At 33.0% G+C, this 72,089-nt stretch overlaps 1 protein-coding gene and 1 long non-coding RNA gene across 2 annotated transcripts; one reads left to right on the top strand and one right to left on the bottom strand.

The window, feature by feature from the left end:
- The first annotated feature begins 12,994 nt into the window (after nucleotides 1-12,994).
- LOC143053838 (uncharacterized) lies at nucleotides 12,995-21,675 on the top strand. Its single transcript, XR_012971473.1, has 2 exons — nucleotides 12,995-14,053; nucleotides 20,338-21,675. It is a non-coding gene; the product is annotated as an uncharacterized LOC143053838 (long non-coding RNA).
- A 9,473-nt stretch (nucleotides 21,676-31,148) lies between these two features.
- LOC143053670 (uncharacterized) lies at nucleotides 31,149-54,158 on the bottom strand. The gene is made up of 8 exons (XM_076226460.1): nucleotides 54,055-54,158; nucleotides 52,860-52,879; nucleotides 46,430-46,717; nucleotides 44,614-44,934; nucleotides 43,671-43,712; nucleotides 41,667-41,717; nucleotides 38,493-38,693; nucleotides 31,149-31,225 (listed from the first exon to the last, which is right to left on the bottom strand). The coding sequence occupies exons 1-8, from the start codon at nucleotides 54,141-54,143 to the stop codon at nucleotides 31,149-31,151; spliced, it is 1,089 nt and encodes a 362-aa protein (XP_076082575.1). The 5' UTR covers nucleotides 54,144-54,158.
- Nucleotides 54,159-72,089: the final 17,931 nt, after the last annotated feature.

Here is a 72,089-nt window from a genome sequence, read left to right as displayed (position 1 = left end):
AACCTTGTTATCGTTCCAACACCGTAACCGTAATAGGTAGAAAAAAAACAAAGGGTGAAATTTGTTCAGGACCAGACCCCGGTTCTTCGTTACATTTGGATCGAAAAGATTCAAGGACTCATTGGTAGGGTTATGCCCCTATGAAAATTAACCGGTGTCGGTTGGCCACCAAAACTCAGAAACCGTAAGTCGTAGACACCTAGGATCTTCACCATTCATCATCAATTCATGTGACTTTGAAAAATACCTCAAGGTCAAATGTGTATAATGACCTTGACCTTTGACCTAACACCTTGTTATGGGATAATCTCAGAAACCATTATACTTACAGAAGTTTTGAATAGTGGAAAATGTTTGGGTTATTTAGGCGCAACTTTGTTACATTTTGACCAAAGAGGTTTGACCTTTCTGTAAGGGGCATAACCCCTGATTTAGGTTTCTGAAAAGACAAAATCAGCTTTTACTATATAACCAAAGGTCCTAGACCCATGGGGTCTTCAGCAATGACATTGGGGACTAATGACCTTGACAAAGGTCAAAAGGTCAAAGGTCAAGGTCATGTCCTATATAGCGAATTATGTGTTTTTGACCTAATTTAAAGGATTTTCAGTGTGTTTTAAAGCTTTTCAGTACATTCTACGTCTATTGGAACATGTATTTTACATTACAAAAGGAAAGACCTCTCAATTGTTCAAGAACAATTGACATTTTAATTATTATTATTATTATTATTCTTCCGTTAAACTTTGACAAATTTAGCCGCGTTAACCGTAAGACGTGTCGCTTTCATATTCACACTTTGTATAGATGTCATGAATACCTATCTGGAACTCACCCTGTGAGTCGAAATATTTTGTTGGTTCGGAGTAATCCCTCCGAAACCCAAAAACCTTGTTATCGTTCCAACACTATAACCGTAATAGGTAGAAAAAAAACAAAGGGTGAAATTTGTTCAGGACCAGACCCCAGTTCTTCGTTACATTTGGATCGAAAAGATTCAACGACTCATTGGTAGGGTTATGCCCCTATGAAAATTAACCCGTGTCGGTTGACCACCAAAACTCAGAAACCGCAAGTTGTAGACACCTAGGATCTTCACCATTCATCATGAATTCATGTATCTTTGAAAAACACCTCAAGGTCAAATGTGTATGTTGACCTTGATCTTTGACCTCACACCTTGTTATGGGATAATCTCAGAAACTATTATACTTACAGAAGTTTTAAATAGTGGAAAATGTTTGGGTCATTATGGCGCAACTTTGTTACATTTTGACCGAAGAGATTTGACCTTTTTTTAAGGGGCATAACCCCTGTTTTAGGTTTCTGGAAAGACAAAATCAGCTTTTACTATATAACCAAAGGTCCTAGACCCATTGGGTCTTCAGCAATGACATTGAGGACTAATGACCTTGACAAAGGTCAAAAGGTCAAAGGTCAAGGTCATGTCCCAGATAGCGAATTTAGTGTTTTTAACCTTATATAAAGGATTTTTAGTGTTTTTTCGAGCTTTTTAAGGTTGACTTTGACCTTTTCAATACATTTTACGTCTGTTTGAACATGTATTTTACATTACAAAAGGAAAGACCTCTCAATTGTTCAAGAACAATTGACAGTTTAATTATTATTATTATTATTAAGGTCTTTCCTTTTACAAAAGGGAAAGACCTTACTGTATTTCTTCTGTTTATTATTAGGTCTTTCCACTTTTCCGTGGAAAGACCTATTGGATTTCTTCTGATTATTATTATTATTATTATTTTTTTTCTTCCGCCAACTTTTTGTTCCTTCGCAATTTTTTTGTTTCGCAAGATGTCACTAAGATATATGGTATATGATATCAGACAATTAATACGCTTTTGAAACTGACACCGCGTAACTAAAATCTTATCCATGTAAGAGTTATCTCCCCGAACACTGTTTTTCTTGTGATCGCTTAATATTCGCAACCGTATAAGAAACCGACAAATTTATTTTACCAAATTGCTCGTTATATCCTCAGGAAGATTTGATTCATTTTGACCGAAGCTATCCGGAGACTCCATATGAGAGTTATTTCCCCTTTTATATTTGATATAAGTGATATGCATTTTTAACTGGAAAACCATAAGTGGTAGAGGCCTAGGGTCTTTTGATTTGAGGTCCTTGGTCCAAAAAAATCAAAATGAGGTCAAGGTCAAAGGTCAAGGTCATGATTAAAATTTTGATTTTGGCTTGTTATCTCTTATTTTCAGAAATCATACAAGATATCGACAAAATAATTTCACACAATTGTTGGTTACGACATGTCGTAACACATAAATTTTAGTCGAAAGGGTACGTAGACATTTGACGCAAGTTTTCCCCCTTTTTATATCTAATATCATACGTATGGTAATATAACTCATTAACAATATAAAGTAGAGGACTAGAGTCTTTTGATTTGAGGTCCTTGGTTTATAACCTTGAAATTGAGCTCAAGGTCATATGCTAATTAAACGTTCTAGATTTTGACCTTTGCTTTTACCTCATATGTACACATGATAAAGCCATGGGACTTTTTGCATTAAGTTGTAAGCAATGTGACCTTAAAAAACACAACCGGAAGTGACCTTTTGTAAACCGGAAGTAGCTTTTTTTTGTACTAAATCAATGTAAAAGTATATAGAACCATATATTTTTGGAATCAGTGTCAAGTAAACTATTAAACAATACCGGAAGTAAACTTTTTAAACCGGAAATAAAAGATTATCTCCCTTTTCAATATATTTTTTTTATAGAAACCATATATTTTTTGAATAAGCGTTCAATAAGCTGTCATTTGGCGCTAAAATTGACATTTTAAACCAAATTTTAATATTTTTATATAAAAAAGGTCTTAACTGGTGGAAAGACCATCAATGGTTCTCTGAACAATTGGTTTTTAATTATTATTATTATTATTATTATTATTATTATTATTATTCTTTTTCCGCCAAACTTTGACAAATTTAGCCGCGTTAACCGTAAGACGTGTCGCTTTCATGTTCACACTTTGTATCGGTGTCATGAATACCTATCTGGAACTCACCCTGTTAGTCGAAATATTTTGTCGGTTCGGAGTTATCCCTCCGAAACCCAAAAACCTTGTTATCGTTCCAACACCGTAACCGTAATAGGTAGAAAAAAAACAAAGGGTGAAATTTGTTCAGGACCAGACCCCGGTTCTTCGTTACATTTGGATCGAAAAGATTCAACGACTCATTGGTAGGGTTATGCCCCTCTGAAAATTAACCGGTGTCGGTTGGCCACCAAAACTCAGAAACCGTAAGTCGTAGACACCTAGGATCTTCACCATTCATCATCAATTCATGTATCTTTGAAAAATACCTCAAGGTCAAATTTGTATGTTGACCTTGACCTTTGACCTAACACCTTGTTATGGGATAATCTCAGAAACCATTATACTTACAGAAGTTTTAAATAGTGGAAAATGTTTGGGTCATTATGGCGCAACTTTGTTACATTTTGACCGAAGAGATTTGACCTTTCTGTAAGGGGCATAACCCCTGATTTAGGTTTCTGAAAAGACAAAATCAGCTTTTACTATATAACCAAAGGTCCTAGACCCGTGGGGTCTTCACCAATGACATTGGGGACTAATGACCTTGACAAAGGTCACAAGGTCAAAGGTCAAGGTCATGTCCCAGATAGCGAATTATGTGTTTTTGACCTTATTTTAAGCATTTTGAGTGTGTTTTAAGTGTTTTTAAGGTTGACCTTGACCTTTGACCTTTCAACTTTTTAGTCGATATCTCAAAAACAGTTAATCTTACAGAAATAGTAAACAGTGAAAAATGTTAAGGTGACTGAGGCACAACTTTTTTACATTTTGACCGAAAGGATTTGACATATTCTTAAGGGGCATAACCGCCGTTAACGGTTTCTGAAAAGGTAAAATTAGCTTTAACTCTTGAACGAAAAGTCCTAGACCCATGGGGTCTTTTACAATGACATTGTGGACCAATGACCTTCACAAAGGTCACAAGGTCAAAAGTCAAGGTCATGTCCAAATTATCGAATTTATTGTTTTTGTCATTTTTTAGCGGTTTTATGTGTGTTTGAGAGCTTTTCAATGCATTCTACGCCTATTGGAACATGTACTTTACATTTCGAAAAGGAAAGACCTCTCAATTGTTCAAGAACAATTGACATTTTAATTATTAAGGTCTTTCCTTTTACAAAAGGGAAAGACCTTACTGTATTTCTTCTGTTTATTATTATTATTATTATTATTATTATTCTTTTTCCGCCAAACTTTGACAAATTTAGCCGCGTTAACCGTAAGACGTGTCGCTTTCATGTTGACACTTTGTATCGGTGTCATGAATACCTATCTGGAACTCACCCTGTTAGTCGAAATATTTTGTCGGTTCGGAGTTATCCCTCCGAAACCCAAAAACCTTGTTATCGTTCCAACACCGTAACCGTAATAGGTAGAAAAAAAACAAAGGGTGAAATTTGTTCAGGACCAGACCCCGGTTCTTCGTTACATTTGGATCGAAAAGATTCAACGACTCATTGGTAGGGTTATGCCCCTATGAAAATTAACCGGTGTCGGTTGACCACCAAAACTCAGAAACCGTAAGTCGTAGACACCTAGGATCTTCACCATTCATCATCAATTTATGTATCTTTGTAAAATACCTCAAGGTCAAATTTGTATGTTGACCTTGACCTTTGACCTAACACGTTGTTATGGGATAATCTCAAAAACCATTATACTTACAGAAGTTTTAAATAGTGGAAAATGTTTGGGTCATTATGGCGCAACTTTGTTACATTTCGACCAAAGAGATTTGACCTTTTTTTAAGGGGCATAAAGCCTGTTTTAGGTCTCTGAAAAGACAAAATCAGCTTTAACTATATAACCAAAGGTCCTAGACCCTTGGGGTCTTCAGTAATTACATTTGGGACCTAATGACCTTGACAAAGGTCAAAAGGTCAAAGGTCAAGGTCATGTCCCATATAGCGAATTTAGTGTTTTTAACCTTATTTAAATGATTTTCAGTGTGTTTTAAAGCTTTTCAATACATTCTACATCTATTAGAACATGTATTTTACATTACAAAAGGAAAGACCTCTCAATTGTTCAAGAACAATTGACAGTTTAATTATTAAGGTCTTTCCTTTTACAAAAGGGAAAGACCTTACTGTATTTCTTCTGTTTATTATTATTATTATTATTATTATTAGGTCTTTCCACTTTTCCGTGGAAAGACCTATTGGATTTCTTCTGATTATTTTTTTTTTTCTTCCGCCTAATTTTTTTCCTTCGCTGTTTTTTTGTTTCACAAGATGTCGCTTAGATTTTTGGAATATGATATCGAACAGTTTATACGCTTTTGAAACCAACTCTGCTTAACCGAATACTTTCCCAAATAAGAGTTATCCCCCCGAACATTGTTTTCCTTGTTATCTCTAAGGCTTCGCAACCGTATAAGAAACCGATGAATTTATTTTTCCAAATTGCTCGTTATATCCTGAGGATGTTCTGTTTTATTTTGACCGAAGCCGTATATAGATTCCATATGAGAGGTATCCCCCCTTTTATGTTTAATATAAGAATATGCATTTCTAATTGATAAACCATAAGTGATAGAGACCTAGGGTCTTTTGATTTGAGATCCTTGGTTCAAAAAAATGAAAATAAGGTCAAGGTCAAAGGTCAAGGTCATATTATAAATTTTGATTTTAGCTTATTTTCACTTATTTTCAAAAGCCGTATAACTTATCGACAAATTATTTTTACTAAATTGTTAGTTGCGACGTGTCGTAACACGTAAATTTTAGTCGAAAGAGAATGTAGACATTTGATGACAGTTTTGACCCCTTTTATATCTAATATTTGTTGTTAGGTAATACAACTCATTAACAATATATTGTAGAGGCCTAGAGTCTTTTGATTTGAGGTCCTTGGTTGATGACCTCGAAATTGAGCTCAAGGTCATAGGTAAATGTAACGTTCTAGATTTTGACCTTTGCTTTTACCTCATATGTATACATGTTTAAGACATGGGACTTTTTAAATTAGGTTGCAAGCAATGTGATCTAGAAAAAGACAACCGGAAGTGACCTTTTGTAAACCGGAAGTAGCTATATTTTATACTTAATTAATGAAAAAGTATATAGAACCATATATTTTTGGAATCAGTGCTAAGTAAACAATAAAAAATTACCGGAAGTAACATATTTTAAACCGGAAGTAAAAAATGGTCTCCCTAATTTATATCTTTTTGCATAGAAACCATATATTTTTGGAATAAGCGTTCAATAAGCTGTCATTTGACTCTAAAATAGACATTTAAAAACAAATTCTAATATTTTCATATAAAAAAGGTCTTAACTGGTGGAAAGACCATCAATGGTTCTCTGAACAATTGGTTTTTAATTATTAGGTCTTTCCACTTTTCCGTGGAAAGACCTATTGGTTTTCTTCTGATTATTATTATTATTATTATTATTATTTTTTTTCTTCCGCCAACTTTTTGTTCCTTCGCAATTTTTTTGTTTCGCAAGATGTCGCTTAGATATATGGTATATGATATCGAACAATTAATACGCTTTTGAAACTGACACCGCGTAACCAAAATCTTATCCATGTAAGAGTTATCTTCCCGAACACTGTTTTTCTTGTTATTACTTATATGTTGAAACCGTATATGAAACCGACAAATTTATTTTACCAAATTGCTCGTTATATCCTCAGGATGAAATGAATAATTCTAGTCGAAGCTATCCGGAGACTCCATATGAGAGTTATCCCCCCTTTTGTATATGACATAACTGATTTGCATTTCTAACTGGTAAACGATAAGTGACATAGGCCTAGGGTCTTTTGATTTGAGGTCCTTGGTTCAAAAAAATGAAAATGAGGTCAAGGTCAAAGGTCAAGGTCATGTTCAAAATTTTGACTTTGGCTTGTTATCGCTCATTTTCAGAAATCTTATAAGATATCGACAAAATATTTTCACACAATTGTTAGTCGCGACATGTAGTTACACATAAATTTTAGTCAAAAGGGTACGTAAACATTTGATGTTAGTTTCCCCCCCTTTTATATCTAATATCAGTCGTATGGTAATATAACTCATTAACAATATAAAGTAAAGACCTAGAGTCTGTTGATTTGAGGTCCTTGGTTTATGACCTTGAAATTGAGCTCAAGGTCATATGTTAATTTAACGTTCTAGATTTTGACCTTTGCTTTTACCGCATATGTATTCATGTTAAAGCTATTAGACTTTTTGCATTAGGTTGCAAGCAGTATGACGTTGAAAAAGCTAACTGGAAGTGACCTTTTGTAAACCGGAAGTAGCTAATTTTTGTAATAAATTATTGTAAAAGTATTTAAAACCTTATATTTTTGGAATCAGCGTACAATAAGTTGTCATTTGACGCTGAAATTGACATTTAAAACCAAATTTAATATTTTCATATAAAAAAAATCATTACTGGTGGAAAGACCATCAATGGTTCTCTGAACAATTGGTTTTTAATTATTATTATTCTTTTTCCGCCAAACTTTGACAAATTTAGCCGCGTTAACCGTAAGACGTGTCGCTTTCATGTTCACACTTTGTATCCGTGTCATGAATACCTATCTGGAACTCACCCTGTTAGTCGAAATATTTTGTCGGTTCGGAGTAATCCCTCCGAAACCCAAAAACCTTGTTATCGTTCCAACACCGTAACCGTAATAGGTAGAAAAAAAACAAAGGGTGAAATTTGTTCAGGACCAGACCCCGGTTCTTCGTTACATTTGGATCGAAAAGATTCAACGACTCATTGGTAGGGTTATGCCCCTATGAAAATTAACCGGTGTCGGTTGACCACCAAAACACAGAAACCGTAAGTCGTAGACACCTAGGATCTTCACCAATCATCATCAATTCATGTATCTTTGTAAAATACCTCAAGGTCATATTTGTATCTTGACCTTGACCTTTGACCTAACACCTTGTTATGGAATAATCTCAGGAACGATTATACTTACAGAAGTTTTAAATAGTGGAAAATGTTTGGGTTGTTATGGCGCAACTTTGTTACATTTTGACCAAAAAGATTTGACCTTTTTTTAAGGGGCATAACCCCTGTTTTAGGTTTCTGAAAAGACAAAATCAGCTTTTACTATATAACCAAAGGTCCTAGACCCTTGGGGTCTTCAGTAATGGCATTGGGGACTGATGACCTTGACAAAGGTCAAAAGGTCAAAGGTCAAGGTCATGTCCCAGATAGCGAATTTAGTGTTTTTAACCTTATATAAAGGATTTTTAGTGTTTTTTCGAGCTTTTTAAGGTTGACTTTGACCTTTTCAATACATTCTACGTCTGTTTGAACACGTATTTTACATTACAAAAGGAAAGACCTCTCAATTGTTCAAGAACAATTGACAGTTTAATTATTATTATTATTATTATTATTCTTTTTCCGCCAAACTTTGACAAATTTAGCCGCGTTAACCGTAAGACGTGTCGCTTTCATGTTCACACTTTGTATCGGTGTCATGAATACCTATCTGGAACTCACCCTGTTAGTCGAAATATTTTGTCGGTTCGGAGTAATCCCTCCGAAACCAAAAAACCTTGTTATCGTTCCAACACCGTAACCATAATAGGTAGAAAAAAAACAAAGGGTGAAATTTGTTCAGGACCAGACCCCGGTTCTTCGTTACATTTGGATCGAAAAGATTCAACGACTCATTGGTAGGGTTATGCCCCTATGAAAATTAACCGGTGTCGGTGGACCACCAAAACTCAGAAACCGTAAGTCGTAGAGACCTAGGATCTTCACCATTCATCATCAATTCATGTATCTTCGAAAAATATCTCAAGGTCAAATTTGTATGTTGACCTTGACCTTTGACCTTACACCTTGTTATGGAATAATCTCAGCAACCATTATACTTACAGAAGTTTTAAATAGTGGAAAATGTTTGGGTCATTACCGTGCATTTTTGTTACATTTTGACCGAAGAGATTTGACCTTTTTTTAAGGGGCATAAAGCCTGTTTTAGGTTTCTGAAAACACAAAATCAGCTTTTATTATATAACCAAAGGTCCTAGACCCTTGGGGTCTTCAGTAATGGCATTGGGGATTAATGACCTTGCCAAAGGTCAAAAGGTCAAAGGTCAAGGTCATGTCCCAGAGTGCGAATTTAGTGTTTTTAACCTTATATAAAGGATTTTTAGTGTGTTTTCGAGCTTTTTATGGTTGACCTTGACCTTTTCAATACATTCTACGTCTGTTGGAACATGTATTTTACATTAAAAAAGGAAAGACCTCTCAATTGTTCAAGAACAATTGACATTTTAATTATTATTCTTTTTGTTCCGCCAAGTTAGCCTCCGTAACCGTAAGACGTGTCGCCTTCATGTTCACACTTTGTATTGGTGTCATAAATACCTATCCGGAACTAACCCTGTTAGTCGAAATGTTTTGTCAGTTCGGAGTAATCCCTCCGAAACCCAAAAACCTTGTTATCGTTCCAACACCGTAACCGTAATAGGTAGAAAAAAACCAAAGGGTGAAATTTGTTCAGGACCAGACCCCGGTTCTTCGTTACATTTGAATCAAAAAGATTCAATGACTCATTGGTAGGGTTATGCCCCTCTGAAAATTAACCGGTGTCGGTTGGCCACCAAAACTCAGAAACCGTAAGTCGTAGACACCTAGGATCTTCACCAATCATCATCAATTCATGTATCTTTGAAAAAAACCTCAAGGTCAAATTTGTATGTTGACCTTGACCTTTGACCTAACACCTTGTTATGGGATAATCTCAGAAACCATTATACTTACAGAAGTTTTAAATAGTGGAAAATGTTTGGGTCATTATGGCGCAACTTTGTTACATTTTGACCAAAGAGATTTGACCTTTCTATAAGGGGCATAACCCCTGTTTTAGGTTTCTGAAAAGACAAAATCAGCTTTTACTATATAACCAAAGGTCCTAGACCCTTGGGGTCTTCAGTAATGGCATTGGGGACTAATGACCTTGACAAAGGTCAAAAGGTCAAAGGTCAAGGTCATGTCCCAGATAGCGAATTTAGTGTTTTTAACCTTATATAAAGGATTTTTAGTGTGTTTTGGAGCTTTTTAAGGTTGACCTTGACCTTTTCAATACATTCTACGTCTGTTGGAACATGTATTTTACATTACAAAAGGAAAGACCTCTCAATTGTTCAAGAACAATTGACAGTTTAATTAAGGTCTTTCCTTTTCTATAAGGAAAGACCTTACTGTATTTCTTCTGATTATTATTATTATTATTATTATTATTATTATTCTTTTTGTTCCGCCAAACTTTGACAAATTTAGCCGCGTTAACCGTAAGACGTGTCGCTTTCATATTCACACTTTGTATCGGTGTCATGAATACCTATCCGGAACTCACCCTGTGAGTCGAAATAATTTGTCGGTTCGGAGTAATCCCTCCGAAACCCAAAAACCTTGTTATCATTCCAACACCGTAACCGTAATAGGTAGAAAAAAAAAAAAAGGTGAAATCTGTTAAGGACCAGACCCCGGTTCTTCGTTACATTTGGATCGAAAAGATTCAACGACTCATTGGTAGGGTTATGCCCCTATGAAAATTAACCGATGTCGGTTGGTCACCAAAACTCAGAAACCATAAGTCGTAGACACCTAGGATCTTCACCAATCATCATCAATTCATGCATCTTTGAAAAATACCTCAAGGTCAAATTTGTATGTTGACCTTGACCTTTGACCTAACACCTTGTTATGGGATAATCTCAGAAACCATTATACTTACAGAAGTTTTAAATAGTGGAAAATGTTTGGGTCATTACGGCGCAACTTTGTTCCATTTTAACCGAAGAGATTTGACCTTTCTATAAGGGGCATAACCCCTGTTTTAGATTTCTGAAAAGACAAAATCAGCTTTTACTATATAACCAAAGGTCCTAGACCCTTGGGGTCTTCTGTAATGGCATTGGGGACTAATGACCTTGACAAAGGTCAAAAGGTCAAAGGTCAAGGTCATGTCCCAGATAGCGAATTTAGTGTTTTTAACCTTATAGAAAGGATTTTTAGTGTGTTTTCGAGCGTTTTAAGGTTGACGTTGACCTTTTCAATACATTCTACATCTGTTGGAACATGTATTTTACATTACAAAAGGAAAGACCTCTCAATTGTTCAAGAACAATTGACAGTTTAATTATTATTCTTTTTGTTCCGCCAAACTTTGACGAAGTTAGCCTCCGTAACCGTAAGACGTGTCGCTTTCATGTTCACACTTTGTATCGGTGTCATGAATACCTATCCGGAACTCACCCTGTGAGTCGAAATATTTTGTCGGTTCGGAGTAATCCCTCCGAAACCCCAAAACCTTGTTATCGTTCCAACACCGTAACCGTAATAGGTAGAAAAAAAACAAAGGGTGAAATTTGTTCAGGACCAGACCCCGGTTCTTCGTTACATTTGGATCGAAAAGATTCAACGACTCATTGGTAGGGTTATGCCCCTATCAAAATTAACCGGTGTCGTTTGGCCACCAAAACTCAGAAACCGTAAGTCGTAGACACATAGGATCTTCACCAATCATCATCATTTCATGTATCTTTAAAAAATACCTCAAGGTCAAATTTGTATGTTGACCTTGACCTTTGACCTAACACCTTGTTATGGGATAATCTCAGAAACCATTATACTTACAGAAGTTTTAAATGGTGGAAAATGTTTGGGTCATTATGGAGCAACTTTGTTACATTTTGACCAAAGAGATTTGACCTTTCTATAAGGGGCATAACCCCTGTTTTAGGTTTTTGAAAAGACAAAATCAGCTTTTACTATATAACCAAAGGTCCTAGACCCTTGGGGTCTTCAGTAATGGCATTGGGGACCAATGACCTTGACAAAGGTCAAAGGTCAAGGTCATGTCCCAGATAGCGAATTTAGTGTTTTTAACCTTATTTAAAGGATTTTTAGTGTGTTTTCGAGCTTTTTAAGGTTGACCTTGACCTTTTCAATACATTCTACGTCTCTTGGAACATGTATTTTACATTAAAAAAGGAAAGACCTCTCAATTGTTCAAGAACAATTGACAGTTTAATTAATATTACTTTTACTGTTGAATGGTTTTATGTGATATCCGTTTGACGTGGCTCGGTACTTTTGTATATATGCGACTTTTTGTATTTCTTTGGTTCTTATAACGTGACTCAGTATGATATTGTTCTATTTTATGTCATTATGACATATTTCAATTATGAATTACAAAATACGTTGAACCATAAACGTCAAAATCATTCAATCTGACGTCAGACACACAAATCAATGAATGTGTTTGTAGATAGATGTGTTTGTGTTCTGTAAAATTGTTCCTTTTAAAATTGTTATACGATGATGACTGATGTACCCATATTTGTACTATTTTATTTATTGTGTCTGTTTAGTTAACGCAACAATGTAAGTATAACGGAATTTCATGAGACTGTCATCAAAGTGAGAGGGTTAGCGCTATAAAACCAGGTTTAATCCACCATTTTCTACATTTGAAAGTGGCTGTACCAAGTCAGGAATATGACAGTTCTTGTCCATTCGTTTTTGATGCGTTTTGTTATTTAATTTTGCCATGTGATTATGGACTTTCCGAATTGATTTTCCTCTAAATTCAGTATTTTTGTGAATTTAATTTTTCTTTTGGATTGTTTAAATCTTTGTATGTTGGGATCTTTATTGGCTGACCTATAAAGGAAGTGTTTTCTCATTATTGAAGGCCGGCCCATCATTGGCCTTTAATTTCTTGCATTCACTTCATTGAACTCTGGTGGATAAGTCACTCATTTTAATACCATACCACATCTTCTTATTTTTATAATGGTTTGGCCACAAGTAAATGATATTCATGAGTTTGTTACGATCATCTATTTCATAAAAAGACATGTCTACAAATTATAGATAAGGTCACAACAATTTAATTTCATGTTGAACTTGTACGGAATTTTTCAACTCCAAAAATTGGGGCGAGCGAGCGAACGATTTGAAATTTTTAATATAATAAAAAATAATTTTGCTAATTTTTTGAAGCGAAGTTTGAAAAGTAAAGGCGAGCCATTATTTTTATTTGAAAGAATACTTTTGCTATCAGACATTCGGCATTGTACTAAAAGCTTGTCAGCTGCTTGGCCGCACGCAATTATGTATCCGGTATCTGTTTATTTTGTATAAGCTCCTAGACAGATGAAATCTTGTACGTGTTTTCCTAAAGATCCGACGACCTTGAAAGAATGCATTTTGGCTTTTATCTAGACTTTCTCTCATTACATGTTTATAGCCTGGTATCCCGGCCCGATATCTAGCTGCGCGTCGTAAGGACAAGATTAGCCAGGACCGCAGGCTATACATGTTTATAGCTATTGCTTCAGTTATCAAAAAAAAAAAAAAAAAACAAATAGGGGAATTATTTTGTAAAGGAGACAAATTGTCGCTTCCGATTCCAAACACTATTTTTGCAATGTCAATGTAATACTATGATCGATTTGTTTTAATTACTGTTATTTAAAGATTTCGTCGGAATGAATTCCGTTTAAATATCTCTTAGATTAACACCGAATTTTGTTAATATCTACTGAAAGCAGATAAATAATTCGTAGTTTGCATTAAACAAAAAATAAATTAACCTAACCCGATACCCAGCAATTCTATTTTATTTTTTTGCTGTTCTGATCTCCGTACTCGTCTAATTAAATTAGAACATAGGTGTAGAAAAAACTTTGTACACCCATGGTTAGATTATGTACATCAAAGTCGCATATTGACATGTCGTAAATTATAAAATCTAAGCGTCAAGCTGAGTGATATCTTGAGGCTTGGCCACAGGATTTGGTGTTATGAATAATTGATATATAAGACTTTATAATCAGTTGTGTTATTTGATCATTCACAAGACTTTAGAGAATTTACAATATGGTTTCGTGGAAAAACTGAAGGACACTTGGTAAAAAATCAAAACTCTGAAGATAGCAATATACATTGCTTGAAGGAATCTTCGAAACTTAGACGTGTAGAGGTATGTAAACACACGTAGCTTTAGAATATATACATGTAGTCAAACAAATAGTCGTTAAATCAATGATTTAAATAGATGGATGAATTATAGGAGTCAAGCTCCGAGGGGTCAATGATGCCGTTTTTCATATTAAACATTCACATAATCGTAAAAATTATTACGACATGCTATTGTATTTTTGTCTCATTATGACACGAGAACTTATTTATCTATCTAATGACTTTGAAAAGATAAGGAAAAGTTCAAAAGAAAATATTAGATTATTGGAGTAGGCAAAATCACTAGCTTAGAATCTTAGACCTGGAACTTATACAATAGATAAAAGTATCAGTCCAAGCTTGGACATTCAGAATATTTTACTTATATAAAGAGTTAAGTCATATTTTCAACTTTCCGTGAATTTCTCTTGACTACCATGACAACATTGCACTGATCGCTGAAACTGTTTAATATCTAATACATGTTTTAATTAATTTAACTTTTAGTATCTTAATACTGTCTTAGTGACTAAGAGTGTAACAAAAGGCACTTAGAATAATTACCAAACCTTAATTAAGACATTTCAGTTTCTTACGGATTTAAGGGAATTCTTTGCATTCCCTTATCAATTCATAATTATATAATAATCATAGTTATTATTAACTCGAAAACATCTTAATTGTTTGATTTTTAGTAAGACTTGAACTCTTTGCATCAACTTAAGCATTTACGAGCGTAACACGATACGATTCTTTCTTAACACGTTTCAATGTAAGTGTACGTGGCTCTACCTATTCCTTAACTACGTACACTTTGAATGAAAATGAAAATTATAATAAGCAGGCGAATAAATCAAGATATCTTTCAATCATTTTTTTTAACTTCGTGATTGATCGTAATTACGGAATATATCGAAATAATCGGATGTTTTACATTACGTTATTGTCAAGGGACCATGTCACTAAATGACAATATGTTAATTTTTACGATAACGACCCCTTAACAAAAAAAAAACGGAAGAACATTTATTTCAGAAATTTTAATTGTTAACAGAAGTCTAATGGCAAATATTTCATACAATTCAACAACTTTGAAGAAACAATTCATAACCCCCCTCCCCCCCCCCCCTAAAAAAAAAAAATCTATCAGACGTCAGTTTGAGCAATCTCGGAATAAAGTTAAAGGTTGAAAGTGGGTTTTAACTTTTCAACTTTTACTGAGTATAATAGTCTCAGATTTTTATTATAACAGGTGTAACGATTCATCTGTCTCGTAACCAGATACACGCTATGAAGAGGTTTAATATCACGTGCATATAATATTATCAACCTTTTAAAATCTCTGAATACGTTTAGAATATTTTCCATGTTTAGACGATAGAGATAACCATATCAAATATTCTTGTAAAATTCGATAAAAATTTGCAACCTTAATTTTTAACTCAGCGATCCCACGATTCTGTACAGTGTTTTTTGTGCATTGTGTTTATTGGTCCGAGACCACAATTATTTCGTAGTGCATTAAAATTATTTCTTTTAGAAGATAAACGAAAATTAAAAAAATTCCCACCTGCGCTTTCTCAATGAAATTTTTACAGTGTGTTGTACTACTTTTGGGACAAATTATATCAAAATTATAGAAAACTTCATCAGCTCTAACTCAAAATATTGACAATTTTATGTTTAGGGCGTCTTAAAATCTTTTGAAAGCTTCCGAAGTGCTAATTTTCAACCTTTTTCAGCTGGACCAAATCACTACTTTCCTTTAAAATTCTGAACCCAGTTTTTTACAGTGTAATTTCACCCCCCCCCCCCCCCCCTTACTTGCAATTTGAGGCATTAAACATGGAGAAATAAATTTGGAAGAGGTATGAAAATTAATGGCAAGTTACCCACTGTCAACACTAGGGACTATATTTCCGAGAATCAAGGGACGACAATTGTGGTCTCGGACCTATTGTCAAAAACTATATGTATAAATACTCATAGTAAGTATTAAGTCTATATCGTATATATAGCAAAATAGAGAAGAGTTAATTTGGTTGATATTTTTAATCATTTGACAAACTTATCAGTAAATAATAATGATCGTACAAAAAGAAAAGCTAACATAGACAGCATTGATTAGGTAGATAATTAGGTAGATAGATTACTACGTAAAAAAATACTTGTATAGCCATTTTATTAATAGTGGCAGGAGTTCCAGCAGTCGTACGCTCTTTGTGCACAATGGTTTGTTTTTATATATAAAACAATCAATTAACAAATTTTCTTTTAGATAATTTTTTAAGGCTACTATATTTACTTGTTTACATTGCATTTTTGTTATTACCTCCACTATTTTTTTTAATATCCCAAATAAGACTGTACTTAAATTAAATTTGAACTTTTGAATATATCCATTAATTAGTTATTCCCAAACATGTTTATAGAATAAAAACAGATGTCGTTATTCATGTGGCGATTCACAAATGACCACGGGAGTTTCCGTGTTTATTTACATTGGTATGTAGATAAGACTAGCTTCAGTTAACAGAACAGGCGAAGGCGGCATCGCAGATACCCCACAAAGGAGTTAGCACGTACTAGAAAAACTTAGAAACCTTAAATTTTCCTAAAGAAATCAGGGGGATGCGAATGTGCCAGTGTTTCGTTGGAGTTCTTGTCAATATAATACTTCCATTCTTTGATTTAGTAATAGAATTATGAAAAATACAAAAAAATGTCGTGCCTAAGTAAAAGAATTTTTCTTAGTTATTCTTCTAAATCAATGATCCTGATTAAATTAAGAAAGAATGTAACGGCTCAGTGCATAAGATCAAGAAAACAGAGTTTTAAACAAGAGGAACCTCAAGTACGCCGCCCCCTCGCACATGTCTTTGTGTATGTCTTAAGAGCTGCTGAATCTTTACTTTTTCCAATTTATACTCTTTAGATATATTCTCTCAAAAATAAGATTATTATGTCATATACATACATGTATATATAAGAAATTGTATATTTATCAGTGCGTTTCTAAATGATCGCTGATTCCTCTTCATATTAATATTTAATATTATTCTGTATTTATTACTAAAACCCTGGTTTTCTGAGTACATATAATATTTCCCTCTGGACTTGGTAATACTTGCCAACCCTGTTCAATATATATTATTACATAAGATAGTCAGTCAATTTGGACACACATCTATTTGTGAAGAACAATAAATGTATTTTTTTAGCCAGATCTCTCCGTCACAGTTTTTCTCTTCTGAGGTTTATGATGACTGATAAGTATGTAAACTTCATTGACAAATATTGCATGAATATGAAAGAATGAGAACATGTTAGAGCTCTTCTATAAAATCATGCAAAGCAAACCATTGATCAATTTGCTTGCTGTATTTTTTGGATGTTTGTAAACAACAGGTAGGTAGTGTGTTTACTATATACTGGAATTTAATTGAGCAATAAACATTAAATTCAATTCATGTCCAATCAAATCCCAGTATATATTGAAACTCCACCTACCTATTGTTAACATCTAAGCAAACATAGCAAGCAAGTTGATCAAAGTCTTGTTTTGCATATTTCTATATAAGAGCTGTTATGATATCTAAATATAAGCAATGCTTTATACTTAACTGACATGGTGAGCCAGATATTTGACATGCTTTTTCAACAAGGTAACAGAAGTTAGAAGATATGAATAACTTGCCTTGACACCGTTTGTCTGCTCGAATTGGCGGAAAGGCAGCAAATACCAATTTTCGTGTTTTTAATTTTACATGGGCAAGGATCAATCCATTACCTGCTGCTTTCAATGAACTTGTCTTATGACAAGAGCACTAACACTTGAAACACCATTTTTTATCGAACCTGTAACTTCTGTCCCAGAAAGCTTGACATACGGATAAAGTAATCTGGCGGCTTCGGCGGTAGTGGTTTTATAAAACTTATCAAAAACTTAATATTTCAGAAGGTAGAACCCTTAATACGTTATATATAGATGCCTTGTGTTATAAAGTGTCCATCTGTCAGTCTTAGATATCTATTGTCCTTGACCTCGTTTTCAAGTTTCATTGACTACTTGAAAAAAGTTAAAGACTTAATGTGCCCCTCTTATAATGCTTCACTTTACGCGCGTTATTTTTTTTTCGAGTCTGTGTGTCTGTCTGTTCGTCCGTTCGTACGCCCGCATGTCCCGCTTCAGTTTTTGGTCAAGGTAGCTAAGTTTTTTGATGAAGTTGAAGTCTATTCAACTTGAAACTTAGTGCACTAGTGATTATGCTATGATCTCTCTACTCTAAATGCCAAATAAGTGTTTTAATCCAATTTCACGGTCAACTAAACATCGAAAAATATATTGCGGGTGGGGCATCCGTGTACTATGGACGCATTCTTGTTAGTAATATCATTTTTGTCGAGCCTGCAACTTTTGTTGCAGAAAGCTCGACATAGGGATAGTGATCCGGCGGCGGCGGCGGCGGCGGCGGCGGCGGCGGCGGCGGCGGTGTTAGCTCACTTCTGAAAAGCTATATATTTTAGAAGGTGGAAGACCTGAATGCTTCATATTTTGTATTAAGATGCCTCATGTTACGAGGTTTCCGTCAGTCACATGTCCATTGTCCTTGACCTCATTTTCATGGTTTAGTGACCACTTGAAAAAAAAGTTCAGATTTTTTGTAATGTTAAATTCTCTCTTACTGTAAGTAAGATATATTATAACTATATTTAGTATGTGCGTACCTTGCAAGGTCATCATGCCCGTCAGATAGTTTTCACTTGACCTCGACCTCATTTCATGGATCAGTAAACAAGGTTAAGTTTTGGTGGTCAAGTCCATATCTCAGATACTATAAGCAATAGGTCTAGTATATTCGGTGTATGGAAGGACTATAAGGTGTACATGTCCAACTAGCAGGTGTCATCTGACCTTGACCTTATTTTCATGGTTAAGTGGTTATAGTTAAGTTTTTGTGTTTTGGTCTGTTTGTGTCATACTTTATGCAATAGGTTTACTTTATTTGTTGTATGGAATGATTGTAAGGTGTACATGTCTAGCGGGCAGATGTCATCTGACCTTGACCTCATTTTCATGGTTCAGTGGTTATAGTTAAGTTTTTGTGTTTTGGTCTGTTTTTCTCATACTTTATGCAATAGGTTTACTATATTTGTTGTATGGAATGATTGTAATGTGTACATGTCTAGCGGGCAGATGTCATCTGACCTTGACCTCATTTTCATGGTTCAGTGGTCAAAGTTAAGTTTTTGAGTTTTGGTCTTTTTATCTAATACTTTATGTCATAGGTCAACTATATTTGGTGTATTGAAATATTTTATGATCTATATGTCAGTCGTGCAGGTTTTATTTGACCTTGACCTGGTTTTCACAGTTCATTGCTCAGTGTTAAGTTTTTGTGTTTTGGTCTATTTTCTTAAACTATTAGCAATAGGTCAACTCTTTTTGTTGTATGGAAGCATTGTTAGCTGTACATGTCTGCCTGGCATATGGTTCAACTGACCTTGACCTTATTATCATGGTTCATGTTAAGTTTATGTGACAGTCGTAATAAAGCTTTATATTTAGGAGTATCAACATAATATCAATGATTAGTAAAGAAGGCGAGACATTTCAGTGTGTGCACTCTTGTATAAATATATAACTATATTTGGTTTATGCATACATTAAAGGTCCTCATGCCCGTCAGACTGTTTTCACTACACGTTTACTTCATTTCATGGATCAGTGAATATGGTTAATTTTTCGTTGTCAAGTCTATTTCTCAGAAACTATGAGCAATGGGTCTACACTATTTTGTGTATCCAATGATTGAAAGGTGTACATCTCTAACTGGCTGGTGTTATTTGATCTTGACCTCTTTTCATGGTTATTTGGTTACATCATCTGACATTCTCTCGGACTTCTCTTGAACTGAATTTTAATGTGCGTATTGGATTGTTATGCGTTTACTTTTCTGCATTGGCTAAAGGTATAGGGGAGGGTTGAGATCTCATATACATGTTTAGCCCCGCCGCATTCATGCGCCTGTCCCAAGTCAGGAGCCTCTTGCTTTTGTTACTCTTGTAATTTTTAATTTTAGTTTCTTGTGTACAATTTGGAGTTTAGTATGGCGTTCATGTCACTGAACTAGTAATTATTTGTTTAGGGGCCAGTTGAAGGACACCTCCGAATGCGGGAATTTCTCGCTGCATTGACGACCTGTTGGTGATCTTCTGCTGTTGTCTGCTCTATGATCGGGTTGTTGTTTCTTTGACACATTCCCCATTTCCATTCTCAATTTTATGTATATATTTCTTTTGCAGGTGGCAGTGACAGTGGCAGTGGCAGTGGCAATGGCAATGGCAGTTTAAGTTTAGAATACAATAACTTGACCGTTTATTTGGGAACAATAAGAGAAAAGACCATGACATTACAGCTATAGCAAAACTTGGCAAGCTGACCAACCAGCTGTGCAAGAAGAAAATGTTAGATTCATCTCTTCAGCTGGACAGCAATGATGTTCTTGAAATATTTAAAATTATTTGATATCCGAATTTAAAGGACATGTTAAAATGGTAAAATATTATTACCCGCGGAGCAGAAATTGTCAATTGTTAATTCCATTAAAAATTATTTAGATAAAAGAAAAAAAATATAAATTGAACACTCTGAATAACTTTTATATTGTGTTTTTTAATAATTACAAGACAGACTGTCATCGTGAAAGAACTTGGAATTGTGTAAATGTAGTGTACAAACGAAATATGATCAACTGGATAATTCATAGCCTGCATCAAGGAAATAGGAGGGTGACGCAACAAACTGAAGGATTCATACTCTGCAATCGCATAATAGGAGGATCTGGCAATACACTGGGGGAGATTCGTAGACTGTAGCATTGATAGAGGATAGGCGGATAAAAAATGAAGTGAACAAGTTGAGATTATTAACTATAATTGCATTAAATTTTATAAGTAATGAATTATATTTTCTTATTTGTTGGAAGAAATTTCTTCCAAGAAGGAACATTAAATGAAGTGAACTTTCTGTGTTTAACAAATGGGAAAAAAATTGTAAATGTATTACAAGTTTTAATTTTATATTTGTTGGAAAAAATTTTGAAAGATTAGATATTACTTGGAAGAAATTTCTTCCAACTTGAGAGAGGATGAAAATGAAGTGAACAAGTTGAGTTTATTAACAAAAATTGCCTACTTTATTAGAAATGAGTTTTTTAATTAGTTGGAAGACATTTCTTCCAAGAAGGAACATTAAATGAAGTGAACTATCTGTGTTAAACAAATTCAAATTAATATGTAGATGTATCACATGTTTCTATATTTGATGGGAGAAATTTTGAATGTTTGATATTTCTTGGAAGAAATTTCTTCCAACTTGAGAGAGGATGAAAATGAAGTGAACAAGTTGAGTTTATTAACTAAAATTGTATATTTTATTGGAATGAGATACATTTTCTAATTTGTTGGAAGAAATTTCTTCCAAGAAGACAGGAAAGTTTTATGAAAAAATTATAGAGAACGAATATTGCTTTCCATTTTATTAATTTATAGGTTACTGTTCTTCATTTCATTGTGGTTTGAATGTTTTGTAAAATATGAATGCAAATTTAATATATATATCCAATAAAATAATCATATTAATGATGTTTTTTCTCCATGTGTTCCCTTTGCCAGAGAAGAAATTTCTTCTAACACTGTTTGTTTGCAAAAAATACCCATCAAAAGCAGAATATTAGCATATGAAATTGCAGAATTAGGTATTTTCACAATAACAGAAAATTTCGACCTCTAAAAAGGACATTCTTGGATTTTCCTTTTTTATTTTGGACTCTCTTAGAGGCAGTTTTATTTGGTTCATCAAGTTACAGCTTCAGTTTACATTTTCGAGCCTTAATTCTGGTCATAATTTTTCATAATTGGACTATTACTTTAATAGTCCATCAGCATAATTTTTGGGGCCCTTTATAGCTTGCTGTTCGATGTGAGCCTAGGCTCCGTGTTGAAGGCCGTACCTTGACATATAACGGTTTACTTTTCTAAATCGTGACTTGGATGGAGAGTTGTCTCATTGGCACTCATACCACATCTTCCTATATCTATTATGTAAAGGTCCCGTTTAGTTATATGCATCTTCACGTAGATGATACATTTCTTTGGCTTTTAATTTTTTAGAAAGCCGTTACATAATTTTAGGCAATAAGTGAACTCTAAAATTTATGTATATTCGATGATTTAGTCTTGATATAAAATAGTTTCTTTATAATATTCCTAATAGTAATATACATTCATTTGACAGATCCTCCAGTTTAGTAATTTAATGTTCAGAACAGAATTTGGTATTACAAAGCATTAAAAAGAGTAAGAAAAAGGTGAATGTATTGTTTCCGATAATAAAAGGGGCGAGATTCGTTATTATATTATAATAATACTTTGAAATTTTTTACACTTTCTACTACAGTTGTAAAAGGTATGACATTTTTACAATTGGAGGTTTTGAGAGGTTGATAACTGAAGTCAACGAGAATGTTGAGGAACATTTTTAAATTTATTTCTTCCCAGAGGACCTCTATCATTTGTCTATGGTATTTGGGAAAAAAGTAAAATCACAAAAATACTGAACTTAGGGGAAAATCAATCCGGAAAGTCCATAATCACATGGCAAAATCAAATAACAAAACACACCAAAAACGAATGGACAAGAACTGTCATATTCCTGACTTAATACAGGCATTTCCAAATGTAGAAAATGGTGGATTTAACCTGGTTTTATAGCGCTAACCCTCTCACTTTGATGACAGTCTAATCAAATTCCGTTATATTTACAATGATGCGTTAACTAAACAGACATAATAGATAAAATAGTAAAAATATGTGTAAAGCAGTCATCATCGTGTAACAATTTTAAAAGGAACAATTTAACAGAACACAACAACATCTATCCACAAATAGTTAATTCCACTACGCGGTTGAATGATTTTGACGTTTGTGGTTCAAAGTATTTTGTAATTCATAATAGAAATATATTATAATAACATAAAATAGAACAATATTATACTGACGGGATCATTTAAAGTACAGAGTCACGTTATAAGAACCAAAAAAATACAAAAAGTCTCATATACAAAATACACCACCAAAAAATAAAAGACAATACAAACACATTGACGGGATGTATAAGTACCGAGCCACGTTACACGGATATCACATAAAACAATCTAACAGTAAAAGTAATATTAAAAACAGAACAAAGAAAAATTAAAGAACAATAAAACACGTTGTTAAGACGATAAACAACATCAGTACGCAGAATCTATACATCAAGACCATCATGTTTTATTTGTGAAGTTGAAACGGAATATTTATCAACAAGGTCTTGATACCTTCCTATGAACTTTTTTAGAAAAAGGACGAGACGTTCTTTGACATACTCCTGGTTCATCAACTTTCTACTCAGACACAGATGACGATTTACAAAGTCTAAGTAGGAGCTGCAAGCTCTTCAATATCGAATAAGTTGGGAAATATATATCCAATATGCAGGTGAAGTTGGTATATTGAGGTGGGGGAAATATATAATTTCAAAATCAAAAACGTTGTTTCTTTAATTTCTAGTTCTGGGGGATATATTAATGAAACCAATCAGAAAAGTTCGGATTGTTTATGGAAAAAACATCATAAATATATCTGCAAGTGAAAGTAAATAATCTGGCTTTTTTTATCCTCTTGTTTTTGACAAGTGTCTGGAGGAACTCTGATTCATATGAAAATAAGAAGAGGTCGGCAAGAAGAGGCGCACAGTTTGTTCCCATAATGCCGACAATTTGTTCAAAAAGTCTACCTCCAAACTCAAAAAATATGTTGTCGATAAGCAACTCCAACATACTGACCACTTGTTCTTCTGTGTAGCATGTTTTACCTTTTTGTTTGTCACTATAAACGAAATATGCCTTATGAAATCCCAAAGTAATAAATTTATAGCGTATGCTACCATTTTTATGTTGAAAGGCATTGTTGATTATTTCTTTTAGTCGATTTTTCAATTTCACGTGGGGAATAGTGGTATACAGGGTTGAAAAATCAAAAGTTTTGATAGAACTAATTTCAGAAAAAGAACGAGATTTAAAATTGTCTCGAAGTTCTTTAGAATTTTTAAGAATCGACATATGGTTATTATGCGAGTAAACAGTTTCACAGTATTTCTGAAGACCTTCTTTCACTGTGGACATAATTTTAGTCAATCTAATGGACAATTCTTTAGTGGAACATGAAGATAAGCCAGCAGTATACCGTTGTTTGTACGTAATTTTATGAAGCTTTGGTATCCAATACAAAATGTACATAAAACAGGTCATGATGAAAGAAACCACATGATTGAACAACTGAATAATGCAGTCAGGCTTTTACTCCGTCAAAATTATCCCCCCAATACGCCACCGAATTTTTATTATTAACAAATGGAAGCCATTGTAGTGTTGACGTGTTGTCATAAAGCTTTTGAAAACCGGTAGATTTATCCACATACTATCATGACGATCCTTATATGCCAGTAGTATTTTAATAGCCAAATGTATCTTCTAGCTTTTGAGCATTATTTAATATACTTTGATGCATTTGGTCAACTTAAAACTATTGTCTGACCGGTTGTCAGGGAAAAGTTCAAAATATTTTATTAAACTGAAAATACTAAAGAAAACATTGTGAATGCCTCTAATATGTCAGAATCAACATCATTTAGGCAATAGACTAACTGCCTAGGCGTTAGTTTAATAATTGTCTAAGTTTTAAGCTTAACAAGAACACACCCGTGATATCGCGGGTCCGTGACTGCGTAAGCCTTATTTTAGTATTGGTTTCAAAATGTTTCTGTTTGAACCCGTTGACCTGGAACTTATCAATTATTGGTATATTAATTATTTGGAAAACGAAAGGTCCTGGAATGGAGTATTTTTAATCAACAGCATTGTCCTATATTATTTATAAGCTGAATTCTTTGATTCGATGTTTTACGTCATGCCCGCTAACAAATTGAAAACTGTACCTATACGCCTTATTTTCAGATTTTTAGTATTCCTATTGTTATCTTAGAAAGTCTTACTGATTAAAATACTACAATAGGAAACAATTTGACAATACTTGAATTTAGCAGTGTTAACCCCGTGATCATGACCCGTGTATATAGCAAAATCCTAAATACACCGTTTGGTGGTGCGCGTGATGCGGAGCGTACAGATAAGGTAATAGGTAACAGGTGAATATACTATTGGTATCGGTATCGGATTCGACCCGGAACTTGTTAATTATTGACAATATTAATTATGTGGAAAACAAAAGGGTCTGGAGTGGTGTAATTTTTAATCTACACCATTGTACTATATTATCTATATATAAAGTTGAATTCTTTGATTTGTTGTTTTTACCCGATGACGGCTGACAAATTGGACCTCGTTATTCTAGTATTATAGATGTCTAATTTCACTTATTGCCGCTATAATATATATATATTATATAACTAATAAGACGTATTCAAATACCTGCTCGTAACAGTTACACACACATGTAAAGATTGTAAGTCAGGTTAAAAAAGAAACTATACTGGAAACCGAAACAAACGTAAGTGATACTTTGAAAATAAATATATACCGTAAACCAACTTATTTTCGCGATACTATATTTTGCGTCTATTCCTTTCATGCCAATTTCGCGGCGATTTCGATTTCGCGGTTTTCACAACACATTCACTTGTTCATGTTGTTGTAATTCAATACGGAAATGTCCAAGTTTTACAAGTTTACGACGATTATATTTGCGTTATTTTGCTACTCGCGAATGTCGCGAAAATAAATCGCTTTCGAAGTTTAGTGTTTATAGTATATCAATCAACACTAATTTTTTGCACCAAAAGAATAATTTTATGTTACAGATAGTGTAATGAACTATTATGAAGCTAACATAGTAACAAAGGCACACACACTAAATAATATATATACACATTTGCATGCAAAATACACATGAACCTTTTTTTTATCAAAAATATATAAAACAAATGTTAATAAAGCATCTTATAAAATTTTTATTTTCACCAAAAGTTAAATAGGCTATTGTTTAAACATGACTGATCTAAGATATTGTTTTAAGCGTCTTTTAGCTAGCCTGAGAGTAAACATTTATTTTCGATTTATTTTTAGTTTTTTTTGCATAATATTAGTAAAAGGGAACGGGATAGAAGATACCACACGAATAATTCAAAACAAAAAGTCGAAGTCTAACATCATGGACAAAAACAAAAACTACCAATAGAAAAATTACAGCCAATAGAAAACCTTACTGCAACTTTACAATGAGGACTTGACAATCAACCAAAAGATGAGGACTACAAATTCCTGCTCCACTGGTTTCACCCTTTGTGCTACTCACGTCAAGAAACAAACAAGTTGCATTTGTATAGGAAACGTATTTCGTTGAATTGCATATCAACTGGAGGCATGGAGATTAATGATAATTATTATAGCAGATTTATGTCAACAGTCTCCAAAAAATGATTAAATTGTATTCTTCTAATGTTTCAGTCACGTTGAAATGTCGTTCAGGAATTAATTCAAAACATGTTTTACAAGTGAACAAATCTTTCAACTAAAAAACAACAACATTATAATCAAAATAAACTCTGTGAGAATTTTTGAACTTACGATAAGTAATTCTAAATTAATACAATTTTCAAATTTTATAACAAATCTAGTGAGTGTAATCAGTCAAAATGTGAGAAATAAAGATTCCACAATTGCAACAAGTGTGTTACGATATTTCTCCACTCGACACAGTTAAATTTTAATATTTAAAGCGCGAGGCTTGCCGAGCTTTTTAAATAATTAACTGTCGAGATTGGAGAAATATCGTAGTACACGAGTTAAAGTGGTGAAATATTTTTCTCTAATGATTGTTATCTTTCCTTTTCAAAGATTTAAGGAAAGTTGTGTACCTTTGGTGTCACGTCATCAGGAATGGTCGCCTTTTTTCATGACGTCACAATAAGAAAATTCAGAAGAAAACAGGAAAATTTGACATCACAAATAAATTTCAACCAATCATTTGCTGAAAACAGATTTTTCACTAGAGATTAGAAATACTTTTAATCCACCATTTTCTACATTTGAAAATGCCTGTACCAAGTCAGGAATATGACAGTTTTTGTCCATTCGTTTTTGATGCGTTTTGTTATTTGATTTTGCCATGTGATTATGGACTTTCCCAATTGATCTTCCTCTAAGTTCAGTATTTTTGTGATTTTACTTTTTTCTCGCACCGGTCAGGAAATGTGAAAATAGCATGAAAATTAGAGAAGGGGTACAAAGAAATTATTTTACCGAAAAAGATGACTTACAATATCATTTTTGTTTCTTTTATACAAAATTCTCTGTTGAAAAACACGTCCTCCGAACGTAACAAATATAGTGTCAATCAAGAAATCAAGCATCTTGATAATGTCGGTTTCAGATAATTTTTTGTTTGAATCAGAGTGATTCTTTACAAAGTAGGGTTTATCCCTCCCATAAACAAGATACGTGTATCTACCCTGGCCATTCTTTTTTATGAACAACTCACAAACTGATTTTCTCCTCAAATAAACAAGACCCTTTGTATTTTACTCACTTTATATCATTCTGTATCTTTTGCACCAAAAAGAACAAAACTTTACTCATAGTTGCCCATAAAATTTCAGTTACAAGTATGCCCTGATGTTACTCCAGTTCTATGTTTGAATATAATCTATATCGGAGAACCGACTATGAAAAAAATCGAAGTTGTTTTACTCTCTTTTTATATTTCATTTACTTTTTCTAGCATAAAAACACCTTATTATACTTATAGTTTCCCATCTAATTTCAGTTCTTTTACGGAAATTGCTGAATTCATTAGCGGTATGAGAGAACGAAGTATAACATTGGAAATTTCTCATCTGGGGTAACTTCTTTGACTTAATCTGTATTTTCTTACTCATCTTATATATTTCATTTACTTTATACATCTTGAAAAAAACAAAATATAGTAACTGGTGAACATATAATTTCAATTTTGTTCTTAAATTATTATTTGATCTTAAACATTATCGGTATGGGAGAACACTATAAAACTTAGATTTTGGCCACTGAGGGTACTTGAAGAAGAAAAGTTTTTATTGTTTTACATACATTACATATTTTATTAACTTTTCACGCCAGACTATCTTTTTTTTTATTATGGTAGATATGTATATACATGTATATGAAATAGATTGTTGCCCTTAATTTTTCTTATTTTTGCTGTTACATATCAAATCTGAACTGAAAATACTTTTCTTTAATGATAATATCTAGGTCACCGTGATTGTTTTCGAGATATTAGCCATTGAAATTTTGGCCGGAAAATATTCTCTCTTGACTTTTCATAGCTCTATCATTGACAAGTAGAAGTTCTCAAAAACTGATAAAAAGTAATTAAAAATTTATAAGACTTTTACAGATGGCTTATCATTATACATGTACAAGATTTACAAAATAAAAAATGGGGGTCACCGGCAAATTTTTTTCAAGGCATTCAAATGGATAAAACCAGAGGATTCCGAAAATCTGACAAAAAAATAAAACATGACAAGCCAGCTTCCTTAATATTTATTGTAAAATTCTTGTACGACATGTTAGAAATTTTACAAACTTGATACTTTAGTTAGTATTCTACAACTTAGCTTGAGAAAAGAATTTGTTCCATAACATTTAGTTCCGTTTCATACCTTATTACATGTAGTGACAAAAAGGCAAGGTACAATTAGGAAAGGAGAATTAAGGGTGTCGTGAAATATTTTCTTACAATTTTAGGAAGAGGGGGTTATGCATGTTTCGCAGAAGTGGAATGGGGAGGGGATCACTTTTTTTCTGATCATTGCAAACATTTTGCCGACCCCTTAAGATAAAAGAAATGACCGCTCCCTCTTAATATTTGCATTTAGTATTGGTGTGTTGGTCGATTCTCTCACAATCTGAATCAAAGTCTAGGTTTTTTTTTCATCGGCCAAGTGTACATCAGTCACATTGAAAAAAAACCCGTCAATTCGAATATTTCGATATATTTGTCACTTCAATTTTCTTTATTTTGATTACAGTCACAATGGAATTGACTGCATATTGAAATTAAGACCCTACAGCATATATGGTCTATCGAAGTGTTAACGAGGAAAAGACAATCTATTGGACCAATCACATTCAAGTATTTGTAGATATGGAAATTATTATAGTACATTTTGTACATGCATGAGTGAATCCAATCAATTATAACAATACCGACAAAAGGACAGCAACGTTACCAGTAGCCACCTAGTAGTGGTTACAAACGCTATGATAACGGTTTCGGTGTACACAAAAAGTTATCTTGCATATTATTTTCACTTTAGGTCCAAAGAACGACAACTCAAACTTTTTACATATGATTAGTGCCAAATGATATTTTTATTTTAATACATGTATGGTCTCATCATTTAGCAATCTATTTTCTAAATTGACAATTAACGTAGTATCTCTATGTCATCTAAATATAAGCTATGACTTGAAAATATCCTCACATATATGTACCCACACACATGACAAAGGTAAATTGATTATTTAACCTCCATATGAATATGTACTCAATCTCAGACTTTTTTATTTTTCATTTTGAACTAGTCGTAGGTTCTTTTATGTAAAGTCTGTATGGTGTTGTTGTTGTTTTGTTTCTATTAAATGAGAATTTGATATGTTGATGGTAATGCTTTTACAGTGTTTGTTTGTATCACAATAGCAGCGATATATACAGCTTTGAATATTTGACAGCTACCTGTTAACTGTTGAAGACTGTACGGTAACGATTTCTCCCCTATTACGTACAGTTAAATTTGTCAATTGACCTGCGTAATCTTTTAAAAGAGAGGCGAAAGATATCAAAAAGAACATCCAAACTCATAAGTAGAAAATTAATTAACAACGCCATGGCTAAAAAAGAAAACGACAAACAGACAAACAACAGTACACAAACACAAAACAAAGCATAGAAAACTAAAGACCGAGAAACACGAACCCCACCACATCCATCGTATATCTGTCCGATTGTACAGTGTATGGACTTAACACCTTAAGCACAAAATATACAACTGCATATGATCCAAAGTACCAACAGGTTCAGCACCAAGAAAAAAATTAACCCCGAAGGTTTGTGATAAATAGATATAAGAAGATGTGGTATGAGTGCCAATGAGATAACTCTCCGTCCAAGTCACAATTTGTAAAAAGTAAACCATTATTGGTCAAAGTACGGGCCTTCAACACGGAGGCTGCAAAGTTGGCTCACACCTTACAGCAAGCTATAAAAGGCCCCAAAAATGACTAGTGTTAAACCATTTATAAAGGAAAACCAACGGTCTAAAATATGTAAAAAACGAGAAACACTTATGAACCACATCAACAAACGACAACTACTTAACAACAGGTTCCTGACTTAGGACAGATGCTAACAAATGCAGCGGGTTTAAACGTTTCAACAGGCGCCAACCTTCACCTCAACCTGAATGTAACATCACAACATAGCAAGACACACTATAAAATATCAATTGAAATGGCTTAATTCAATCAAAAGACATATTAACAAAAACAAGTAAACATACACTGAACGAATAAATTTGATATATGACACAATGTAAATACAAAATTAATAAAAAACGATAGGAGATGTAAAACAATATCAGAAACTATAACTTTGGACAAAATGGCGTTTAATAAAATAATGTGCACAGGTAAATATAATTATTTTGCTGTAAGGAGTACATGGAGAAGCGAGAGGTCTCGTAGTTAAGGTCACCGCATACGGAAAAATATCGACGAATTAGTATATCCAATAGCAATACATTCCTGAAGACTTTGATAAGATAACGGATTTTCTGTCACAAGAAAGTCTATGTAAACTTATTTTATAATAAATGTACAACTTAGCCATTCAAATAAATAAAACATATTCAACTTTTTTCTTAAATTTGAAGTTTCATATGATTTTAAGAAATCTCGCAAAAACTATCCGAGGGGTCCGTAGATTGCCCGTATCATGCAAAATGTCTGTTCCTATCCAACAAATCCTTTATTTTCAAATGGCAGTTCGATTTTCAGACCTTCATCTCTGACGTTCATCTTTGTAGAACCTACATATTGTAATAATTGTCAATTTGTTCTCGACTTGGATATGCATGAAATAATTACCGGTGAACGCTGAAAAATCAACAGTCCATCTATCAATCTTTACTACGAAAACTGTTATAGGCCGTTAGTTTTCTCGTTTGATTCGCTTTACATTTGTCATTTCGGGGCCTTTTATAGCCGACTTTGCGGTATGAGTTTTGCTCATTGTTGAAGGCCGTACGTTGACCTATAGTTGTTAATTTCTGTGTCATTTGGTCTCTTGTCTCTTGTGGATAGTTGTCTCATTGGTCAACATGTACAAGATTTTTTTTTACATTTGTTTACAAATGACAGACCATAATGCATCTATAACAAAAACGTAGGTTCTTACTATTCTCTTTTTTGCACAATAACGTTTTAAACAATTAGCAAACGCCATTCAGATTAGCATCCTTGTTTAGAACTGTACCACTTACGTTTAAGCTGACAAAATAAATATTATTATCGTCTTTATCATTCATCATAACTACATGTACGGATTTTATAAATATTTCAAGCATGTTCAGGATGAGAACTAATATACAATAATGCAACCGGGGTCGACCGAAAAGAAGTTGGAGAAGATTTTATTGTCACTGGAAAATGAGGATATATTTGATAGGGACATACATTCAGCCTTGCAACAGACCCCACATATATTTATAGACATTTTAAGCTAAAAACCCTCTGGTAAATGATTTTCCTTAAATTTTCAAATATGGATTTATAAATGTGTAATTGATAAAATTAAGAATGGAAACGGGGAATGCGTCAAAGAGACAAAAAAAAAAAAGCCGACACATGCATATACGTTCTGCTTTAAAAAAAAATATCCCCCATTCCACATACTTATATACACTCAGCATCTATTTTATTTAAAATATCGCAATGTACAGTGTAAACACTCTAAACAACATATTTTTTATTTGGGTGAATTGCACAAATGTTTAAACAAAATATACATAGTTCAGTATGATTTTTATTAGAGCTGTTGCAGAACTCAAGTATCGAGGACGTATCCGTATATGACGGAACGTATATGAAGTATTTGTGAATATGTTAAAAAATGAGTATTGCATGAATTTGTAATATACACGATTTTTCATTCCAATGTCCTTACACGAAGGAGTAAAGTTATTTAAAAATAAGCAATCTCCCATACAGACAGAGTTATCGTCCTTTCCTCCTCAATCTCTCTGCACCCGGCTAAGAACTTCTTTCGATCACGCGGTGGAATATCGGTTGAGGAGGACGATAACTCTGTCTGTATGGGAGATTGAAAAATAAGATGTGCAACTCGATAACTTGTAGTAACTATTTTGCAATTACTCTGTTGACTTTTTTCCCGAATAAAGCGAAGTTTAAAAAAACCTAAATATGTCGTTTGAATTCTACAATGATAGAGTGTATCTGCCATGCATACAATAATGAATAACGACATTGCTTATTCAATTTTTCAATTTATATATATCTATAGTGTGTACCAGTGATGGTGGAATTGAAAATGTAATGGTAATTAAGTGTAATGCTTTACAATTATTCATGTAATTGAATGTAATGTTCAATTGAGCATTTTTTTTTTAATTACATGTAATGATAATTTGATTGATTATAATGAAATAAAAGCAAGTTGGCTGTGACGGTAACTGGTCTGACGTTCTTTTCTTAATTATAAACAGCACGAAATGTACTTCGGTCAACGCTTTTACACCCCAATAAATTTCCAAAAAAAGCATTCAATTCTTAAATGAGATGTACATTTCATCGTGTTGTATATTTCTCCGCCTGTGTGATATGAGGCCTTTTTAATGGGGGAGTTTTGCGACTGTCATAGAAGTGAGTTCCGATGCAAAGACCTTATCAGTGACTCAATATTAACGCCAAAATATGCAATCTTTAATGACTTGACAACAGTATCGTAATTATATCCTTTCTTAATAAGTCTATTCAAAGGTTTTGTAAGTTTCTGAGGTGAATACTGACACCTTTGTGCTTTATAAAGAATATTTCCATAAAAAATTGGATGTGAAATACCTGAACGTATTAGAAGTCTGCATGTTGAGCTATATTTACGAATGATGTCTTTATACCGATGATAAAATTTAGTAAATGTTTTGACTAGTTTGTGATATCGAAAACCCTGGTGTAATAATTTTTCAGTAATACATAAATTTCTCTCGTTAAAATCTAAAACATTGTTACATACACGAGCGAATCGTACAAGTTGAGATATATAAACACCGTAAGATGGTGACAAGGGAACGTCACCATCTAAAAACGGATAATTAACGATAGGAAATGAAAAATCATCCCTTTTACCATAAATTTTAGTAGTCAGCTTTCCATTAGTGATATAGATATCAAGATCGAGAAAAGGACAGTGGTCATTGTTAGTATTAGCTTTATTTAAAGTAAGTTCAACAGGATAAATTTCATTAATATACATACTGAAGTCGTCATTATTGAGAGCCAAAATATCATCCAAATATCTAAAAGTATTATTAAATTTGTTTATCAGATGTTGTTTCGATGGGTCTTTGCTTATTTTTGTCATAAATTGTAACTCATAACAATACAAAAACAGGTCCGCAATAAATGGTGCACAGTTAGTCTCCATTGGAATTCCGATAATCTGACGAGTAAAAATTCAAGGGCATATATAGTATCAAAGCATGTCCAATTAACATAGTTTTTTTGTTTATTGCTACTAAAAAATGACCTAAAAGAGTTTGAACATATATATTCACATTCTGATTTTTTGAATGCCCATTTAATTAGGTGTGTGAATTTTTTCTTAATGAGAATGTGAGGCAATGTGGTATACAGGGTAGAAAAATCAAAACTTTGAACAAATTTAAAATCACCAATATAAGCATGCAATTTATCAAGTACTTCCAACGAGTTCTTGACACTCCAAAAGTAATTTATTCCACTATACAATATTTATACGAACAAACATCTTTTCAATTCAAAACCAATATCTAAAGATTAATTGAATGTCTTGAATATATTTTGATATGAAAATCTGGTTTCGCTACATTCATGTTTGAATTAAACGTGATAATTTTTTTTTCCGATTTCAAAAAATGTCACTACCGATATGATATGATAGTTTAATTGACACTGATTCCCAAAAATATATAGTCCATTTAAATTGCATTAACCAAGGACCTCATACGAAAAGATCTTTATTATATATGGCGAATGAGTCACATCACCATACATGTAGTTTTAAATAGTAGAGGGGAGAAAATCCAACTTAATGTCAATGTACAATGTACCCTTTAAACCAAAATGTATGTGTTACGACATTTTGCAACTAACAGTTTCGTAAATAAACTCATCATAGATACAAGGACTAAATTTAGTATATACGCCAGACGCGCGTTTCGTCTACAAAAGACTCATCATTGACGCTCTAATCCAAAAAATGTTAAAAAAGTCAAAGAAAGTACGAAGTTGAAGAGCATTGAAGACCAAAATTCCTAAAAGTTTTGCCAAATACAGCATGTACAGTAAACGTATGTTGTCTATATTTTATACAGTTTTGAAAAGGGGTGATAATAAACCAAAATCAAAATTTAGACCTTGACTTTTTTTGTTCCCTTTCGGTCAAAGGAACTCTGAAGAAAAAATCTGGATGTAATCTGTGTTAGTGATGTCACTGGTTCAGACGAATTGATAATCTAATTATTATTAGAGCTAGGTGGTCGGGTTGTCTAGCGCGTCCGGCACAGTGCAATGCGAATGAGTGCCACGATATCTCAGTAGTATAAAATCGAATCCCGGCCAGGGGAGAACAAAATATTTACTTCCGTAAATCTAACATTTGATAACTGACATGTACCAAATACAATTAATCTGTGATAGTTTCATGGCTATTATCATTACCGATTCAGTTATTGCGTTGTTGTGGGCAATTTTTTTTAATTCATTTTTTGGTTTTGTTCTTATCCTTTTACAAAGTAAAGGTAAAAGATACCAAAAATGCACACAAATACAAAATGTAGATATAAGAACCAACATATGTGATACAACAGAAATCAAACACAACAAAATACAAACTATCAAATATAAAATTTTGTAGCTTAATTACGAAGCACAAAAAGTTAAAAGCAAAAGGAAAAACAAGCCTAAAAATATCAAAAGTTATAAAAAGAGAAAGTAAAATTTCACATTGAAATGGCCTTATCAGATGTCAAATCAATAGCTCAAATACATCAAGCAAATGGAAAACAACCGTCACATTTCTGACTTGGTTATTATTTCACTATGTATGAAATGATGCATTATCTTAGTTTTATAGATTTGTAAACCTCTCAAATGTATATGTATGCCGATCGCATTATATTGACAACATTATAATTATTCTCATTTTAATAACATAGCTTAAGCCGTGAGTTCTCTCGTTTAATTTTTTTTTAAATCTGTCACTTCGGGGCCTTTTATAGCTGACTATGTGGTATGGGATTTGCTCATTGTTCAAGGTCATATGTGAAATATATTCGTTATTTTCTGTGTCATTTGGTTTCTTGAGGAGAGTTGACTCTTCGGCAATCATACCACATCTATAAAAAAGTAAAAAAGGTACAAATCGGGAACAACAATCATGATCAACACTCTCGTTTCCTGGAACATTACTTAAGAAAAAATGTGTCAAATAAGAAAATGATCTCTCAAATGGAACAGAAGATGTGGTATCAAATGTTTATTAATGTCTTTCTCATAGTTAATTTCTGATCACAAAAATATTTCCCATCTGGGTGCGGGAATTTTCGCTACATTGAAGAGCAGTTGGTGACCTTCTGCTGTTGTCTTTTCTATGGTCGGGTCACATTCCCCATTTCTATTCTCAATTTTATTCCCGTGACAGTTTTTTTTCGTCAATTTCCTGTTTCTTCAAAACTTTCATTATCTCTAAATGCTTGTTTTTTTCAGCAATCTCCATAGGTGAAACGTTGTTTACCATGCGTAAATGGGCATTCGCTTTGCAAGTTAACAACTTTAAAACAATTTCCAAATGTCCGTTTTGACAAGCTTTGAATAATGCTGTTTTCCCGTCTGTATCTGACATATCTAAACTAGCTCCAGCTTCAATCAACTGAGAAACAACATTGGAATGACCGTTTTGTGCGGCTAGATAAAGAGACGATACGCCATCAGATGTGCATCTGTTAATGTTGCATCCATGTTTCAATAGTTTTTCAACGATCTCAACATCGCCATTTTGGCTAGCAATCATAAGTGGCGATGCACAATTTTCACGATGTACATTTGGGTCTGCATTGAATTTGAAGAGTAGGCACACAGTTTCATAATGACGATGTTGACACGCCATAAAAAGAGGTGATACTCCATCGCTGCGGCATGAATTAACATCTGCTTTATGTTCTATCAAATGATTTGACATCTTTATGTTACCATTTGCACATGTCATTATTAGTGGTTGTCTCCCAATATTGACGTCGGCATTGTGTTGCAACAATAGTTCCATGGCTTCAAAATGGCCTTTCGAGCACTGGCACGTTGCATACAAAGGCGAAATGTTTTTGTTATCGAGTATATTAACAGATATGTTAACTTTATCTAATAACATCCGTACAACTTCTACGTGGTTTTTGTAGCATGCAGCATGTAATGGTACCTGTCCAGTATTATTTTGACGATTAATATTAGCCCCATAATTCAACAGATTTTTCACTATTGATAGGTAGCCTTTTTCACATGCGATGAACAATGGCGAAGCATCTAATTTGGAACATAAATTGATATTGGCTTTGTAAATTAATAAATTCTGCACGATTTGAGCATGTCCATTTTGACAAGCAAAATACAACGGTGAATATCCGTTCTTATTTTGATAGTCTTTGTCTACATCGGTGTTCCTGAGGATTTCATTAACAATAGCTGTATGCCCATTTTCACATGCAACAGAGAGAGGCGAATCATCGGTATTTTTCTTTAAAGTAGCATCAGCTCCATATCTTAAAAGCATTTTTAAAAGTTCAAGATGACCATTTTCGCAAGCAATGTATAATGACGTTGTTCCATTTTCCCTTTGCATATTTATGTGTGGATGTATATAGTTGTTTCTATTAACACGCGATACGACTTCTCTCAAGTTTTTACTTTTGGCAGGAATTCCTGTGTTCTCTAGTAACCATTTTGTAAGCGAAATGTTTCCAATGAAACTGCTGAGCAACAATGGACTATCCCTGCTTTCATTGTCTGTTTTTTGTGCCAATCTTTTCTTTTCTGATGCATCTAAGTTGTTTAAGGCTTTCATTAGTTTGTCAATAAATTCATGATTTTTCATATTTATATTACAAAAAACACTGGCAGTTAGACCTTTGAACCAATCTTGTATCAACCTATCTATATAGATATCAACATGTGTGTCAAACAATGCAATTGAGAGGTTTGTGTTATTTTGAGAGGTAAAGACTGGATTCCAAATGAATCGCTCACGTATAAAATCACTACTACACTTTGAAATACACAAATCTACATTATTGCGTACAACAATCTGGGCAAGAAAATCAAATAGTTTGTCGTGAATTGTTCTGTAGGTTCCATCTACTTTAGAAAGAAATGTATCTTCAAGTGTTTGAAATGAGTCTTTTAAACATTCAACTGATGTGCCTTTGTTTAATTTGCACTCGGTGAATGTTTTTTCCATAAGATCCTGCGTGTGTGTGTCTTGACTTTGTAGTTGTTTTTCAGCAATTCTGTTGTTGAATAATACACAAATGACAAGGCAGCAATATTTAAGCTTCCCACCTTCTCCTTCAATTCGAAAGCTCTCAATCTCGTTTCTGTAAAATTCGAAGGGGTTATGAAAGAACTGTTTGATTTCCTTACAATTGCTTTTCTGATATAACTTGCATAATAAGGGAAAAAAGTCAAACTGATCTGAAAGACCTTTTACATCATCAGCATGTTCTTGAAAGTACATTTCAGCTAATCTCGATAATTCCTCTTTTGTAAACTTAATTGTCTCCGAATTCAGATTACACTCGCTTGAATTGAAAAGGGATAAGGCTTTGAATTTTGCATCTTTGAATACCTGCAATCTACATGTAGCAATGATCTTGCAGGGATTTTGTTCCAAAAATGGTTGTACAATTGCTAATATTTCTTCCCACTTATCTACCTGATTGTTGTTCAGAGTAAAATGGCCGCATATGTCATCAATAACAAAAAGTGTCTTGACCCCTTTTTGTGAAAAACGTCTCAAATCTTTGGGAGTACATGTAGGAATAATATGATATCCTTCTTTCTTTAACAATAAAGCTACATGTCTCATAGTAGCTGTCTTACCAACCCCTGCATTTCCAGATACGATAACGCTAATATTATTCCTAATACGTTTAAGAACTTCGTCTGCTGCTCTGGTGCAAACAAATGAATCGTCTTCATTTCTCCACTGCTCTATAAGGACATTGTGCTGATCTGAAAGATGATGTACTAACTATTATGCATGCTGAATCAAATTAAACAATCCAGCCCCTTTTCTGTATCATTTGCTTTTTTTTTTAACATACCACAGTTTCAAATTTACATTAACTCAAAAGCATGTTTTCATCATACTCAGTAAATGACAAATATAAGAAATATGTGAAAACTTTAAACTTTATATGTTTGTCCTCCATCAGAATAAAACCTACTGCCTAGTATTAATTTGAGGTGGATTTTCTCGTGAATATGTCATTATCATTAAGACATTTTTGAGTAGATTACACCTTTCTTCGAATTGAATAGTGTTGTTCAGAACTTTACAAAGTACACTTTTAAAGAAATGTAAAACCTCATATTGTTAATTTAAAAAAAATCATGGTGCATGTTTAAAGTGCATAGAACACAAATTTACAGAGTAAGGCCGGCGAAGTTGTCATCTTATTGTATCGGTCACTCACAAGAATACAAAAGTGAAAAACAGCTAGATCTCAGCAGTCAGTTGGTTAAAGAATTTTACAATCAGTAAACAAAAAATGGGGGATACATTCGTGATTTGCAATACTCAGTAAAATCTTCAGGCAGGGAACCTATATTTGACCTTAGTTTAGAAGTGCAATGCACCAATTGTCCAACATGATTAGTTTATATGAAAGTGCCTATAAATAGCAATACATAACAAAAAAAAATATTTGAATGTGAGTTATTCAGTACAAAGATTAATACAATTAAAACAATACAATTATGAATTGCCTAACAATGTAATAGGATCACACCTAATTATTAAGGATGAAAATGTTAAAATGTTAAAAATATTTACGATGTGAAAAAAAGTAATCGCAATATTTTGCTAACTTAAAATGTATGAAAATTGTATCATAGAAAACAAATTGCAAAATCTGAAAAGAATATTTTTAAGTAAAAATGGGGGTAGCATGTTTGTTTTCCAAAATACTATTGAAATCGTATTTCCCTAGGATTTTCAATTTTCGTGCCGAAGATCTGTGGTTCTCTCCGGTAATCATGAGCATGCATTTATCGAGGTGAAGTCGGAAGTAGATAAGAATTTGTTTAGCATGATCGAATGGACAAATTTTATCATTTTGTACTGCTCACCTTTATCAATCGACGGGCAGTCCATTCCCGAAATCGAATAAGAAGTCACATGAACGAAGAAGTTTGTCTGACGTTAAAATACGTAGTCCAATAGCTCAAGGCTACATGGACACACACAGTGTACCTATTCCCCATAATATATTTTTTTATGTTTGAAACCTCGTTTTAAGAAAAAAGACCTTTACAACTATATATCATGATAAGCATATCTACGTCGACACGAAGCCCATTATATGAAGAAATGTCGAACTGTCACTACTGCTGGTATCCAATCAACTGTTCTGAAGCTCGAAATAATGTAATTTATAAAATTATATTTTCTGAGTGTTAGAACACCATTGTATGTGTATCTACATTAAAAATTACTGTACGATAGTTTTGGAGGACAATTGATTCAAACTAGGGAAGCACATGCATTAGGTTGGGGAGGAGGGCTGTAAGGCCAGAATATAATTTAAAATAAGGCATGACAGGAGTTTTGAGTAAATTAAAGGCAGGATATAAGCTATATGTCTGGCTAGCTAAATAGTCGAGAAGATAACAGATCAAAGTATTCAAGATAATTTTAGATGGATGGCAATTCTAAAGTACTATCGGTAAATCAATGCTATATTGCTATATATATAAGTAAGACAGTCTAAGCTTGACACATTGATACTTAAACTTTACGAGATATCAATATTTTTTTTTATCAAATTCAAACAGTGGAAGCTTTCTGAAGTCAGTTCATATGATATCAGTGCTAATCCATCATTTTTTTCCAATCAGCTGTATGTCCTTTATGATAAAGAATGGAGTGCAATTGTGTTGAAAAATTGTAAGCATATAATGGCATTGTAACAGTACTAGAACATATTTACATCAACATCAAAAGGTAAGGTGGAGACTGTGGACTGCTGATTCAAAATAATATAGATTTCTTTGTAACCACTTTCATGATGATAGGTGTAAAATGATCGGCATTGTACAGCTTAATACAAACCCTAGCAGTCAAATCCATAATAGTTGGGAAAAGTAAAATTGAGAATGGAATGGGGAATGTGTCAAAGAGACAACAACCCCACCATAGAACAGACAACAACAGAAGGTCACCAACAGGTCTTCAATAACTTTTTAAAAGCAGTTATAGACTCAGGCCTTAATTTTTACCCAGCCTTAGATTGCAGATACGGGTCGACCGCAACAACTAAGGTCTTACTGTTATAGAAAAAGTAAAATCACAAAAATACTGAACAAAGAGGAAAATGCAATCGGAAAGTCCATAATCACATGGCAAAATCTAATGACAAAACACACAAAAAGCGAATGGACAAGAACTGTCATATTCCTGTCTTGGTACAGGCATTTTCAAATGTAAATGTAAAAATGTAGATTAAACCTGGTTTTATAGCGCCAAACCTCTTCCTTTGGTGACAGTCTCATCAAATTCCGTTATATTTACAATGATGCGTGAACTAAACAGACATAAAAAATAAAATAGTCAAAATACGGGTACAGCAGTCATCATCGTGTTACAATTTTAAAAGGCACAATTCAACAGAACTCAAAAACATCTATCTACAAACACATTCATTGATTAGCGTGTTTGACGTCAGAAAATTGTATACGTCACATATATTTGTCTTTCCATGTATATACAAACAATTTTAAAATTTCACACGGGCAATGTTAGCATACAGCGTAAAAAAATCAATAGTATGAAAGGTTTAATTTCAGAAATAGACCGATATTTAAAATAGTCCAAAAGTTATATAGAATTTATAAGAATCCACAAATAGTTCATGCCACTACGCGATTGAATAATTTTGACGTTTGTGGTTCAACGTATTTTCTACTTCATAATAGATATATTACCTTGTATGTTCCTTGGTATTATATTTTCAGTTTGCTCACGTTTGTGTATATCTAAAAATCGAACAAAATATCTGTAGAAAAATTACTTCACGAATATGATATAAACAGATACAAATAAGGAAAAATAGTTATCAAAGGTAAAAAGGTCTTGCACGATGGGTTAGACTAAATAAATATAAACATTGCGTTGTCCTCTACAATCGCACCACCTGATTCGTGGTACACTTGTCCTATATCCGATAACAATGAAAGAAAGAAATAGTTGCACTAATAATACATTCAAAAGGTAGTCCTACTATACTTTTATATTATTCAATTTTTACAGGTTTTATGAAAAGCAGTCCCACATGTGGTAGCAAAGAAATTGTAACTACTAAATAGCGATACAATGTAATGATGATTTGTTGATACACCTACATGTATATTATTCACAATTAATGAAAACAAAAATAATCAGCTTGTCTCAAATAGTAGTTGAATAAAAGTGCATGATTAAAAAACTTATATATACGTTTTCCTATTTATTTGTATTGTAGTCCTGTAATATTATGTTGTCATTTCTATGTTATATTTAACATTGCCATTAAAGTGTGAGGTTTGGCATGCCACAAAACCAGGTTCAACCCACCATTTTTTCCTTTAAAAATGTCCTGTACCAAGTCAGGAATATGGCCATTGTTATATTATAGTTCGTTTCAGTATGTGTTACAATTTAACGTTGCGTCGTTTGTTTTCTCTTATTTTTGAGTGTAAATTGACATTGCGATAAGACGTGTCACGGTACTTGTCTATCCCAAATTCATGTACATTGTATTTGGTTTTGATGTTATATTTGTTATTCTCGTGGGATTTTGTCTGATGCTTGGTCCGTTTCTGTGTGTGTTAGTTACATTGTAGTGTTGTGTCGTTGTTCTCCTCTTATATTTATGCGTTTCCGTCAGTTTTAGTTTGTTATCCCGATTTTGTTTTTTGTCCATGGATTTATGAGTTTGAACAGCGGTATACTACTGTTGCCTTTATTTATATAATAATTCATTGTGATAGTTTAACAATGCAAAAGGATGGTATATTATCATTAGTCTTACATTTTACATACTATATTTTATGACAAAATTCATCAAGGTGTTTAAAAAATACTTATAGTTAAAGCCGGTTCATAATTTTGATTTTTAATGATGAGGAATTTTGAATCTTCAATGCTCTTCAACTTCGTTCTTGTTTGGCTTCATAAATATTTTGATATGAGCGTCAATGACGAGTCTTGTGTAGACGAAACGCGCGTCTGGCGTACTAAATTATAATCCAGGTACCTTTGATAACTAATTACACCACAAGGTTGATGCCATTGCTTGTTGACGTTTCGTCCTCGAGGGTATCACCAGCCCAGTAGTCAACATTTCGGTGTTGACATGAGTAACAATAATCTGGTCATTTTTATAAATTTCCTGTTTTACAAAACTTTGAATTTTTCGAAAAACTAAGGATTTTCTTATTATAGGCATAGATTACCTTAGTCGTATTTGACTTTTTGGAATTTTGGATCCTTAATGCTCTTCAACTTCGCACTTGTTTGGCTTTATTTATATTTATATTTATTTTGAAATGAGCGTCACTGATGAGTCTTATGTAGACGAAACGCGCGTCTGGCGTACTAAATTATAATCCTGGTACATGTACCTTTGATAACTAACTATTAATGAAGAAATTAGTCTCTCAATTGATACAAACACTCATTTTTCTTTCATCTGTACGCTGCATTATTCAGCCTGTCACAAGTCAGGAGCCTCTTACCTTTGTTAGTCTTGTACGTGTTGTATGATTTATGTATTTGATTTTCGTTCATTTAATATATGTTTTATAGTTTTGTGTAACGTTCGTTTTCACCTAACTACTACACAATTTTATATAGGGGAAATCTACGTAAAGTAGAGTAATAGTTATGTCGCTTTTACCGGATATCCTTAAAAATTAACCGTTAAAATAATTTCTGTAATTTACATGTACCTCTTGTGTGTTTTTCTTTATTTTCTTTTGCTGTTATTCTCCCTTTAGAATACAAAATTGATAAACGTCCTATTTGCATAGTAACTCATTTATCGCATAATTAATACGGATTGTAAAGAATGCACATTTTAATTACATAATCATACATTTTAGGATTTGTATGCATTCTAAAACAAGTTGTGCAGAAAAAAAAACAACAGTTATATCAAATTTCATTCTGTGTTGATCCGTGTTTGTGGTGTACTTTTATTTTACTAAAGACAAATGCCGTTTTCATTGTTCGAGTTCTTTTCATTGACTACAACGTAGTATATTCCCCTTTCTGTCGATTAAATAAAATTAACCTATAGGTCAGCATTTTGCTCACTTTTTTTGGATTTACATGTACCTTCACCAGAAATGCCAAAACGTAAACCTTTGGAATTCAATGGATATTAAGACCTTTTAAAAGAGCTTCCTTATACAAAAGAGGGTACAAATAGGAAAAATTCTAAGGCAACTTTTCCAATGTTCTATATTTGAGGCAATGATTCTTCAACCCTGATTTGAAAGAGAAAAAGCTCCAGGTTATCTTCAAATAGTACTGTTTTGTCGTCAGTACATAAGATTTATCTTTTTAACCACAACAGAACTTCAAAAAACAAAACAAAGCCCGTGTTTGTGTTTTATTAACTGTAATCTACGATTAAGTTATATAGGGGTTGTCTGGATTACAATCTACATTTTTGTGTTGTTTTCCTTAATTTAACAAAATGTAGTTTATATCATGCAAAAGATGAAGAAAGGGTATGCTTTACAGAGATTTTTTGTCAAGCTGCAGATTGTGCAAAAGTATCAGAGTTTGTCTAGATTTCACTCGAAAAACCAAAATTTGTTTAAAAGAAATATTAAAGATTACACATGAGATAAAATAATAAAAAGTAAAAAAGAGATCACAAATTACCAATGTGTATCTTTATCTTGTCCTCTTCGGTAACTTCGGTGTTCTTTATACGTTTTGAAAGTTCTTCATAACAAGTATCCTCTTCTAAAGCTGAAAGGAAATATGTATAAGCATCAGCGTTCTTGTACATCAGCTTAGTTAAAAGTAGTCTATTGTTTTGTTCCTTGGTGTTACCTGGGGCACACACCTCAGCCTGGTCTTCTAAGCATAATACTTCGTCACTAATGAGATGATCTATTATCGTGTTTGTAGTGGCTAATTCATTGACCAATATTTTGAAATTCTTTTGTAGTTTGATGGTATGACTGCTTAAATCCATTACTGAAATTAAATCAAGTATAATTTTGCTTTTTACAATTAAAAATGTTTTTCAACATGATGTTTCATTCAAAAACTTGAGAAAGCCAAAAAAGAAAGAAAATATAAATGTTTAACGCGTTTATGTATTGATCAACATGAAAACTTTTAACGTGAGATTACCACCCCCCCCCCCCCCCCGAAACACCCCCGTTTTTGGAAGGGTTCGTGTAGCTTAGTCTTTAGTTTGCTATGTTGTGTTTTCTGTACTCTTATTTGTCTATTTGTCTTTTTATTTTTAGTCATTGCGTCGTCAGTTTATTTTCTATCTATGGGTTACACTCTCCCTCTGGTATCGTTTTTTAAGAACTGCATTTATTTGGGCAGAAGAGGACTGCCGGCAGTTGACTGTCATTTAGTTAAGTGACGCATTTGTATATTTTTGCGTTCACCAATGCAAATGTTGAGGTTATAAAAAACTAGTAGGAACACAGGTTCCTTTTCTTGATAACTGTAGGTCTTAACGCTAGAACCGCTAGAGAAGACAGTTACGACAGGTTCACATCAAAACATGACTGCGTCCTACCTTCAACTAGAAAAAAATCCGACAAGAGCAACATGGGTTCATATTTCTTGTCCAACATTAGGTTGCTACGTATTTAAAACATAAATCTTTTCTAATTTTTCAATTTAGCTTAAGTTTGAAATGAATGAACCTCTTGAACAATTTGTGTTCGGAAATACCCTCTCAATAGGTCTGAATGTTTACAGTGAGGATGTATGCTATTGGATTGTATGATTTGACAATAATACTAATGAAAATAGTCTTCAAAGCAGACTAGATATAATACTTATATACACATAAGGGCTGATGTTTGAGGCTTCCGTTATGTTGCTTGTTAGGCATCAATGAATATTTCTTCTCTCATTTTGTTAAAATTGCGACAACACGCTATGTAAACACGATGAAGCTTTATAAATAACTAAAATTATAGACATGATCGAGGATTAAACTGTCGACTTAAAAGGACGAGTACATGTATTCGAAACAATGACATTTATGACAGTTAAGTACTTGAATCAGTATACTTAAATACAATTGATAGCAAAGTTATACTTTATATAATCAATTCTGAAATGTGGCTTCTAGAAAAAGCTATCAATACAACTTTCCCTATCTAGAAAAAGCTATCAATACAACTTTCCCTATCTAGAAAAAGCTATCAATACAACTTTTCCCTATCTAGAAAAAGCTATCAATACAACTTTCCCTATCCCAACTGAAACCAGCTTACCATGCTAGCTCATTAAAAAGCCAACCACAAAAGAAAAATAAAACAATAAAGAAATAAAGTCCTCGATTTTTGTTTTTGTTTTTTTTTTGTTTTTGTTTAATGTAGTTGATATTTTGAGAAATCCGAGAAAAATATTACAAAGATAAGTTTTCCCAGAGCAACAACGTCAACCAACAACACTATGTAAAAAAGAATTAACTTCAAGTAATAAAGTAGCCATTTACCTTCAAATACAGCTAGATTGTAATCGCCTTCAAAATCGTAGTTCTTCATTTTGGACACAAGATCTATCTTACTTCGGTCAAATTCTATAAGTTCTTCTTTAAAGGTTTGAAAGGTACCGTATGGTCTGGCCATAAGAATATTAAGAATCATCCTATTTCGTTCTGACAAGCGTCGTTCATTCATTATATCTTCTCTGTCTTCAATCGTCAGGCAGCATTTAGCGATAAGTCCATCCAAAACAGTCGTGTCAAGCGTGACATTGTGTAAAAACTCGTCATAGTTTGGACCTGTATCGTGTTAATAAAAATCTTCAGAAAGTTAACTAAGTAATATGTATTACCAATTTCGGACTTATATCTTAAGAAGTTACAGATACTTAGGTTTTCATATGTTCTATTACGTGAATATTGAAAATGCTTCCCTTAAAAATGTAGAATGAATAACATGAATAAGGCATTTATTCAATTACAAGCTTTTTTATCCACGAAAAGACCAGAAGAGAAAATCCTTCCTATTAGAGCCTACGTATCAATATAACGAGTTTTCCTTTTGAAAAGTTCTTCTTTTTGTTTTGTATACTTAAATTATAAAGAACCCATACGAAACCTCACAATACGTAATCGGCTTCATGTTCCACTAAACCATTATCCCATATTCCTTAAAAGAGGGACGAACGATACCAAAGGGACAGTCAAACTCGTAAATTTAAAACAAACTGACAACGCCATGGCTAAAACTGAAAAAGACAAACAAACAACAGCACACATGACACAACATAGAAACCCAAAGAATAAACAAACGAACCCCACCAAAAAAAAAAACTAGGGGTGATCTCAGGTGCTCCGGAAGGGTAAGCAGATCCTGCTCCACATGTGGCATCCGTCTTGTTGCTTATGTGATAACAAATCCCGCAAATAGTCTTATTCGGTAGGTCACATTTATGAAAGGGAAGGGGATTGTAGTTACGACGTTAGGAACATATTCGAAATCATTTGTGAAACGGTTATTCCATAACGGTCAACCAACTCGTGATGGCGTCCGTAAAATTTACGAAGAGATGATTTCAACTTCACCATTTGGAACTCTTGGTTTAATAGCTTCCTTGTGAGCAGCAACCCTCTATCAAATAAATCATGATAGGAAATGCAAGCACGGGAATATCGTATCAATTGGGAGATATATACCCCGTATGCAGGCGCTACTGGAATGTTGCTATTTAGAGATGGAAAGTTCACAATTGAAAAGCTGATATCATCTCTTTTGTCGTACAGTTTTGTTTTCAACCGACCCTCATTGTCAATTTCTAGATGTAAGTCAAGATATGAGGCCGACTTAACTGTATCTGTAGTATCTTTTATATCTAGCTCGATGGGATAGGTTCCACATAGTCACCAAATTTTGAATTATTTAGTGGAAGAACATCATCTATATAGCGGAAAGAAGAGTTAAAGGATATTGCTAACTTTTTATCTTTCTTCCTAAGAAGTTCCTGCATGAAGTCAGCCTCATAATAAGAAAGAAACAAGTCGGCAAGAAGAGGGGCACAGTTTGTTCCCGTTGGAATGCCGACAGTCTGTTGAAAAACACGTCCTCCGAACGTAACAAATAATCTGTCAATCAAAAAATCAAGCATCTTGATAATATCAGTTTCAAAGAATTTTTTAAACTATCCTGATTACAAATATACATAGTAAAAACCCTATTGAAAACAGGAATAGACGAATTGTGTCTTTTTATACTGTTAGAATACATGGTGTTTAACTTAAAAAAAAAAAAGGTTTTACAAATGAAATGTTATATAATTGATTCTTTTATACACCTTCCTCACCAACACTACACTTTAATGCATGTACCGCCTATTACACATATAATGTACGAACAACTTCCGTCTATAGGTAACGTAAAATTGCTGAAGCCCCGATCAGCAATGATAACGGCGGAAACTTACAGCGCTGTTTTTTTTTTTTAAGTCAAATCAAATTATTTGATTAACATTTATTTTCAGCTACATGTATTTGTTATAGGTAAGAAGAAATAAGAAAGTTTAAGTTTTAAACAACACTGTTGCCTATCAAAATGACATATGTACAATGCTATCACAAATCACTTTAAATTACATAATTCGCATAAACACGGGTGTCATTCGATTTATCGAGAGAAATGATCGTGAAAGAATATCTAACGGCGGTCAAGTATTGAGAGATGATCGTGAAAGTTCTGGTAACGGATCGTGAAAGACATTTAATCGAGAAGACATATGAAAGGTCAGTAAATATTCTAATTTAATTAATTACACAGACACATTTACGACAAAATATAACTATCTGTCAAAATGGTTCAACATTATGATCAGTATGTCAGAATATCCAGTTTTACAAGTACATAGTTATTACAAAACGACAAAAGGCAGATTGCTTCTTTACATTTCAATGACATAAAAAATGTAAACAAACACGATTTTTTTCACAAATTCGACTAGATAAACTACTTTTATCAGAATAAGGACATTGTATTTGAATTAATTAAACGGTTCTCATAGTTATTTTGTATAAATATAATCTGAAACTTGGTAAATAAGGAACTATTTACACAAAATTGATTTTTTGGATCGTGAAAGATCACGTACCGCATTTTTGAAGATCGTGAAAAAGATCGTGAAAGATCTGATGCTACGAAGACGTTCAAATTATTCTTCAATTATATGACAATTGACATTTGTTATTGGTATTGAGAAAGGCTAGATAGGTCAACATCCTCATTAGGTTTAAGCATTTCAAAGTATTAATATTTTCAGAAAATGAAAAGAAAAAGAAATAACAACTACGGCAATAAAAAAAGACAATGGATGACAAAACGCCGAAAAAAACAATCCAGTGAAGTTGAGCCAATGGAAGAGGTTGAAGATGCAGATAATGTTACAGATGCAACACACGAATATTGTGAAGATGATGTGGAAATTAATAAGATAGTTAAGTTATTACCAATTGTTATCAAAGAAATAGCAAGGTTTGGATTCCTACTGTACTTTTTAATGTTGTTCAATCTAATAGCAAATAAGAAATTCGACTTTTCAAATATTTGCTTTTTATTGTTTTGTGACATTTTAAGGTTACACCCACAACAATATTAATGCGGTATCCGTTTAAAGAAACCAAGCAGTTCTGGTACATTGGTAAAATTCTATTTCATGGACGTTTTCAAAGGTTTATGACTAGATATAAAAACACTGGCCAATCATGTCATACAAGCAAAGGATTTTATGATCCCGACAACGCTCTCATCAATTTTGCCGTTCCCAGCCATATTCATAATGAGACTTTTAACACAGATCTGAATCTACCCGATATTAAAGGACCCGGTAAATTTGATTTCATGGTAAAGAAAGTTGTTTCAACGAATCCATCTAATTCTTTTGCACTAACATTTGATGTGAAGAAATTTGCACCAGCTTTGACAACTGATTCTGGTGACGTCGATTTATTTGGGTACGAAGAAATACCACTGAAAATTAAAAACGATCAATTTCAAACCATGTATAAACAGATAATGGATTTATATGATTGTCGAAGACTCAGTTCTAAGCCAACTAGATAAGAGTGAATCTATTACAAGCCTAAGATATGCATCTTTCAATCTCAGTCTTGCGACTAAAGACATGCGCCAACTTCCGATGTCACTGTAGAACGTAGTGCAGTCGCCAAAAAAGTAAATTTTATATTATCCACCAATGTATGTATATTGTATACTGCAAGATGTTACACCCGGCACTTGAAACTTTTGTTTAAACATGGATCTCAAAGAGGAGCTCAAATGAACTGCTACGCATAAAGACAATCCATATCATCGCTTTCTCGAGATATAAGCGGGATAACAGGAAATTTTTATTTGTACAAGTACAAATAGTTATCAAAGTTACCAGGATTATAATTTATTACGCCAGACGCACTTTTCGTCTACATAAGACTCATCAGTGACGCTCATATCAAAATATTTATTAAACCAAACAAGTAAATTGTTGAAGAGCATGGATTATTCAAAATTCCAAAAAGTTGTACCAAATACGACTAAGGTAATCCTTAGTTTTTCGAAAAAATCAAAGTTTTGTAAACAGGAAATTTGTATCAAATGACCGAATTATTGATATTCATGTCAACACCGAAGTGTTGACTACTGGGCTGGTGATACCCTCGGGGACGAAACGTCCACCAGCAATGGCATCGAACCAGTGGTGTAAATAGTTATCAAAGGTACAAGGATTATAATTTAGTACGCCAGACGCGCAAATATTTTGAAATTATTATTTGGGCATTTGTGAACATGTTGTTTGTAAAATAGATGGATGATTGTAGGATGAAGCTTTTTATTGTCATGTGAGGTACTCACTTATCACGAGTTATAGATACCCACATTTTGTATGTTGGATCCTATAAACTACATGTCCGTCAGACAAGATTCACCTGACCCTGAATTTGCTTCATTTCATGGATGAAGATTCATTTTAGTGGTCAAGTCCGTATCGAGGATTCGTTAAGCTTTAGGATAACTGTCTGTTGTTATGATTGTAAGGTGTACATTTTCGACTTGTGCAAGGTTTCAACTAACATTGAACTCAATATCATGCATCATTCGGCAATGTTTGTTTTATGTTGTTTGGCCTTTTGAATATATACCTGTATGCTATAGCGACAAGGTGTTTCGTGTATGGTGTACTTGTATGTCTGCATGTTTCATATATGACCTTGACGACTTCAATTGTGTTTGGTTTATTGAATGATAGTAAGATGTCTATGTCTGGCTGTCGGTCAGGGTTCGTAAACTTTTTACCTTATGTTCCGAATTAATTGGCCAAGCATACTTTTACATGTGTCAGTTTCTAAGGCACTGTAAGCATCGGAACACAGTTATTTGGTGTACGGGATATTTGTAGAGATCTGTATGGCATGGTTCATCTGATCTTGACCTTGTTTATGACAATCTTAAGCGCATTTGACACTTCTAGTAAAACCCTTGATTTTATAGACATTCAAAAAATATACTATCATAAGTAAAGCAAACAAGACATTACAGCATTTGCGCTTTGGTATTCTATAGTATGTACCATATAGTTAAATCAATCCTTATCTGCGTTGTTTATAAAGAACTTAAAGCGTTCTGTTGCACAAAATGTTGGTTATCGTTCAATCCAAAATTACACATGAAATGTGCTGTTTTTGCTATGATTTTTTGTTTGATTGATAATATTTTGGTATAAACGTTGCATATCCATATTATTGGCTAACTAGAGTCGGTCTGCCTGAAGTACACTAGACCGATTCACAGAGGTGAATCTTTCTCACTTATTTAACTTTCGAGGTAAAGTGTTGAATAGAAAAAAAGATAATAGCTTTTATGTTCATCCTTATCAAAATAGTTACAGGCTTCTACCACTTGCAGATTTATCAAATGGTAAAAGAAACACTGATTTCTGATTACTAGTATTAAGTCTGGTCACGCATTTTCTTTCACGATCGAAATAATACGTTGCCTGATCTTTCACGATCAAGTTTGATTGAAATTCAACAAATTCAAGGTTTTCATAAACAAATTAACGCTTTTAATGGAAGAACATACTTTAATTTTACTGTACTATCAGATACACCAAAGATTAAAGTTCAAATATATCATGATATTCTGAAATATGACCATTATAGGTACAAAAAGCGTGTTATTTGTAATTAATTTCATAGACACGCTTTGCGCCTTTTGGTTTTTTTCAAAAAGTACTTCATATTTTCTTTATCTTCTTTCACAGTTATGTTGAGGAAGTTAAACCATTTTGACAGATATATTTTTTTGTTCGGATTTGTTCCGCGTTTTGAAAATTAAGCGATTTTTTCAAAGATTCTGAACTAGAATGTACATTAAATGTCTTTCACGATCCTTTACCAGAACTTTCACGATCGTCTCTCAATACTTGACCGCCGTTAGATATTCTTTCACGATCATTTCTCTCGATAAACCGAATGACACCCGTGATAAACGATTAAAGAATAAAACTGTCGGTGTAAAGGTTCATTTTTAGTTACCCGTGATTTGATATTTTCAATATTGTTAACTCCATAACATTAACTATGTTGGTATTGTGAGGTGAAAGTAGTTGACGTTTTTAAGCCTTATTCCGAAACTTAAAAAAAAAATAATATTTTCATACCTTTTTTTTTATTTCCCCCGCATTTTCAGGCCTTATAATGACACACGTGCAATGTGTGATACTGATATACTAGTATGGCCTAACATGACATACTAGTTAGTGTATCGATTTTGATTAAATGACTGAATACGAAATGGACTGTTTGTTTTATTGTAAGGTAAAAAATGTTTTTGTAGAAACATAAATACATTTTCTATGTGTTACTTACTCTTTACAGCTGATTGTATTAACATACTTACAAGATACTGTTTCAGTTTTTCTAAAAGTTACAAATACTCAAACTTAATAACACTGGACAGATCATTTTTCTAATTTTTGTGAATGAATTACAATCTTCAAGATAGTTAACAGTTATTGGCAGTTACAGAACATATGTGGTTCCGAATCCAAAACAATAACACAATGTTAATACTGTCTTGGTTGTAAGCCAAATCCGAACTAACCGATACTCAACGGAATGACGTTTACTAAATAACTGTCGTGCTGTGTTTCACGTCAGATCTATTTTTCCATTTAAAAATCATAAGCTCTTGTGATATCATTTCACGGTTATTCAAGATATACCTTTTTTCGTAGAAATATCGGTATATTGGTTTGACGTACAGCCTCGAGTCATAAAGTGTAAAAGCTGAAGCATGTAAAGGTCCTTTAGAAATCGCCAGTAACATACTATAGGATTATACACCGCACGTTCGTCCGTCTGTCAGTCATTCAGCTCCTCCATCAGTGTGATAGATATTTTTTAAACATTGTTTTTGAATTTTTTTATCTATTGGTTTGCAATTCAGTTTAAGAGAAAGTTTAAGACTGTGTACGCTACATAAGGTCACCGTTACCTCGATATCGATAAATTGAAGATACGGTTGCCGATTGTGATCTAGATTGATAAGAATCGCAAAGGTCGGTGATTTTATCAGTTTAATTTGGCTAAAAACAGGCCGTCCTGATTTGGCGAAAGGAGCTGAAGGTGGCATTTAACTACGCGAACAATCAAACAAAAATAGGAAGCCATACTACTGAAAAACAAGGAACTTATACATTTGTGAAACCATAAATGAAGTTTTTAAAACTCGATTGTACTAACGTGATGCATTTTGAAATATACTTTATCAGTGTACTTGCATAATATGTTTTGGATTTTCTTCGACATACTTGATCCGAAACACAATTATCATTTGAAAGTGTGACTGATTTATATATGACATTTAATTTGTCAACATTTACTAGTTTTAAACTAATATGAAAAATAACAGTTGTTATTTGTAGTCAGGTTTATCATTAAAACATTTTTTTCTTTATTTTTTTTTTCCTTGTTTGGATAGGATAGACAACTTAAATCAACAAAGACTATATAACACAAACAAAACAAAGAACAAATAACGGTTGATTGGTGCAGATACAGACAAATTCTGATTAAGCAAATGATTTACTTACTCCTGTTGTTCAAGCACCTCAATGATCTCTGGACTAACTTCGTGATTCATATGAACAGACACAATCACCTCTTTCTTCTGAGACTCCATTCTATACTGCTGAACTGTGTTCTAAATAGACAAGAAGATACAGATGGTTAAAAAGAGATTTTTCTTCGCATATATATTTTTAAAAAATGCAAGACAAACATTTCGTCCTTATTTTTGTAATGAAGATTTATTCATTTTGCAATTCAGATGATCTCATTCAGTAATTGTGAGTATCATACCCAGTTGTGATGATTAAAATATAAATCAGTGTGAGGCTAGAGGAATCATGCAGATGATTAACATATCAATCAGTGTGAGGCTAGAGGAATCATGCAGATTAAAATATCAATCAGTGTGAGGCTAGAGGAATCATACAGATTAAAATATCAATCAGTGTGAGGCTAGAGGAATCATGCAGATTAAAATATCAATCAGTGTGAGGCTAGAGGAATCATACAGATTAAAAGTACAGTTTCTACAACACGACTGGTGCCACATGTGGAGCAGGATCTGCTAACCCTTCCAGAGCACCTGAGATCACCCCTAGTTTTTGGTGGGGTTCAAGTTGCTAATTCTTTAGTTTTCTATGAAAGAGGGACGAAAGATACCAAAGGGACAGTCAAACTCATAAATCTAAAACAAACTGACAATGCCATGGCTAAAAATGAAAAAGACAAACAAACAACAGCACACATGACACAACATAGAAAACTAAAGAATAAACAACACGAACCCCAGCAAAAAACTAGGGGTGATCTCAGGTGCTCAAGAAGGGTAAGCAAATCTTGCTCCACATGTGGCACCGTCGTGTTGCTTATGTGATAACAGATCTGGTAAATAGTCTACTTCGGTAGGTCACATTCATGAAACGGAAAGTTTGATCGACATCGTTACTTACGTATCTCTATAATAACGATATTGAACAACACGGTATCTTCATATCAGCAAATCTATTATCGCATTGAGTGTCACAAGTATTGCAGTACATTTATTTATACCTAAATTTATATTTAAATCGTTTGATTTAGCTTCGGATCATATCACATGGCAAATAACTGTATTATGGGTTTTCGTTATTGGTAAAATGATTGAAATGAATAAGATAAAAAACTATTATCATTTCAATGATTTTTCATGTGTTTTTTTTAGCCCATGACTACTTTTGGGAAATTTTTACAAAACAAAAATTATTTCTGATTGACGTTTATACCAGGGCATGTATACTTGCATACCTGTTGTTAAAATTTGCTGTTACAAAATGGTAGAAAATATTATAAATTAAGGAATGTATCTCCCTCATGCAAAGCTCTGATTCCTTTCACGGATTTGGCTATACTTTTTGGACCTTTTGGATTATAGCTCTTCATCTTTTATATAAGCTTTGGATTACAACTATTTTGGCCACGAGCATCACTGAAGAGACATATATTGTCGAAATGCGCATCTGATGCAAGTAAATTGGTACCGTTAATTTTATTATTTCTCTTTTAGAAATCCTGAACAATCCAGTTCATTCAGTTAATATTTAGCACCAGTATTCGTAGTTTACTACCTTTGATTAGTGTTTAGTATGAAGATAAATGTTTTCATTTGTTCTTGTAGTAGTAACAACGAAATTGATTTGTATAACTATTTCTGTTCTGCATGCATACATGTACCTTAAATGAAATAAGAACAGGTAAATTGGCGCAAATGAGTTCCGAATATTGGCGCTATTGATACATTTGGAAAACAAAATTTGGCGCAAATGATACCCCTGAAAAACAGTAATTGGCGGCAAAGGACTACTGCCCATACAACAACATTGTTTTATTTAACTATACGTTATTTTATTTGGTGCCATTGTGTCCTAAGTGATGGTTGTCTTTTTTACATTGTTTTAGATCTATCTCCCTGGTTTTGTTGATTTAGTATTTACATTGTTTCATAGATTAAAGTTATTCGTTCAGTTCACTTGTTTTTGGTAACATGTCTTTTGATTGATATTTTATAGTGTGTCTTTCTATCTTTTGATTCTCAACGAATATGTTGGAAACGTTCTGAAACAGGCCATGTCTTTTAGTCGTGATGGTAAATGCCTCTTCATAGTCAAAGTAACAAGAATAGTTTGAAGAATTAGGCTTGCTACTAGAAAAAGTTTTACAGGGACATTCAATGTAGGCTTTCAACATGAATCAGTTCCACAATCTTTGAGACATCTTACTCTCTATCTGAGGACTGATAAGTTGCAGTTGTATCCTTCGACGACGAGTTGCACAATTGAACTATTATAGCTGAGAAATGGTAAGTGTTGTCTGCAACTCAAGATATTACTGGACTGGATGTTTGGTCATCATGTATCATTCTTACTAAGGAAACTTATGTCTGTTGAACTGATTCGTATCAACAGCTGTTATTGAGTGTCCCTGTAAAGCTATTCTTAGTATCAAGCATATATGTTTTGTCTCCTATGGCTATATGGTGATGCCTTCATTTTTACCCTTTTATTATGAGGTCTATTTCAGGGCTTCACGAATACCATTCCTGGTATCTATGATGAGTTTATTTGTTGAAAATCAAAAGAACTTATTTGCTTGCTTGTATGCTTGTAAATATCCTATGGTAGCTACATTCCAATTTTGGTATATGTGTTGTATTAGTTCTTCCTTCCATGATAACTCCAAGTTGTTTCAGGCGTTTACTGTACAATTTAGCGTGATCTGCAAGCTTGGAGATTGGTACAATACCTCTTCCAGACCGTGTGCCGTCAATATATTTTATCATTTTGGAAAGCACAAATCCAAGGATAAAAGATTCCTGGCTTTCTTTCTGTGTCTTTTATTCTGCCTTTTTGCTATGTTGACAAGTTTTATCAATCATCAAGCAGGATACTAGTAATTTGACATCTTCAGCACTTACTTTGGCTAAGGAAATTTGTCTTGTAGTACAGGTGCACAGTCATGCCTTATTTTTGTCGATTTGAAAATGTCGATGTATCATGGAGATCTGCAGATAAATCACCACAGAAAAAAGGCATTGCAGTCATTGTTTTTGTTGATTCAGAACCAATTTACAGTGTTTTGTTGTTTATTGTTTTCTTTCAATTTGCAACTTATCTTCAACATCAGAAGTATGTTTTCCCTTTTCCTGATGAAATATTTTGAGGTCTAAAAATTTGTTTGACAGGATTTGTGCCATTTTGCCTTGTGATTCTAAAGTGCTTCTTCAGTTCCATAGCCTTCATTCAACTGTTTCAAATTGAGGGAAAGGAAGACCCAACATCTTCGTAAGCTTGCATCAAAAGAGTGATTGCCAGCTTAAATGTCTATGTCTGTTCTTTTTTGTAATAGCTTGGCATTGCAAACCCTCACTTGTCCTCCCTTGTTGTTTCACACATTCCTTCCAGTCCAATCGCCCATTATGTTCTCCTGATATCTAGCTCCAGTGTTTTCATAATCTACAATTTTGATCTTTTCCAACAACAACTTTCGGTCATAAATTATATCATATACAAATGTATACATAATTTCTGTTTTAAAAAGTTACTTAGGCAAACGTGTAAGTAACAGAAATTCTGATACTGATATCTTTATTTTGTAAACAGGTGCATGCCTTATCAGACCACTAGGTGAATATCCAATATAAATTTGTAAAAAAAAGTATGAATGCAAATAGTGAATTAATAAGATAAGCGAATAGTGATATATTGGAAAATCATTTTTTTCAAGATGGCTTCCAAAAAATCAATATAGATGAAGTCCTCAGATGACAGTCCTTATCATCTGTGATGAATTTACCATATGATTATATTATAACTTCCTTTAGCAAGCGTTTAACTTATAAGTCAAAGTGAACACGGTTACTAAGGACATGCAAATGTGTAAAGGCAGTATTAAGTTGTACTACTTTATGTAAATGTGGAGAGCAATGTGATAGAATATGATAGACAGAGTGTGGTTTGACAAAACATGTACATTTCATTTATTGTAAGATATTTTTAACGTCAATTGGAAACATTTGAGCAGTTGATGTTTCCTAAAATATTACTTGTATGATATAAAATTCATTATGACTGCAATCAAGGTTTTTGAAAGTTGTTTCAAATGAACAATATCAACAAAATGAATTACCCTGTAATCAGCCAACTATTATAGATGACAGCTATACTATTGTGGTCATTTTTATAAATTTCCAGTTTACAAAACTTTGAATTTTTTTGAAAATTTACTAAGGATTTTCTTATTACCAGGCATAGATTACCTTAGCCGTATTTGGCACAACCTTTTGGAATTTTTGATCCTCAATGCTCTTCAACTTTGTACTTGTTTGGCTTTATAATATTTTGATATGAACTTTACTGATGAGTCTTGTGTAGACGAAACGCGCGTCTGACGTACTAAATTATAATCCTGGTACCTTTGATAACTAATTATAGAGGGGGGATAGACCCGCTTTTTGTCCTGTTTGTATAGCTCAAACAAATACATTTGTATATCTTCTACAATGCATTTTTTATAATTTTTATCGAATAATCCCTACCTATTTTGGCTTTAAAAAATCATAATTTTTCAAGATGGCCCTCATTCAATATGGGATATATTTCCAAAAAGTTTGTTCAACAATACAATTGGAATCAGCACTGTTATTCTATTAACCGGGTTTCATGTCAATATCTTCTCTAATATCATTTTCATGTGTTTTTTATGAATCTAAAGAGATCAAACGGCCGCCATTTTAAAATGGCCGTATCTTCCGCCAATTTCAACTTTCAGAGTGGATCTATAGCTTAAAATGTTGTCCATGATATATACTACTACTATGCCAAATTTTATGCTTTTACCACAATCTGAGCAATTTTGTCAAAAATCTGCACAAATCGACTGGACTATCATGTTCAGAAAGAAAGCGGAGAATCAAAACAATGAACGACCCAATCAAAAATGTTGTTCCAAATTTGACATTGTGACGTCAAAGAATTTCCCATAATGCAATTATTGCATATAAATAAAAAAAAACTACTATACCAAATGATTAACAACTATTTTTATAGTTCGTTCTTATGTTGTACTGTTATACCACTGTTCCAGGTTAGAGGGAGGCTTTTGATCCCGCTAACATGTTTAACCCCGTCACATTATTTATGTATGTGCCTGTCCCAAGTCAGGAGCCTGTAATTCAGTGGTTGTCGTTTGTTTATATGTTACATATTTGTTTTTCGTTCATTTTTTATATAAATAAGGCCGTTAGTTTTCTCGTTTGATTTATTTTACATTGCCTTATCTGGGTATTTTACAGCTGACTATGCGGTATGTGCTTTGCTCATTGTTGAAGGCCGTTCGGTGACCTATAGTTGTTAATGTCTGTGTCATTTTGGTCTCTTGTGGACAGTTGTCTCATTGGCAATCATACAACATCTTCTTTTTTTATATATTGCATTAAAATGACAAGTTATACCGATTGAATAAAAAATATTGCATTTGAATAACAAATTATACCATTTGAATAAAAAATATTGCGTTTAAATTAAGAAATATACCATTTTAATAAAAAAGAAATGCGTTTAAATGAAGATATATACCAATTGAATATTATTTCCTCCCTCGTTTTTTTCTGTGTTTTTTACTTCTGAAAATGGCGGTGCATCCATAACCTGAGAATTATCAAAATAAATGTAAAGTTTAAACTGATACCCCGATTCCAGATTTTACAACTCTTCTTGGTATGAAAATTCTAATGTAATCGATATAAACACTTTATCATATGTACGTGACAGATGCTTTTCAAACTTTTATAAAACATTATTTTTTTTTGGTATAGAAACAAAAATACTTATGAAGATTTAAATATGCGTAAAGGTTAAATTGTTACCCTCGGTAAAATATTAGGGTAAGGATGTTTGGGTTGCAAATGAGACAACTATCATAATCAATTAAAGACGGAAGGACACAAGTGTGATTAATAACTAGTGGTCAAGAAGGGTTCCCAAACCGTATAGGAAGTAATGTAAGACTTGAAACAATGTGAATCAGCAAAACACCAACGGCTTATAAATTATAATAACGATAGAATAATAACAGTTATGGCAGACAGCATCATTGGACTGCGGTACTATGACTAAGAAGGCACACTTCGAATGTTGCAATGATTAATTTGTTAATGAGAATTTCAGCTAAACTGTGTATCGATCTTTCAAAGAATTCAATTAACAACTACCTTGTGAAAACGAAAACCCGCTTCATATGAGCATGCAATTCATTGATTACGTACTATGAATTATTGAATGTTATTTCAGGCACGGCCAAAACAAAGAGCTTTGCAAATATGCACACCATGAAATAGGGGCAAAAACATTGATGGCTACTTAAACAGAAAATAGCATGAACGCCTACATTTACCACAAGGCAAATGACATATTCAAATGATGAAAAGCGCAGGTGCATTATGTTCTCGAAACAGTTGTTCATCTTGATTTTAGGAGGTCATGTATTCTGTTTCCTAACGAATGAATAAAGAGATTTTAAACTCATTTTATCTGCCTCTTTAACAAGCACATGGCCATCTCGAATAAAATTACGTCAAAGCGGTTTTACTATTTACATTTTTTTATTGATGAGCTGTGGGCTTCTTTTTAGTACAAACCCTGTTGAATATATCTATTCTCTTTGTTGACAAAATGGTTTATCTGAAGCTACACGATTGTCTAACCTTTTGTGAAGCTTTCATAAACATTCCCTCTTGCTTTTAATTTAAGTGAAATAAATATTACCTTTATTGTTTATCATTTAACTGCTGAATGTTCAGTAAAACACATTGTAAAAGACAAACTATGTTATAAAAAGAGAGAAAAAAAATCGACTTACTTCAAGGTAAAGGTTTTCTAACAACCTATCAATAAGAAAATATGATAAGTACAAATGTACGTTATAAATCCTTTCAATTACATCCCAGTTTTAATTTTAAAGTCCAATCTACATAGCAGAGAGTTGTATTACCTGGCAATCGGTGACACCTTATTTTCTTATTTAAAGAATTATCGCTTGAAAAAGCATAAAGGATTCTTTCTTACATTCTATCGAAACCATCTAAAAGAAGTTTATCATGTGTAAAAAATCATTTTTTCTTGTAAATTACATAAATTGCCATACTATAAAGGATACATTGTATTTTGTTCCGTATTTCCTAATTATATGCTTGCTTCTCAACATTTGCCCTGCAATCTTTTGATGAATAAGATTTAATTGAGTAGGATAGTACAAGATTTTGCCCCGCTTTATGGTGTTCGAAAATATTAGATTTGCAAAATATCTAGTTTTTATTTTAACGTGTATTTTTAAGATCATTTGCACTTTATTATGTTAATGTATATGATGTATATGGCCGTATAATTAATCAGTAATTTTGTTGTTGTCAGGATTGTTTTTTCTGATATTCGTGTCTCCATGAATAAGGAAAAATATTCATGAATGTTCATGAATATTTTAGTTCCATTCATGATTACTAGCTATGCCAGTGTCAAAATTATTTATAAACAAAAAATAGAATTAAGTCGAATATACATGAAATCTTTATTATTATAACTTTATTTCCTGATATTCATATATCCATGAATAAGAAAGAATATTCATGAATGTTCATGAATATTTTAGTTCCATTATGTTTCCTATTCCAGTGTCAAAAATAAACTAGAATGTTCGGACTTAAAATTGCATACATTACATGAAAAAAGAATGAATAATGAGAAATTGAATCTGGACTAAAAATATATCTCCATTGTGTGACAAACACGAATAAGCATGAATAAAAATGTAATATGTAAATGACTCGGATTTTTTTTTTGTGGAAACAATGCAATATTATTCATTGTTATTGATGAAAAAGAATCAATTGAATTTGATCTGCGACTTTTTAGTATATTTGGACTGCAATGTTTATGCTAAAGAAGATATCCCAGAGTTTATTGAAAAAAAAAAAAAAATGATTATCATTTTACATGTGTTAGTACTAGATGAAATCCTCCCAGAAAACAGGAAAAGGTATTTAAAACGATATCTTAACCTCAAATTCTACACAAAAGTAAAAAAAAAAAAAAAAAACAGATATAAACTTTTATGTATTTTAAACTTGCACTTGAACTTTACAAGTTTAGATTCCACTATTGCAGGTAAAGGATTGCAGAACTGTAAGTAGTAGATATGGCGACGGTAAATTTAAATTTTATGTTGGCTAAGCTGAAATTACAATAAGTGTAGGATTTCGAAATGGTGACTTTTCCTTCGTTACAGACTGTTCAAATGTGGAATCCTACCACTGCTATTTTTGACAAAAAACAATTAAGATCATTGTTATAAGAACTGTATAATAAGATAGCTATCATTTGGAAAACAATTTTGTAATTGTTAACCCAATTTTACATCAAATAAAGATTAGAAGCCTATCAATTTAAATTCATCTTTTGTTTATTACTGTTAGGACATACGATACAGTAAAGATCCCACAATTAGATTTTCTTAAACTTGTAATGAAAGTTATATTTTATGTGCACTTTTGGAATAGGCAAAGAAAAATATACCCTCAAGATTTACTTTTCGAGATATTTCAGGATGAATTCTGCATCTTGTAATTTTAAACAAAAACACAATAATTTATATTTCGATAATGTTTCAATAAAATTAGATAACTTTCAAACGGAAAGAGATACTTCCAATAGCTTTTTTTCAATTGTATCTTATTTTTAGAATTTTCATTGATTTCAAGAATAAAAACTAAACCCTATATTTTTTTGGTAAAATCATACAGCAGAATATCAGATATAAAGCCGATTACAATTTTCTGTCCTCTACAATAGCAGCTAAAACAATTTCTGTTGATTAGTGTTCTTGCAAATTCTTCCAATTTCAAGTCAATTTAAAAATAAATGATAAGAAATTGGGGTTCATGTGCTAATTGTTAACTAAATACAGAAACAAAATCAATTTAAAGCCTATTAAATTCCTCATTCCCTTTTTGTGGCTAAATCAAATCACAGTGGGTACATAATGCGACATTGTTGTGTAGCTATTCTTGTTGTTAATGGAAACGTTGAATTTATATAACAAATTCATTTATCATATAAAAACATTTAAACAGTCTGCACTCGCCTTGGGTTGTATGAGCCCTTTGTAGTTTTCACCAAAGCTGTTAATGATTAAGAGATAATCTTTGAATCAAAACTTTTTTTTTTGCCCGTTAAAAGTTACATGCAGTGTAGGATTAATAATAAACTCTTCATAAATACCAAGGATGGAAATTTTATATTTACGCGATACGCGCGTTTCGTCTACAAAAGACTTATCAGTGACACTGCATTCATGTCCAGTGAAGGATGTTTGTTCAATATTGTCGACATCGCGATATCTACAATGTTAACACGATATAGTGTCAACATTGTTTACATTGTTTGAACCCTTATATAATGTATACATCGTTGACATCGCGATGTATACAATGTTAAAACGATGTTGTGTTAACATCGTTTACATTGTTTGAACCCTTATATATTGTTAACATCGTTGACATCGTTAACATTGCGATGTATACAATGTAAACACGATGTCGTGTTTACAACGTTGACATTGTTTGAACTCTTATATATTGTTTACATCGTTGACATCGTTAACATCGCGATGTTTACAATGTTAACACGATGTCGTGTCAACATCGTTTACATTGTTTGATCCCTTATATATTGTTTACATCGTTGACATCGTTAACATTGCGATGTATACAATGTAAACACGATGTCGTGTCAACATTGTTGACATTGTTTGAACTTTTATATATTGTTTACATCGTTGACATCGTTAACATCGTGATGTTTACAAGGTTAAAACGATGTCGTGTGAACATCGTTGACATTGTTTAAACTCTTATATATTGTTTACATCGTTGACATCGTTAACATCGCGATGTACACAATATTAAACCGATATCTAGTCAACTTTGTTAACATTGTTTGAACTCTTATATATTGTTTACATCGTTGACATCGTTAACATAGCGATGTATACATATAAGAAGATGCGGTATAAGTTCAAATGAGACAACTTTTTATTTAAGTTACGTCTTTTATAAGTATACCCCTATAGGTTTGACATTAATACGGAGTTTTGGTTTTTATCGAGTAGCAAGCTATGAAAGGCACAAAAAAACACTAGTGTAAAACTATTTGAACAGGAAAAATAAAGGTCTAATGTAAAAAAAAACCATGAAACCAGAAACACGTATGAACCATTCAACAAACGACAACTACTGAACGACAGATTCCTGACTAAGGACAGGTGCAAACAAATGCAGTTAGTTTAACGTTTATATACGTACCATAGACTCAATATAAAATATAAACACGATTTTGACACAATGTTGTTAGCATTGTTATGTGAACAATTTAAACAGAAAGGTATTTATAAAAAAAGAAGTGGTATGATTGCAAATAAGTAAAATATCCAGTACATACATACTAACTGGCACATCTATAGATAACCGTATGGCCTTTAACATTGAGCAAAGTTTATATGGCATAGTTAACAATAAAAGACGCCGACATGAAAAATGGAAAACAATTTTAACTATATAACTAACTGCTTAACCATGTTAACTTATTTAAAAAAAAAGAACGAAAAAAAATGTAAATACAACAACAACAAGATGTTGACACTATATTGTTAACATTACGATGTATACGATGTGAACGATGTAAACAGAAAGGTGTAGACACTATATATACAATATAAACACGATGTTGACACAATAGTGTCAACATCGCGATGTATACGATGTGAACGATGTAAACAGAAAGGTATAGACTTTATATATATAAATACAATATAAACACGATGTTGACACGATATTGTCACCATCGCGATGTATACGATGTGAACGATGTAAACAGAAAGGTATAGACTCTATATATACACGATGTTGACACAATATTGTCAACATCGCGATGTATACGAAGTGAACGATGTAAACAGAAAGGTATAGACTTTATATATATATATATATATATATATACAATATAAATACGATGTTGACACAATATGGTCAACATCGCGATTTATACGATGTGAACGATGTAAACAGAAAGGTATAGACTCTATATATACAATATAAATACGATGTTGACACAATATTGTCAACATCGCGATGTATACGATGTGAACGATGTAAACAGAAAGGTATAGACTTTATATATGTAAATACAATATAAATACGATGTTGACACAATATTGTCAACATCGCGATGTATACGATGTGAACGATGTAAACAGAAAGGTATAGACTCTATATATACACGATGTTGACACGTTATTGTCAACATCGCGATGCATACGATGTGAACGATGTAAACAGAAAGCTATAGACTCTATATATATACAATATAAACACGATGTCGACACGATATTGTCAACATCCCGATGTATACGATGTGAACGATGTAAACAGAAAGGTATAGAACATATTGATAGGATACAATGTAAACACAATAACGACACTATAAAGTTGGCATTGCGATGTTGACAATATCGACAAAACATCGTGCACTGGACATAGTTCTGACACTGGAATAAATAATGTTCAAAAAGGCCAAATACAGTACAAAGTTAATGCGCATTGAGGACCAAACATTCCTCATAGTTTTACCAAATACAACTAAGGTTTTCTTTTCCTGGGGCAGAAAAACCTTTGCATTTCTAAAAATCAAAGTTTTGTTAACAGCTACTTTATAATTATGAACATATTTTAAATTATTTTGACATGTTTTGTAAATCTTCATGAAATGTTATGAAACATGGACAGAATCGAATCTTTAAGAACAAGGAATAACGCTATTTATCCTCTTATAATACATTAACAGTCGAACAGATATCGCTAGCATGTATTTTTATACTTTACAGATATCAATGTTAAGCTTCGCCGACATGCAGACTTCATTTATGCATTGACATTGACGAGTGTTGTATGAACTTGTGTGACCTCATAATGTGTATTGCAGTCGCATTCAAATGACATATACGTATTAAAACTTGAATGCAAATATTTCGCCATTCTGTTATATCCCACAGGTTACCGTAAACTTTTACCTCACAATTCACAACATTTGAAGTCACAACTCAAAAGTGATTGTCCCTGACGTCAGGACCCAGTTGTTCATCTCTCGGTTAAATTTTAACCAAGGGTTAAATTTCATAACCCTGGGTTAAATTTTAACCCTTGGTTATTTTCTGTTTTTCATCCTGTGGTTAAATTTAACCCTCTGTTAAAGCATTAGTTAAAGCAGATATATTTAACCCACCTTTAGGGGCTGGGTTAAATATTTAACCTAGGGTTAAAAGTTTCGAAATGGCAGCACCTGTTTTTAATATTCCCATTGTTAAAGTAAGAAAACCACGAGTATTTCGGGGAGGAAATAATCTCACCAACTTAACAGAAAGAGAAATGAGAGAGAGATACAGATTTGGGAGGGAGACCTTTGATTTTTTAGTGGATCTACTTGGAAAAGACCTGCAACGAGGAACCATGAAAAAGACCGCACTGACAGTAGAGGAACAATTATCTATTGCCCTGAGATATTATGCAAGCGGGGCATTTCTTCAAGTGATTGGTGATACCTTGGGCTATGATAAGTCAACAGTAAGCAGAGCGGTGGATGATGTTACCAATGCCATACTAGCCAGAAAAAAATGATTTTATATCTTTTCCAACCAGTAAAGCTGACATTGATGAGGTCAAGTTAGGATTCCACGAACAAGCTAATTTCCCACATGTCGTAGGATGCATTGACGGTACCCATGTACGAATCCAGAGGCCAACAGAGGATGAACCTGCTTACGTCAACAGAAAGAATTTTTCTAGCATCAATGTTCAAGCCGTATGTAATCATGAAGGTAAGCCTGTCAAAATACTTTAATTTGTTTAAGATTTATTTAAATTTCGGACCTCGGGATTTTATGTTATTATAGTCCGGGGGTTTCGGGATTAGGACCCCTCCCACCCACCCCTTCCCTATAGTGTTTTAATTGTTTTACTGTCCAGTTTGGCTAGACATTTTGGTTTAAAGGAATGTAAAGCTTCTTTCATAGTTTACCACAAAGACTAAGCACTTAAAAATTTATCACTTTTCTACTAAATATATTAAAAGACTTAGTATGGAATTGTCAAAAACAAGAAAAATGTAGTGCGCAGGCTGTTATTAATATATTACATAAAACAAAATATCATCGTGTACCTTTGATCATAACCTGTAACGTAAACTTACAAAGAAGAAAAGGGTGCTCTCTAACACGACCGCGTTTATGTCTAAAAATAGAAACTCTAAACCCGGAAGAAAATTATCATTACATATTAAGTTCAGCTCAGTATTAAATCGTATGTTGATCATCAGTCACTTTTTTTTATGGTGAATAGATGAATGGTGAAAAGATGTTCATTATTTTTTATTTGTTTTACGCTCCTTTTCAGGGGAGAGATTATTTTTGTATTTATTTAGGGGGAGGGGGGTCATTATGAAAACACTTGGTCTGTTTTGAATATTGTTTAAGAATAGCGAAATAATTTAAAGAAAAAAAAACACATTCATAGAATGTAATGTATTCCAAATAATTATGACGTCTTAAAAGGCTATTATTTTTTTTTAATTGTTACGCCTTTCAGGCTACGCGTAACAGAAATATAATAAAACAGCCTTTCAACAAGACGACATCACTAGACTAAATGTAATGTAAAAAAGGGGACTACTGGAAAGAAAACGTTAATTTATAGTTTGACGTAACACATAATTAAAGGTATTGTGTATGTGGTTATGTTCTGGATAATATGCATGCGTACTAGGACTATACATATACATATAGGGAAACATATTCGTTTGGTTATTAACTGTCATATATATATGAGGACAAAATAGGTATTATAAATAAATTAGACTTTTCTTCTAAGGAACAAATGTTCTAATTGTCTGAATCTTGCTTCATCTGTCGTCATTGGGTGAAAGTCAAACCACAAGAATTTTTTTTTATTATGTTTTTTATACACGATTACATTAAGCATATTTAAGAACCCCGGTAATTCAAGTTTAATTTGGTAAAACTACGAAAGACGAGGCCAAAAACTAAAATTTGAAAACACAGTTTAGCATATAAAAAAAAAAGATCTCAAGACTCTGTTGAAAAATGAGAAATTTCTACAAAGTATTGGTAGCTATTGTCCTGTATTGGTCTATTTATTTTTTCTCACGGTTAGGGACATAATCCCAATCGATTATATTTGTTTCATTTTTTTTTATAAAAAACAAATCCTGCAACTTCAATCATGATTGACAATGGTGCCGGTGGCCTGGTAGAGATGCACATGTTCAATGTTCAATATGAGTGGATTTTTTTTTACTTGGTAATTCGAACATACGTGATACTAGTGTTAATCATGCATTCTAATAATTGCTATATGGTATATGATTTACACACTAAACCTTAACGTTTTTATTTATTTATGTTTTTTTCAGGTATGAGGTTGTAAACCCTTACTTATTGTATCATTTTCGAGTCTCGAATTGATGTGTCTTCGTTTCTATGATTTAATATTTAATTAATTTATTTCCGTTTTGTAGGAAAGTTTACTCAGATCACTGCAGATTGGCCTGGATCAGTTCACGATTCTCATATTTTTAAGACTTCATCAATCTGTAAACACCTTGAGGAGAACCACAAAGGCCTTGTAGATGGTGTTCTGCTTGGTGACAGTGGTTACATGTGTCGTCCATTTTTATTGACCCCTTACAACAACCCACAGGAACCACACCAAGAAAGATTTAATGGTAGTCATGTCTCAACAAGATCTCTTATCGAGAGAACATTTGGAGTCTGGAAAAGAAGATTTCATGTTCTTCACTCAGAGGTATTGTATTCTGTCTTCTAGTATTTCATTTTAAACTGCAATGTGCAACACATGTCCTTTGGTGTCAGTGTACTGGTATTGAATGAATGTTATTATGAATAATGTTTCTTGTTCTGTATATAAATTAACAGCCATAGGCTAACATACTGCCTTCAACAATGACTAAAGCCAAAATTGCATAGTCAGCTATAAAAAGTCCCAAAACTTCATTGGGGAGGGGACTTTTGTTGCTTGATAATTCGGTGTGAGGCTAGACTCAATTTTGAAGACCATATGCTAGAATTGCTTACTTTAACTATACATTGTATCTTGGGTTTAGCGTTTACACTCTTATGTCATCTTCTTATTCACATTACCTAATAAAAAAAATTACATGGCCTACCTAGTGTAGGAAATGTAAACTTATTTTCGTTCTGAACATACATGAAATATTCGCCATTGGACGTAAAGCAAACAACAAACATACAGACATATATAATAAATCTTTATCACATTGTCTTTATACACAATGCGCAATGAATATCGCATTTTCTTATTTTTAAACTAATAGTATTCGTTCTGGGATAGTCACATGTAAAACTATACCATATATAAAAAAGCCTTTTTTGAACTATGTGAGACAATAAAGAGGTCGAAACTTCCTCAAATTTTAAAATCATGTAAGACTAACCACTATTTTCTTCTTTTATTTTGTAGATCAGAATGAAGCCAGATAAGGTGTGTCGCATAATAGGTGCATGTGCTGTACTACACAATATAGCTGTTTTGAGGAAAGAGCCACTTGATGAGACACCATGCAACAATCCACCACCTGTTCCAGTGAATGCATACAATGGACCTCAAGATGGAAAAAGTGTCAGGGACTACATCGCAAGATCATTCTTTTGACACATATATTTGACAACTCTATTTCGTTCAAAATGAATTCAGGAAGAAATTATAAAATTTAATAAGCATATTTAATATACATTTAACATCCAACGAACTTTTGACAAATTGATAGAAACATGTGTATTCGCTTCTTTTGTATATTTATAACAGTATAATTTTTATAAGTGTGGATTGTTAATCCTGTAGATCAGTAAGAATTTTCTTTAACTGTCGGTGATCGATGCATTGTAGGAAATGTTTCTTCTCAAATGTAGACATTTCTCACAAAATTTAAACGTTAATATATGAAAATAGTATAACAATTTAGAACAATCAAATCACAGTCTTTTTTTAACAGCTCATATATTCAGTAAGCTTCCTAGAAGCAACTGATTAATAGATGGTGAAACCGGAATAGATTGATTCCGTTTCATAGATTTCAATAAATCAATTTGCAAGTCTAATCTTTCAATTTCTTTGTCTTGTTTTAACAATTCCTTCTCATACATTTTACACTGCATATCAAAAACATCTTCCTGCGTTTTCCGTCTTTTCGTCGGTAGTTTGCTGCCTCCTTTCCTGTAACAAAAAAGTGCAAAATAAATTTTACCTCCCTTTCCGATGAATCTGTAATGGTAATTTTGGTGTTTGATAACTTTCTAATATGTATGCATTTCCACATGTTTACTCTTTTACTCAATGCGTATTTAATACTTCAGTGTTATGCCATTTAGGCTTTTCACTTCAATTTTGAGAATTTACTATTTTGTTATCATTCAAGATAATGCCTTTGATACGATCAGTTATCCATGTTTCTGTAAATATACTTGATTGAATTTTTGCATAATTTTGTCTGTTTTTATTTGATATCAACCTTTTTGTATTTTCCAGCAGTGTCTTCTTGATTTTTTCAATAACCGAAGTTAAAATATAGAAAAAATATCTAATGAAATATAAAAGCACGTTTACTTTGTTCAATATTGAATGATTGTACGTATTCATACATTTGTAACTACCATAAACGGATAGACAGAACAATCTCAAGGGGTACTTGCATTGGACGATTAAGGGTTGTGGCTATGAATCTCATTATTTCATTTATAAATAATTTACAATCATTTACCTTGCAATGCTAATACCAGATGGACCTGGTGTCTGAAATGATGCAGATATCTGAGGACATGAAGAACGGGATACAGATATCTGGGATGTAGATGTGTTAGACAGTGATTCTAAAAAAGTCGTATTCAAACTCTGATCTTGTGGTGACTGTGAAAATGACAGGTCCAAGGCGGGCTCATACTCCTCTGAATCTGAATCATATTCTGCTATTTTTGGATCTTCATCTATAAAAAAAGTCATTGAATGTCAATCCTTGTTTTAAGTGATAATTAACTAGATATACTTATATGATATCAATAGCATACTGCATACGGTGCCAAACAATTGTCTTTTATTGTTTTTGTTTTCTGTTTGGTGCCTGTCTTGTTTTTTTTTTCGCATAAGGTCAAAAATATTCTTAAAAAACAAGGGTTATGATTGCCGATGAAATCTAAACCCAACCAGAGCATAGAGCGACAAAAAACATCCACTCCATCACAGACTCTTTGGTCTTTTGTGGATAGTTGTCTCATTGGCAATCATACCACATCTTCTTTTTTTTATATCCTTGGTGCATTGATTGTTTGTATGGAGAAACATCGTAGTTGATCAATTTCAACTGGCGAACCTTATTTTCATGGTTCGCTGAAAAATGTTATTATTTTGTTGTACATTTATATTAATATTTTAAGTACATTTAAAGTACACGTATGAAACAAGGAAGTTTCATCTGTGGAATTCGCCGTCATAATAGAGTGTCTTATGTTGAGTTCAAATGAGGTGTTTATGCAATCAAGACATGTATATCATAATTAAAAAAAATAAATACCACCACATTTAAAGTAAGTAAAAATAGCACCATGCAAGTTTTGTGTTAATTATAGAAATTAATAGTTTTTTGTCGAGCCTGCAACTGTTGTTGCAGCAAGCTCGACATAGGGATAGTGATCTGGCGTCGGCGGCGTTAGTTAACTTTTTAAAAGCTTTATATTTTAGAAGGTGGAAGACCTGGATGCTTCATTCTTTGTATATAGATGCCTGATGTTACAAAGTTTCCGTCAGTCACATGTCAAATGTCCTTGACCTCATTTTCATGGTTCAGTGACCACTTGAAAAAAAGTTAAGATTTTT

This window comes from Mytilus galloprovincialis, chromosome 12, assembly GCF_965363235.1.
Source record: "Mytilus galloprovincialis chromosome 12, xbMytGall1.hap1.1, whole genome shotgun sequence".
In the NCBI taxonomy this organism is placed as follows: Eukaryota; Metazoa; Mollusca; class Bivalvia; order Mytilida; family Mytilidae; genus Mytilus; species Mytilus galloprovincialis.
This window is presented reverse-complemented; position numbering and strand designations above follow the sequence as displayed.

Excerpts from the sequence above, each read along its gene's own strand:
- LOC143053670 (XM_076226460.1), bottom strand. The coding sequence starts at position 54,143 with ATGGAGTCTCAGAAGAAAGAGGTGATTGTGTCTGTTCATATGAATCAC. Across the intron at positions 46,718-52,859 it reads AAAAACTGAAACAGTATCTT|GTCCAAACTATGACGAGTTT; the intron begins GTAAGTATGTTA and ends AACACGATACAG. Across the intron at positions 31,226-38,492 it reads ATATCATATTATTCCTACAT|GTTCTACAAAGATGAACGTC; the intron begins GTACTCCCAAAG and ends TACAATATGTAG.